The 72089-nt window shown below is 45.1% G+C and overlaps 1 protein-coding gene, 1 non-coding gene and 1 pseudogene across 2 annotated transcripts; all 3 read right to left on the bottom strand.

Annotated features, from left to right (window-relative positions):
• Nucleotides 1-36021: 36021 nt before the first annotated feature.
• On the bottom strand, nucleotides 36022-39283 carry LOC125544962 (co-chaperone protein p23-1-like). The gene is made up of 6 exons (XM_048708771.1): nucleotides 39062-39283; nucleotides 37411-37597; nucleotides 37157-37316; nucleotides 37036-37064; nucleotides 36868-36958; nucleotides 36022-36313 (listed from the first exon to the last, which is right to left on the bottom strand). Exons 1-6 carry the CDS (start codon nucleotides 39064-39066, stop codon nucleotides 36258-36260), a joined length of 528 nt encoding a protein of 175 aa, XP_048564728.1. The 5' UTR covers nucleotides 39067-39283; the 3' UTR covers nucleotides 36022-36257.
• TRNAL-UAG lies at nucleotides 38011-38090 on the bottom strand. The gene has a single exon. It is a non-coding gene; the product is annotated as a tRNA-Leu (tRNA).
• Nucleotides 39284-60753: 21470 nt separating the features above from the next.
• On the bottom strand, nucleotides 60754-62284 carry LOC125532662 (annotated as a pseudogene).
• Nucleotides 62285-72089: the final 9805 nt, after the last annotated feature.

Here is a 72089-nt window from a genome sequence, read left to right as displayed (position 1 = left end):
TGCAGAAATGATTTGGCTTTTAACAGAACAACAACTATTCATTTTTTTTCAGGTTTTATTCCGGGCTACTGCGCTAATCCATATGTGGTCCTTACTCACTCCGACGGAGGCCAGGGAGTGTTTGGTTACTGGATCTGTCCTGCGGGAGATGGTAGCGCGGGATATCTTCAACCGGTTTGGATGGCGGTCATGTAATAGGATAGACGATTAGTTTACCTATCTATCTATCTTATGCCAGCCGGTTGTGGCTTTTGGGCCTTTTTTGTTTTTCTAGCTCTTTGTGAGCCAGCCTACTTTTTGCAGCAGATTGCAAGACCTTGTTGAACTACTTTATTTATTTATAGGGCCAATTGCATTTCTGTCCCTAACTCGAACCACCTAATCAGATATACCCCTAATTCGAAAGCCTGCTCAAATTTGCCCCTCTGTCGTTAGGTGCCCTTATAGAAATGCCCTTTTGCGCTGTTACCGTCCGGTCAAACAGCTTTGACCGTCCTGAAAAAAATAGCAAAAAATCTAAAAAATCTAAAATTTTGTGAGATCGAAGATACTCATGTGCCCAAGGTGTGTGCAAATTTTCGTGCTATTTGGACATTCCAGGAGCTCGTGGCGAGGAAAAAAAGTTAATCTGCACGCTTGTGAACAATAAATTTGAAATAAAATAGCAAAAAAATTAAAAATATATGAATTGTTTTGGCATCAAAGTGGCTCGGGTGCACAAGGTGCTTGCAAGTTTTTGTGATCAAATGACATGCGAGGAGCTCTAGCAAAAAAAACAAAATAGTCATTTTTTTCCCAAGTTTTTTCCTGAGCCAAATTTTGTTTTTTTCTCCACAAGCCCCTCCAATGTCCAAACACAACAAAAATTTGCACGCAGCTTGCAGACCCGAGTCTCTTTGATGCCAAAAAATTTCATTTTTTTTCGAATTTTCTTACTATTTTTTTGAATTTACTGTTCACAGGCTTACATATTTATTGTTTTTCCTCTGACGCGAGCTCTTGGAATGTACGAACAGCACGAAACTTTGCACGCACCTTGCGAACCTGAGTATCTTTGATCCCACAAATTTTCAGATTTTTTAGAATTTTTTTGCTATTTTTTTCAAGATGGTCAAAGCCCTTTGACCTGCTTTGACCGGACAGTAACGACACAGAAGGGTATTTCTGTAAGTGCACCTAACGGCGGAGGGGCAAATTTGAGCAGGCTTTGAAATTATGGGTAAATCTGAGAGTGGGCGCAAATTAGGGGCATAGATGTAAATGTCCCTTATTTATAATTGTGGCCGTATGCATCGCTCTGATGCAGAGGCCGGGGAGTCCCCTTTTTGAAAAAAACCAGTGATTGAATGTTTAATCTTTTTAAGGCGATGAAACATTGAAAGGGGACACTCTAAATGTGAGTGCTTATGCAAGATTCTTGCATTTTATAGTACTTATTCTGAACTTTTCAAACTAACTTGTCATTTTTTCAATGTGCCAGAAAGATGGGAAGCTACATTTGGAGCTACAAAGTTATTTGATACTACTCTATTTATAATATGTAAGCAAGTGATTTTATAATTTTATCGAACCGGTATGCCAGTTTTTAATGCAACACAACATGTTCTTTCATTATACTATTTTTGGGTGCTATAATTTTGTTGTAAGGTGATATAAAATTAGACTTTACACTTCACATATTAATACCGAGTTCTCACAACGAGTAATGGAGTGAACCCAATGACCAAATTTTCTTGCCCTGCTCTTGGGGATGGAGATAAGAACGAGGAGGCCGCGGGGCTGCTGATCGGTGAGGAGGGCGCAAGCCTGGATGCCGTGTGGGCATCCCTAGAACGCTTAGTGATATGATGATGATGATCTGCTTCCTTTCTAGGAAAGGCCTACGACGCTTAATGGTATGATGATGATGATCCACTTTGTTTCGTCTCGTTTCTAGGAAAGGCAATTATTACACGGCTGGAGGACCCATTGCATGCGGGTAATTAAACAACACTAGTAGAACGCCATTGCGTTGCTACGGGCTACAATGCATATAAATAAATCAGAAAATTATTAAGATCGTCTTTAAGGTCAAAACTCATCTCTTCATCATACGTCCAGGCATGTTCGGATATCAAAAGGGCGCGCAAAGGGCTCCCAAAATTGAACCGTCTAGATAGTCCATGCTCCCCTAAATCTAGACTATATGCAGAGAACAAATATAGTTGTCCAGAGACTATCTACATTGTCATCTCCAACATATGGGCCGAACATAAAATCCCCCCCCTCCCCCGATGTAACCTTCCTTTTTCCTCTCGGACCCTCCCCTTCCTGCTCGATTTCCCGTCGTAGCGGAACATTGCTCGCTAGAATCTCCTTTAGAACTGGATAATGTCCACCTCACATTCATCCTGCCTCCCTCTCTCCTTCACACCGTACTCTCCCACGAACATTGGAGGAGTCCTCACCAATCGCCCGCCTCGATCCCCTCCACATGTGTTCATGTCGATACGCCACCGCAATCAGAGGGGACAATGATGTCCCCTGAGCCATTGCCATGTTGTAAAATACAGTTGAATGTTGTGCATTACCAACAATCGTAGCAAGCACCACTAATGTTGTAGCGGTCCACTTCTAATGTCGTTGTCTATATATGAATTTATCGTAAGCAAAAAAAGGTTGCATACCTTTAAAAACATAAATGAGGTAACCATAATGTTCTAGCTGAGGGTTGTATAAGAGATCCTGGAGCAGCCCTAGTGCATGTTCCATTTGAAAAAAAAAAGTTAACTATCTGATCAGACTACTTGCCAGGAAATTAATCATTTGCAAGATGAGAATTAGCGCAGAGAGTAACAGATATATGGTTGCTTTTGTCGAGATTCAGCTTAAAAATTGAGAAGAAATATCATCAAAACACATACTGATCTTCATTGTAATTTCACATGTTATTCCATGGAGCCTATAAACAAAAGAAGAGGTCTGCAAAATAGCAAGAACCACAAAATGCACAACTATATCCATCTCACAGGCGAGCATGTGAAAATCCAATGGGCTGGAACTATCAAGCAACATAGCAGAAAAAACTTTGACAATCCATTTGCTAAACTAATCAGAAGACATGCTAGCATATTATCTGCAGAAGTGGCTGTGGCACGTTGTATTTACAATATGACAGCAGATCACCTGTAGTGCAATTAATGAAAATTTATAGTTATTCCATTGCTTGATTGGCTCACCAGCGAAAGCAACAATCTGCTCCCAGATCGTACCAGCAAGTTATTTAATATATCCTGATAAAAGATGTAATAAAGTTGTGAAATCCTCAACAATCAAGGCTCCTTTCATATGCTACAACAGGACTCACATATATTCAGTACCCACATTAGACAAAGAACTCGAGCTCCTATTGGTCAAGAAGGAAGAATGCTACATTTATATTAATTCAACAAATCCAAAAGTTGAATTTCACATGTTATTCTGCTAAAGATCAACTTGCTCCATATAACTTATGAAGTGTAGACAAAGCTTGCAGTAGTGATTAATTCCATACCCGAGACATGCGAAAAGCATATGTTTGGGTTCTATGCATTGGAAATAGGAAGTGTGGGGACATCTAGAACAATTTGTATGTTGCATATTACAGAAGAGCCTCATGCTAATGCAACTGTAGTTAGAGAACAAAGTCTTGGAGGGATGACGCAATAAAACTTAAAGCATAGAAACAAATTACAACACGGTAAAGAAACCAAGAGATTTTCCATGATTTGAAGAAAAGTGTTGAGGGGCGACTGATGGCGTCGACTTCGGCAGCCAGCAATCCCAAGGTGTAGCATGGTGGGGTAGGCGATGATGTGCAGCCTCGGCCAGCGTAGGGCAGCAGCCGATCGTCGTAGCAGCAGGCGGAGCTCTTGCCTTACCCGTAAAAGAAATCGGCATCATATTGAGATCTAAACTGCACAACACTAATATATGTGAGCCTGTGGAAAATAAGTGCAAGCAAAAGTATCAAGAACTTTGAAGTTTGCTGCAAGAAAATTGATAACATTAAATGGAAGTTCCGCTAGAAGGCTAGAAACGTGTTAAGTTTTGGATTGTTAATATCGAATGTAAAAGGTCCAAGAATATACACAAGTGGGCACTGGCACACCAAGAAACATTGTCATTAGCTAAAAGACCGAAAAGATAAACATCGTAGGAAAAAGGTGATTTTTAATATCCTAATATTAGAAATATGAGGAACATTGATGTGATCCTCCAAAAACTGATTGACACCAAATTTTAAACGGATGCATACTTGACACATTCGTTCCATTATGTTGGCAAAAAAACGGCATAGTGGGAAAAATTGATCAGGCTAAGACAGAAGGATGTAGAGGCTGCTAAGGGAATCAGAAAAAATTTATCCTCACTAAGGATCTTGCATAATTTTGCATACATAACTGGATTATCTCTATATACTATTAAAGGCGATAAAAAAATTGTTTCTATGACAACAAATTCAAATCTAGCTTGAAAGGATAGCGCACAAACCAGTGAAAACCAAAATTAAGAACACAAATACTCAAAGAAAATGAACTAAAGCATGAGTAGGAAGTTCATGCCCTGCTCGGCTTGGTCTATCTATTGACGCAAGAAACTATGAACATAGAAAAATTAAATTAGACCCACAAAATGAATTTGTTTTACTAAGCTTTTGGAAAAAATGTTATACTTCCCTAGATCTTAAGCACCCAGTTTTACGACGACCATCTCCTGTAAAATTCTGTGCTCCAAGTTCACAATGACATGGTCCAATTAACGGTCCTTCTTGTCCTTATTCTGTTTCTTATCTGACAAACCACCTCATCTCCCAACTGACTAATATCTGCAAACAATAGGAAGAACAAATTATTACCGCATGACATAGGCAGAAGAAAACACATAACTTAGTCCTAGTTGATGAAGATGCTAGATATTTGCACAAGTGCCCATGTACCTTGGTGTAGAGTGGACATTGTCATACTTGAAGTGTTGCGCTGGATGGCATGCTTACAGCGGCCCATGCAGCTCTCGCCACTACTTGCGCCACTCTCGCCGACGCTGCTCTGCCACTACCGCAAGCACCGGCCACATGCTCCGCCGCGAGCAGCCAACCAAGATTCTGAATTTTGAAATTATCTTGCCACCTCACACTCACGGCTGGGGAAAAAGACAGTACCCATGCAAACTTTTAGTTCAAACTCATGATAGCAAAGAAACACCATGAAAGATAAAAGACGGCCCGGATGTATTATTTACCAGTTCAATGCACAACCATCTGTCTGTGAACAAAAACAAATTTGGCTTCAGGCCATTGTCGACCATGGTCATGTGGATGCTCTAAATCCCTTACATCATCAAAACGGAGATATTAACACCATTCTTGGTGTGTCAATGACTCCAAAACCGTCAAAAAGAGGAAGACATTCAAACAAATGTCTTTTGTCCCCCCTCCCTTTTGTTCTGCTTTCCCTTCGATCTATACAGCTTCTTCCTCCCAACCTAAACCCCCCTTTTCATCTACTAAGCAGGAAGCCATTTGAAGTGCGAGGAGAGAGAGAGAGAGAGGGAGAGAGTGGGAGAGGGAGGGAGAGGGAGGGATCTAGGATCATACCGAATTGCACTTCCTACCCGAGGCACACATATTCTAGGATACGCGCTGGGCCTCAATGGAGATCGTGGGACCAACAACCATCGTCCGTGATGTGTGCTTCTGGGCAGGCCTAGACCAAGGGACAACGGTCATCTCTCTTCCTCCGTGGCGAGCTCGGCCGCTCCCTAACTCTATCTGTCTCTCATCTGGCACAATGGATCAGAACCTCGGCGACAAGGCGGTGCCGAGCCTGGTCGGAGTGGATAGGTCGCGGGCGATGGGGCAGGTGCTGGTGCGAGGAGATCCAGGCGGCGCTGCCGGCGGGCGGCCGCGCCCGGGGGGGGACGCCCCCGCCACACGGAAGCCCCATCGGGCAAAGAGAGGTGAGGAGGCTAGGGATTGTGTGACGAGGGATGGGGCGTGCGTTGGGTCGTTTTTATTTTTCTGAGGCAGTGTTGGGTGGTTTTCTTCTCTGGTTTTTTCTCGTATGCATGGGCCATCGGCTTTCGGAAAAATCAGTGGGAGGGAAAGGCTATCGAGCTCCATATAACTTATGAAGTGTAGACAAAGCTTGCAGTAGTGATTAATTCCATACCCGAGACATGCGAAAAGCATATGTTTGGGTTCTATGCATTGGAAATAGAGGAAGTGTGGGATCTAGAACAATTTGTATGTTGCATATTACAGAAGAGCCTCATGCTAATGCAACTGTAGTTAGAGAACAAAGTCTTGGAGGGATGACGCAATAAAACTTAAAGCATAGAAACAAATTACAACACTGTAAAGAAACCAAGAGATTTTCCATGATTTGAAAAAAAAGTGTTGAGGGGCGACTGATGGCGTCGACTTCGGCAGCCAGCAATCCCAAGGTGTAGCATGGTGGGGTAGGCGATGATGTGCAGCCTCGGCCAGCGTAGGGCAGTGGCCGATCGTCGTAGCAGCAGGGGGGGGGCCTTGCTCACCCGTAAAAGAAATCGGCATCATATTGAGATCTAAACTGCACAACACTAATATATGTGAGCCTGTGGAAAATAAGTGCAAGCAAAAGTATCAAGAACTTTGAAGTTTGCTGCAAGAAAATTGATAACATTAAATGGAAGTTCCGCTAGAAGGCTAGAAACGTGTTAAGTTTTGGATTGTTAATATCGAATGTAAAAGGTCCAAGAATATACACAACTGGGCACTGGCACATCAAGAAACATTGTCATTAGCTAAAAGACCGAAAAGATAAACATCGTAGGGAAAAGGTGATTTTTAATATCCTAATATTAGAAATATGAGGAACATTGATGCGATCCTCCAAAAACTGATTGACACCAAATTTTAAACGGATGCATACTTGACACATTCGTTCCATTATGTTGGCAAAAAAACGGCATAGTGGGAAAAATTGATCAGGCTAAGGCAGAAGGATGCAGAGGCTGCTAAGGGAATCAGAAAAAAATTATCCTTACTAAGGATCTCGCATAATTTTGCATACATAACTGGATTATCTCTATATACTATTAAAGGCGATAAAAAATTTGTTTCTATGACAACAAATTCAAATCTAACTTGAAAGGATGGCGCACAAACCAGTGAAAACCAAATTAAGAACACAAATACTCAAAGAAAATGAACTAAAGCATGAGTAGGAAGTTCATGTCCTGCTCGGCTTGGTCTATCTATTGACGCAAGAAACTATGAACATAGAAAAATTAAATTAGACCCACAAAGTGAATTTGTTTTACTAAGCTTTCGGAAAAAATGTTATACTTCCCTAGATCTTAAGCACCCAGTTTTACGACGACCATCTCCTGTAAAATTCTATGCTCCAAGTTCACAATGACATGGTCCAATTAACGGTCCTTCTTGTCCTTATTCTGTTTCTTATCTGACAAACCACCTCATCTCCCAACTGACTAATATCTGCAAACAATAGGAAGAACAAATTATTACCGCATGACATAGGCAGAAGAAAACACATAACTTAGTCCTAGTTGATGAAGATGCTAGATATTTGCACAAGTGCCCATGTACCTTGGTGTAGAGTGGACATTGTCATACTTGAAGTGTTGCGCTGGATGGCATGCTTACAGCGGCCCATGCAGCTCTCGCCACTACTTGCGCCACTCTCGCCGACGCTGCTCTGCCACTACCGCAAGCACCGGCCACATGCTCCGCCGCGAGCAGCCAACCAAGATTCTGAATTTTGAAATTATCTAGCCACCTCACACTCACGGCTGAGGAAAAAGACAGTACCCATGCAAACTTTTAGTTCAAACTCATGATAGCAAAGAAACACCATGAAAGATAAAAGACGGCCCGGACGTATTATTTACCAGTTCAGTGCATAGCCATCTGTCTGTGAACAAAAACAAATTTGGCTTCAGGCCATTGTCGACCATGGTCATGTGGATGCTCTACATCCCTTACATCACCAAAACGGAGATATTAACACCATTCTTGGTGTGTCAATGACTCCGAAACTGTCAAAAAGAGGAAGACATTCAAACAAATGTCTTTTGTCCCCCCTCCCTTTTGTTCTGCTTTCCCTTCGATCTATACAGCTTCTTCCTCCCAACCTAAACCCCCCTTTCCATCTACTAAGCAGGAAGCCATTTGAAGTGCGAGGAGAGAGAGAGGGAGAGAGTGGGAGAGGGAGGGAGAGGGAGGGATCTAGGATCATACCGAATTGCACTTCCTACCCGAGGCACACATATTCTAGGATACGCGCTGGGCCTCAATGGAGATCATGGGACCAACAATCGTCGTCCGTGATGTGTGCTTCTGGGCAGGCCTAGACCAAGGGACAACGGTCATCTCTCTTCCTCCGCGGCGAGCTCGGCCGCTCCCTAACTCTATCTGTCTCTCGTCTGGCACAATGGATCAGAACCTTGGCGACAAGGCGGCGCCGAGCCTGGCGGCCGCGGCGCGCTTACCGCGCGTCGGAGTGGATAGGTCGCGGGCGATGGGGCAGGTGCTGGTGCGAGGAGATCCAGGCGGCGCTGCCAGCGGTGGACGCCACCGCCACACGGAAGCCCCATCGGGCAAAGAGAGGTGAGGAGGCTAGGGATTGTGTGACGAGGGATGGGGCGTGCGCTGGGTCATTTTTATTTTTCTGAGGCAGCGTTGGGTGGTTTTCTTCTCTGGTTTTTTCTCGTATGCATGGGCCATCGGCTTTCGGAAAAATCAGTGGGAGGGAAAGGCTATCGAGGGGGGCTGGTGGAGTACGAACGAACGAACGATGTACGAACTGCTCCATTAGGAGTAGAGATATAGGTTTAGGATTTGATTATCTCAAATGGAGAAAGGCTGCAGTGGATGACGGCTAGTCATATTAGGGGAAGCGAAATAGATGGCTAGTGATTAGATTGAGAGATACATACGTAGCTAGCTAGCATCGAGGGGAAGCAGTGTGGGTATGTGTATCTAACATCTAGCTAGTCACACATTAATGCATGTGCTGATGTGCACGTACAATTCCTTTCGTTGGTTGGGTTAGAGCATCTCCACTCGTTCGGATCCCAGCGCACCCGGCGATTGTGGTTTGGCCCATCGGCCGGCGCTCTTTTGGCCCTAGGGGCGATCCAGTTCCCAGCCACGCCCCCAGGTTTCGGCTCTAAGACGCGTATAAATTTAAACTTGACATTTCTCGCTACCCAAAAAAAGGCCACAAGTTTGGCGATCAACGGCTGCCACAAAGTTCGATGATCATCATGCCACGGTTCGGCGATCAATCATACTCAAAAGTTCGGCGTTCAAAAGAAAGGACGTGTAGGCAATGCATCAAACGGTGTCGGGGTTGCCGAAATGCGACGACGAGGCTTGCGAGAAGTGCAGGGCGCCACGGCGCAGAGGCGGCATACGCCGGCGGCAAGTAGGTGTACGGGGGTACTGGACGCCGGCGAACGCTGGCAAGGGCGTGCGCTGGTCGGGGTTCAAACCGGAGGGTGAGGCGCGCTGGCCATGCGGAAAGATGATGTTGGGGTTGAATCCACCGTGCGCGTCGCCATCGGCGTAGCCAGGCGAGGGTGCGCATTCCTAGGGCTGTGGCGACAGCGAGAAGCTGGCTGGCGACCCGACGCTCTGCTGGCTCCAGGCAACTTGCGGGTTGTGGCCGTTGGGTGGATTTATCATCCCCGCGCAAGACGCCTCTGCCTGCTCCGTCGCCGCAGCCCTATCCCGGGCCCTCTTGGCGTTGAGCCTGCTTCACCGGTCGGTGGTGACAGCCTTCCGGCGCTGAACCCCTACCTTCCAGTCGGCGTTCGACAGGCCCGATGGTTTTGCCGGCGGCGCCCTCGACTTCCTCTCCTTCGGCTGGGTGGCAACGGCAATGGTAGCGGCCCGAGGGACCGAATACTTCTTCGGCGGCATGGCGGCCGGATGGTGGGGAGAGGGAGGAGAATGGCGGGAGAAGAGGGGCAGAAGGGGGGAATGGAGGGGAAATGAAGGGGAAAAGCAGGGGATCGGCGGAAAAAGGGCCGTCTCTCGCCGACAGAGCGGACCCACGCACCTTTTTGTTTCGACCGGTGCCCCCAGGCGGCCCTCGGGGGCTTGGGTTCGACTCGGGTTCGCCGAATGTTATTTCGATCCAAACTGGCGAGAAATAAGGTCCTGAAGACGCGACTGGGCCAGTTTTTCGATACCGGCGCTAAAAAAGAGTCCTGAAGGGCATGTGGGGGGGGGGGGGGGGGAGAGGAGATGTTCTTAAATCCTGTCAGGAAGAGCACACCGGCGATGGAACCATGATATCCCGATCGATGCTCTTTCAGGGATAACCTGGTGGGCTGGGACAGGTAGGGACCTAGAGAGCTCAGGCGACTCCCGTTAAGGACGGACACCCAAAACTGCGAGTGTTTGGGTATCGGCACGTTTCAAGATGTTGTCTTTTATTCTCTTTTCCTTTTTGAGAAAAAAAAAAGATTGGCAACTTGATAGCTGCCCCTAGAGCTCGCGTACGATAGAGTTGACGGTGATTGCACCGCGCTCTCGGAGCATAGCTGGCGGCCAGCCAGCTAGGTGATTTGATTTAGAGTAAATACAATAAGCATATGTAAGCGGGTTATAAGAGTTAAAATATTACTATTTTCTGCTGACATGAAGGGAAGAGAAGAGAAGGAGAAGAGGATTCGGCTACAGAATAAGAGCCCGCAACACGTGCCAGCTATTGTACGTGTCAGCTAACTATTGTACGTGCCAGCTATAACCTTAGCTATAGATAACATGTCAATACCATATAGCCATCAGTTGGTTGTACTATTAACCATGCTCTTATAAAGTCCTGGGTGGGGAGTTTGACGTTGTCCGACAAGCCAGAGAAAAAAACAAGCTGATCAAGTAGCCAGAAGAAGAGAGCCTTACAATACAGAACCAACCTCGGGTCATCCTACCCAAGGCGTCTCCAGGGTGATCCGTTGACCTAGCGCCACCACCCCTTAGCCCTCCCCCACTGCGCCACCGGGCAATACCCAAGCGATCGTTTAAGGGGATCACCATCTATAAAATGCTTCCCGAGTCATTAGTCCTATTGAGATAGTGGTCGTCTTTTTGCCTATAGAGTTGCACTGCGTCTTGTTGGATTCGAACTCATGTCGCGTTGGGAGCCCGTTGTCACTATATATAAACCAATGAATAAACCTAACTGTTGCAAGTTATTGTGCTACCAAATCTCGATTCCCTAAGAGTTCTAGGGTTTAGTCTATTATTGCATGTGTTGAGGACGACCAAATCGTATATAGTTTCGAACAACAGTTTGATCTCGTTGTGCAAAAATAATGTCTGTCACGTTAAAAGGAAACACATTGATACACAATATCATCAATTACATATGTTAATGTGCACAATAAGATAAAATGAAGGTTAACTACATATGCGCATATGGTCAGCTTGCTATATAATACTCTTCCCAAACCTTTGAGGTCTGAAGTTTTTTGAGATGCCAGGGGGATGGAGTTCAGGCCGTCGAGTAAAGCACATTATGCCTAGGGGGTGAACATTTCTTTAAGCACAACATGTGAGTTGACACACAGCTCCCAGATCATCCGACCTCACCCTCCCACCAGACCCATTGCGGTCGCTGCCGGGCCGCACCGGGCGGCCACCATCCAACCTCCCCTCGACTCCCTGCACATCTCCCTCCTTCCGTCGCCGCCGGCAACGTCGCTGGGTGAAGGCCCTGTGGCGCGGTGGCGGCGGACCTCCTCTGGCGTCCCGAGATCTGAGGCGGCGGCGGTCTGATTTGGATCTCCTTGCGACGGGGATGGCGGGCAGCGGCGGCCGGGGCACGACCGGGGGGGGGGGGGGGGTGGGCGGAGGCGGGCGGAATTGGTGGGGAGATGACCGCAGTGGTGGCCGGGGTGCGTCCCGGGCTCGATCTAGGACCTTCGGGTCTAGGCGGGTGGTTGCCGTTACATCCTCAAACTGCCGCATCTCATCGGATTTGGCGATGGCTCGCTGAAGCACTCTGGGTCTGCTTGCATCACCACTACTAGGGAAAAGCCTAACAACAGCGTGGGTTTTAGGCCTATCAGTAGCGCGGGTGGGAGCACTACCGGTACGGCGCTATAGCCAAAGGTTAGCAGTAGCGTGGGTCAACCCACGCTACTGCTATATCGACTTAGTAGTAGCGCTTTCCCCAAGCATCGCTACTGGTAATTAATAGTAGCGCTTCTACCAACCCACGCTACTACTATTATTTCGTATTTTATTTCTTTTTTATTTCATGTTGTATTCATACACCTTTATACAAGTTTTCATACAGCAGCAATTTAGAGATTGTTTTTACGTCATAATGAGTTATATTACATCACGGGATGAAAGAACCGTAGACTAGTTTCAAGTGGATGGACATCCACTTAAAACTAATCCACGATTCTTTCACCCAATGATATAAAAAATATCATCATCATCATATCATATCATTAACAACTTATCATCATAATACATCATTGTCATATAACACCTCCTCATGATCATCGTTTTCATCAATGAGACATCACATAGCAAGTTGGTCACTAGTCATAATCACAACTGCTCCTCATCATCAACTCTAACACATTGTACCACATAATAAACATTATACCTCCTAGGACCTACTACATTTTCTTAAGACATACTATATTCTCTTAGCTAAAATAGCATAAAACAAGATAGCCCCTGACTCTTCATTATGGAGAATGGAGATTATCCTGTCTCCAATTCTTGTCTTTCGCACAATGTTGCTTCCAAGAACCTCCTTACGACTGTCCATACATTTTTTTTCCATTCTTTGATTATCATGTGTTCATCGGTTTTAGAAATCCGGTATGGACAGGTGAGATTCGTAGGACAACCTGACTATATGTTCAAAACATGAAGGCGACCATTCTGATACATCAGGTGAAGCACACAATCATCCGGGATTTTTTGTTGAAAAACATAGTAATAACTTCGTAGTTAGCAATGTAGTTAAGTTTTAAAAGAATTTATGCCAAAAATGCACGGATATTGTAATAGTAAAAAATCTTACCATAGCATCTCCATGCATGTTACCGTAGTTCAACACGTGCACTAGTGGCACGTATTGACCATAATGTGAAGGAGTTTTATTATAGATATTGTAATTCTCAAGATCAGTACAAAATGCGATCAGATGATTTTTCTCCTAATTAGTTAACTCAGAGCCATCGGTGTAGTAGGTTCTGTCTACCATGTTCCGCACATTGTTTGAATAATGAAAATAAGTTGTCAATGGAAATAAGTTGTCAACTATTTTGAAATGAACAATATAAATTAGTTAATAACTATGTTTGAGAAACTCACATAGCGGTAAAATTGGAAGCGTATCAACAAGGACCCAAATGTCGAAATTGTCTTGGTCGATGTCATGATCACCAAGATCCATGGTGACAAACATACTGATACGTCTCCAACGTATCTATAATTTTTGATTGCTCCATGCTATATTATCTACTGTTTTGAATGTTTATGAGCTTTATTATACACTTTTATATCATTTTTGGGACTAACCTATTAACCCAGAGCCCAATGTCAGTTTCTGTTTTTACCTTGTTTTAGGGTTTCGAAGAAAAGGAAAATCAAACGGAGTCCAATTGACCTGAAACTTCACAGAACTCATTTTTGGAAGGAAAGAAGCCCAGAAGACTTGGAGTGCACGTCGGGGGACCTACGAGGAGGCCACGAGGCAGGGGGCGCGCCCTCCACCCTCGTGGGCCCCTCGTGGCCCCCCTGACGTACTTCTTCCGCTTATATATCTCCATATACCCTAAAAACATCCATGGACATGATAGATCGGGAGTTCCGCCGCCAGAAGCCTCCGTAGCCATCGAAAACCAATCTAGACCCGTTCACGCACCCTGCCGGAGGGGGCAATCCTTCTCCGGTGGCCATCTTCATCATCCCGGTGCTCTCCATGACAAGCAGGGAGTAGTTCTCCCTCGGGGCTGAGGGTATGTACCAGTAGCTATGTGTTTGATCTCTCTCTCTCTCGTGTTCTTGAGATGATACGATCTTGATGTATCGTGAGCTTTGCTATTATAGTTGGATCTTATGTTTCTCCTCCCCATCTACTCTCTTGTAATGAATTGAGTTTCCCCTTTGAAGTAATCTTATCGGATTGAGTCTTTAAAGATTTGAGAACACTTGATGTATGTCTTGCCGTGGATATCTGCGGTGACAATGGGATATCACGTGATTCACCTGATGTATGTTTTGGTGATCAACTTGCGGGTTTCGCCCATGAACCTATGCATAGGGGTTGGCACACGTTTTCGTCGTGATTCTCTGGTAGAAACTTTGGGGCACTCTTTGAGTTCCTTTGTGTTGGTTGAATAGATGAATCTGAGATTGTGTGACGCATATCGTATAATCATACCCACGAATACTTGAGATGACATTGGAGTATCTAGGTGACATTAGGGTTTTGGTTGATTTGTGTCTTAAGGTGTTATTCTAGTACGAACTCTAGGGCTGTTTGTGACACCTATAGGAATAGCCCAACGGATTGATTGGAAAGAATAACTTTGAGGTGGTTTCGTACCCTACCATAATCTCTTCGTTCGTTCTCCGCTATTAATGACTTTGGAGTGACTCTTTGTTGCATGTTGAGGGATAGTTATGTGATCCAATTATGTTAGTATTGTTGAGGGAACTTACACTAGCGAAAGTATGAACCCTAGGCCTTGTTTCAACGCATTGCAATATTGTTTACGCTCACTTTTGCCATTAGTTACCTTGCTGTTTTCATAATTTCAGATTACAAATACTTTTATCTACTATCCATATATCACTTGTATCACCATCTCTTCGCCGAACTAGTGCACCTATACAATTTACCATTGTATTGGGTGTGTTGAAGACACAAGAGACTCTTTGTTATTTGGTTGCAGGGTTTCTTGAGAGAGACCATCTTCATCCTACGCCTCCTACGGATTGATAAACCTTAGGTCATCCACTTGAGGGAAATTTGCTACTGTCCTATAAACCTCTACACTTGGAGGCCCAACAACGTCTATAAGAAGAAGGTTGTGTAGTAGACATCAAGCTCTTTTCTGGCGCCGTTGACGGGGAGGTTAGCGCTTGAAGGTATATCTTTAGATCTTGCAATCGAGTCTTTTAGTTTCTTGTTTTATCACTAGTTTAGTTTATAAAAGAAAACTATAAAAAATGGAATTGAGTTTGTCTCATATGCTTCACCTTTTTAATATCTTTCATGAGTATGATGGAAAGGATAATTGTGCTCAAGTGCTAGAAGAAGAAATCTATAAAATGTTTGGCACTAAATATTTGAATGATGAGCATGATTGCAATGTTGTTAGTACAAATTCTTTGAATATCCATGATACTAATGATGATTGCACTAGTTATGATGAAAATGTCTTATATAAACCTGTCAATTTTTGTGGAGTACATTGGGTTTGTAAGTACACACCAAATAGGGAAGATAGATATTGCAAGAGGCATAAGTACTTAGAAACTGAATTGTTGCAAGAAAGTCTTGATGATTGTGCTGAAAAATTCAATATTTTTCGTGCCCCTTGTGAACTTTGCAATGAACATGGTCATTTAAATCTCCAATGCAAATTGTTTCATGACCAAATTGTATCAAAAAATTGTGATAATTTGATTACCCTTGAGCATCATAATGAGCTTAGTCTTCTTTTGGGGTATGAGGAAATGAAACGTATAACTGAGGGTATTCCAAAGTTTAATCTTGATAGATTTCTTGATTTTGATCTAGAGAAAATTTATATGTATTGTGCGGTGAATTGTATTGAAAATCCTTATATTGCCAACTACATAAAGATAGCAAAACAAATAGAAGATGAAGAGAATACTAATGACAGGGAAGAGGCTTCCCAATACCCTCCTATTATTTCTTATGATGAATCAGGTAACGAGGAGGAGCCTCCTATTCAACCAATCTCATTAATATGGAGCTCCAAAAAGAGGATTGAACCCACACATGATGTGGTGAAGAAGAAGAAAAGAAAAAGGAAGAGAGGTAAAAAGATATCTCTCTCAAATAATGCTGCTCCTATTACTATTGTGCCTCATGAAAATATAATTGTGGAAGATAATGATACTTCTTATGATCTTGAAAATCTTTTTGGCACTTGTTTGGAAGAATATGATAATTTCTATACTATTGGTGCTATCCATACTATTAATGATGAGAGTGATTATGCTTATGATATGAAAAGGCCCAAGCTTGGGGATGCTATGTTTGATGAAGATGATGTTTTTGAGAATATATTTGCTGCAATTAATGTTTGTCCCAAGCTTGGGGATGCTACGTTTGATGAAGATGATATTTTTAGTCTCCCAAATTTTGATATGCAAATTTATAATGATGATAGCATGCCTCCTACCTATGATGATTATTGTGATGATACTTATGCTATAAAATGTAGTGATTATATTTATAAATCTTGTAATGATTATGATTACCCCTTCTCTGAACATTACTCTTTTAATGTGGAAACAGTTTATAGTATTCGAGTCTCTTATGATACTCCCACTATTCCGATTGAGAAGAATTTTTCTTATATGGAGAGTAATAAAATTTCTATGCTTGTAGATCATGAAAAGAATGCTTTAGGTGCTGGTTATATTGTTGAATTCATTCATGATGCTACTGAAAATTATTATGAGGGAGGAACATATGCTTGTAGGAATTGCAATAATATCAAGTTTCCTCTCTATATGCTTAAAATTTTGAAGTTATGCTTGTTTTACCTTCCTATGCAAGTTGATTCTTGTTCCCATAAGTTGTTTGCTCACAAAATCCCTATGCATAGGAAGTGGGTTACGCTTAAATGTGCTAGTAATATTATTCATGATGCTATCTTTATGTTTCAATTCTTATCTTTTATGTGAGCATCGTTGAAATCATCATGCCTAGCTAGGGGCATTACACGATAGCGCTTGTTGGAAGGCAACCCAATTTTATTTTAGTTCCTTGCTTTTTGTTCCTGTTTAGTAATAAATAATTCATCTAGCCTCTTTTTAGATGTGGTTTCATGCTTTTAATTAGTGTTTGTGCCAAGTAGAACCTTTGGGAAGACTTGGAGAAAGTCTTGTTGATCATGCTGTAAAAAACAGAAACTTTAGCGCTCACGAGAATTGCTGTCATTATTATTTGGAAAGTGATATTTAGTTAATTATTTTTGCAGATGATTAATAGATAAATTCCTCAGGTCCAACAATTTATTTGATAATTTTATGAGTTCCAGAAGTATACGTTTGATTCAGATTACTACAGACTGTTCTGTTTTTGACAGATTCTGCTTTTCATGTGTTGTTTACTTATTTTGATGAATCTATGGCTAGTAAAATAGCTTATAAACCATAGAGAAGTTGGAATACAGTAAGTTTAACAGCAATATAAATAAATAATGAGTTCATTACAGTACCTTGAAGTGGTGATTTACTTTTTTATACTAACGGAGCTTATGAGTTTTCTGTTAAGTTTTGTGTTGTGAAGTTTTCAAGTTTTGGGTAAGGATTCGATGGACTATGGAATAAGGAGTGGCAAGAGCCTAAGCTTGGGGATGCACAAGGCACCCCAAGGTAATATTCAAGGATAGGCAAGAGCCTAAGCTTGGGGATGCCCCGGAAGGCATCCCCTCTTTCATCTTCGTTCATCGGTAACTTTACTTGAAGCTATATTTTTATTCACCACATGATATGTGTTTTTCTTCGAGCGTCAATTTATTTTGTTAGGATTTGCTTGCTGTTATTTAGAACAATGTTTTTCATCTTTTATTTCAATAAAAGTGGCATTGATAGCCTTTACTATGCCTATTTTACAAGTCTTCATGTTGCTGTTTGAAAACAGAAAGTTTACCGCTGTTGTAATAATTCCCTAGAAAATTCAGAATGTGATAAAATGTTGAAATTTTTTGCATATTAAGATCTGATAAATTTACTACAGTGGGAATTTTCTTTCATAATTTTTGGATCTAGGGAAGTATAGATGTTGCTGCATTCTTTACAGACTATCCTGTTTAGGCAGATTGCTGTTATGTTTGCATTGTTTGCATATGTTTGCTTCTTTAATGATTATATTTGAGGATAGGACTATTAAATATGAATAGGCCTTTAGTATGCAATGTTGAATAATAATTTTAGTGATTTGCTACAGTAGAGTATGATAAGGTTTTTGCAATAGTTTATACTAACTTATCTCACGAGTCCTTGTTGAGTTTTGTGTGGATGAAGCTTTTGAGATTTAGGGAGACCGTGATATGAGAGGAATTAAGGAGACACTAAATCTCAAGATTGGGGATGCCCAAGGCATCCCAAGATAATATTTCAGGAAGTCTCAAGCATCTAAGCTTGGGGATGCCCCGGTTGGCATCCCACCTTTCTTCTTCAACAACTATCGGTTAGTTTCGGTCGATCCTAAGTTTTTGCTTATTGAGATGATGTTTGCCATTCTTAGAATGTCATTTTATTTTGCTTTGCTTGCTGTTTGAATAGAATATCGAGATCTGAAATTATTAAATGTTAGAGAGTCTTCAGATAGTTGCATAATTATTCGACTACTCATTGATCTTCACATATATCTTTCGAAGTAGTTTGTCATTTGCTCTAGTGCTTCACTTATACCTTTTAGAGCATGGTGGTAGTTTTATTTTGAAGAAATAGATGAACTCTCATGCTTCACTTATATTATTTTGAGATTCTTAAATAGCATGGTAATTTGCTTAAAATCCTAATATGCTAGGTATACAAAAAGAATAATAAAATTATCTTATGAGTGTGTTGAATACTATGAGAAGTTTGATACTTGATAATTGTTTTGAGATATGGAGATGGTGATATTAGAGTCATGCTAGTTGAGTAGTTGTGAATTTGAGAAATACTTGTGTTGAAGTTTGTGATTCCTGTAGCATGCACATATGGTGAACCATTATGTGATGAAGTCGGAGCATGATTTATTTATTGATTGTCTTCCTTATGAGTGGCGGTCGGGGACGAGCGATGGTATTTTCCTACCAATCTATCCCCCTAGGAGCATGCGTGTAGTACTTTGTTTCAATAACTAATAGATTTTTGCAATAAGTATGTAAGTTCTTTATGACTAATGTTGAGTCCATGGATTGTACGCACTCTCATCCTTCCACCACTGCTAGCCTCTCTAATACCGCACACCTTTCGCCGGTATCATACACCCACCATATATCTTCCTCAAAACAGCCACCATACCTACCTATTATGGCATTTCCATAGACATTCCGAGATATATTGCCATGCAACTTTCCACCGTTCCGTTTACTATGACACGCTCCATCATTGTCATATTGCTTAGCATGATCATGTAGTTGACATCGTATTTGTGGCAAAGCCACCGTTCATAATTCTTTCATACATGTCACTCATGAGTCATTGCACATCCCGGTACACCGCCGGAGGCATTCATATAGAGTCATATTTTGTTCTAAGTATCGAGTTGTAATTGTTGAGTTGTAAGAAAAATAAAAGTGTGATGATCATCATTATTAGAGCATTGTCCCAGTGAGGAAAGGATGATGGAGACTATGATTCCCCCACAAGTCGGGATGAGACTCCGGACGAAAAATAATAAAAAATAATAAAAGAGGCCAAAGAAGCCCAAATAAAAAAAGAGAAAAAAAAGAGGCCATAAAAAAAGAGAAAGTCCCAAATAAAAAAATAAAATGAGAGAAAAAGAGAGAAGGGGCAATGCTACTATACTTTTACCACACTTGTGCTTCAAAGTAGCACCATGATCTTCATAGTAGAGAGTCTCTCATGTTATCACTTTCATATACTAGTGGGAATCTTTCATTATAGAACTTGGATTGTATATTTCAATGATGGGCTTCCTCAAATTGCCCTAGGTCTTCATGAGCAAGCAAGTTGGATGCACACCCACTTAGTTTCTTTTTGAGCTTTCATATACTTATAGCTCTAGTGCATCCGTTGCATGGCAATCCCTACTCACTCACATTGATATCTATTGATGGGCATCTCCATAGCCCGTTGATACGCCTAGTTGATGTGAGACTATCTTCTCCTTTTTGTCTTCTCCACAACCACCACTCTATTCCACCTATAGTGCTATGTCCATGGCTCACGCTCATGTATTGCGTGAAGATTGAAAAGTTTGAGAACATCAAAAGTATGAAACAATTGCTTGGCTTGTCATCGGGGTTGTGCATGATTTAAATATGTTGTGTGGTGAAGATGGAGCATAGCCAGACTATATGATTTTGTAGGGATAGCTTTCTTTGGGCTAATTTTTTTAAAATGATACATTTTTTTTAGTAATTTGCACAAATATTACACCCAAAAAATTATTTTCAAAAATAATACACCGTCGGCCAGCAGCTGGCCGACTGGTCCTAGTCAGCTAGCAGCAGGCCGACTAGGCCTTATCGGCCAACTGCGAGCCGACAGGTGGCTTCTCGGCCACGCGGAGGCCGACTATTGGCCAGGCCACGTCGGGCGCTGGCTGTCGGCGCGGGCTGGGTCACGGGCGACCCAGTCAGCCAGCTGTTGGCCGACAGGGAGCCGGCCCCGCAGCACACGCCTCTTTCTCCTCCTTCTTTCCCTTTCTCCCACCGCAAGTTTCTCTCTGTTCTTCCTTCCTCCTCTCTCTTACACGAACTAGCTCCAATTAATACACCAAAATGCCCCATTTTTTCGCGGATTTGGCACCGTGAATGGGTTCTACATAGTTAGGGGAGCCAAAAGAGACCTCGATCTACTGATGGGGTAGCTTGTGGTGGTCGTGGTGAGCATTTTGTTGGAGCATTTTTTCAGCGCATTGGTGGAGGTTGTGGCGGTGGTGGAGGTGGAGGTGGTGGTGGTGAAGCTGGGGCACTGTGGTGGAGGTGAAGCTCCGGTAGTTTGGTGGAGTTTCCGGTGATTGAAGGCCGCCGTTCGTCGTTCGCACGCACGCTACAAGGGTATATTTCAACAAACATTTTTATTTTCGAAGTTGCGTGCAATTATTGTTATTTGCTCCGGTAGTAATGTAAATATATTTAGGTAGTCGTGGTGAGCATTTTATTTCCCGGTACCGGTGTGCAATTATTGTTATTTGCTCTGGTAGTAACGTAAATATATTTAGGTGGTCGTGGTGAGCATTTTATTTCCCGGTTCCGGTGTGCGATTATTGTTATTTGCTCCGGTAGTAAACGTAAATATATTTAGGTAGTCGTGGTGAGCATTTTATTTCCCGGTACCGGTGTGCAATTATTGTTATTTGCTCCGGTAGTAACGTAAATATATTTAGGTGGTCGTGGTGAGCATTTTATTTCCCGGTTCCGGTGTGCGATTATTGTTATTTGCTCCGGTAGTAAACGTAAATATATTTAGGTAGTCGTGGTGAGCATTTTATTTCCCGGTTCCGGTGTGCGATTATTGTTATTTGCTCCGGTAGTAAACGTAAATATATTTAGGTAGTCGTGGTGAGCATTTTATTTCCCGGTACCGGTGTGCAATTATTGTTATTTGCTCCGGTAGTAACGTAAATATATTTAGGTGGTCGTGGTGAGCATTTTATTTCCCGGTTCCGGTGTGCGATTATTGTTATTTGCTCCGGTAGTAAACGTAAATATATTTAGGTGTGTCAGTAATTGGAGTTGCTCCGGTAGTAAACGTAAATATTTAGGTGTTCTTGGTGAGCATTTTAAGTTGTTGCTTAATACTTGTATTAGTTGCTCCTTTAATATTCTGTAATATATAGCTAGCTAATATATAGACATGTCTAATATTTCTTAGTGGGGGTATATTAAATTGTTGCTTAATACCTGTATTTCGTTGTTGAAAAAAAATAGGTGAGCCGAGATGTCTAATGTAGTGAACTTCAGATTTTGCTATGGTCCTGGTACTGTCCAAACAACTGAGATGGGAGCAGATCTGAGTGAATTTACTCATATAGATGTGCCAATGAGCGCACCTCAAACATGGTCTGTCAGTCAGTTGAAAGAATGGATTGCGGCAAGTTTAGGTCTTGATACTGAAACACACACCGTCGGTGTTCATGCATTGTGGACACGGTCAAGTTCAATAATTTACTTTTATTTGAGGCCGATAGAGCGAGACTCCGAATGGGTGCGGTGGTTACAAGGTTGTGAACGAAGGGGATGCAATCCTATTGCTTTAGTTCTTCCCGTCGTGAAGGAGGTCACTACACATGAAGGAGAGGGTGGCTACGATCCTGGTCATAGCAGTGTAGGGAGGCAGTTATCTATGTCAAATGCTGGAGATGATTGTTACGAACAAGGACAGAGCAGTCAGGTAGAAGGAGGAAATACTTATGGTTATGAACCAGGGCAGAGTAGTCAGGTAGAAGGAGGAAATGCTGATGGTGATTACAATGGCGAGGTGGACGCTGACGAGGTAGATGGGCAAATGCAGGACCAGATGGAAGAAGAAGACACCGATGTTGAAAGGGGTCATGCCGATGATTCTGACGAGTCAGATGAAGAAGAAAATGCAGAGGAGGTCCCGAATCCTGCATCGTGGAATCATGACTTCTCATCTGCAATGACCGTGAATGATGGACATGATTCAGCCTGGCAATATCACCAGAACAATATTGCGACGGGTGCTATGTATCCGAACAAGCAAGCCCTGAAAGATGCAATAATTAACTGGGCAATGTCCACGCAAAGGGTTTTCACAGCTCAGGTGTCTAGTCAGAAATTCCTGACAATGGTATGCAAGAACGCAGATTGGCCCGCCAGGGTGCACGGCTTTCTCCCTAAGTATGGCACAAGTTGGGTGATAAGTGACTTAGTTAATCACACTTGTCTTATTCCCTGCATCCCTCAGGATCATGCCAACCTTTCATCCACGCTTATTGCTCGGTTGTTTTACGATGAGATAGTGCAGGGCAAAGCTATGGAAGTGAAGGCAGTCCAGACAAAAGTCTTCGCCAGGTTCAAGTACAGAATTTCTTATGGCAAGGCTTGGAGGGCTAAGCATGCGGCGCTTTAGAGGAGATTTGGTTCTTATTTTGATGCATATGACTCTGTTGTCCAGCTCCTCCACACCCTGCAGCAGCGGAATCTAGGCACCTATATCGATATCCAAGACATGTTCATGCCAGAGTTCCCAACTGTGAGGGTGCTGCATCGTCTCTTCTTCTCTTTTGGTGTATGCATCGAAGCTTTCAGGCATTGCCGACCGGTGATATGTGTTGACGGTACTTTTCTCACAGGCAAGTACAAGGGTCAGATCCTGACAGCCATAGGTCAAGACGGCCAAAATCAAGTTGTCCCACTCACATTTGCTTTTGTGGAGAGTGAGAACATTAAAAGTTGGACATGGTTCTTCAGGCAGTTGAAAATATCAGTTGTGAAGGAGAAGCCCAATGTGTGCATCCTTCATGACAGGCATGCATGTATACTCAGTGCGATAAGGACACTGACAAACCCAGGCCCTGAGGAACAAGTTCCATGGCAGGACTTGCAGAGCCGTTGGTGCATGCGCCATCTGGGGGCTAATTTCTTCTCGCAGTTTAGAAATAAGAACCTGATGAATCTGTTCAAAAAACTCTGCAAGCAGAACCAACTATGGAAGTACAATTTGATATGCGACAGACTTAATGTGTGCACGCAGAGACACATGAGGGACAGGAAAGCTGCAAGAGATGCAACGGTGAGGGCACATGTTGAAGCAGTAGCTGCACAGTTGGCAACAGGAACAGCGGCCGTGGAGGAGGAGCCTGTTGGGCTATGTCACCTGCCAGGCTTTGACCCACCTGGTACTAGGAGAAGGCTTGGGAGGTCGATTAAAACCTTCGAGCAGTGGATAGAGCATGAGCCTCTAGAGAGGTGGTCTTTGCTACATGACACACATGGAGCACGATACGGTGTCATGACAACAAACCTCGCAGAAACATACAACTTTGTCCTCAGAGGAAACCGAGCATTGCCACTTACAGCCATCGTTGAGGGTATTTTCTATGGCACCGTCAAGTATTTCAGAGATAGACGTCAAAAAGCAGAGCAACATATCTTCAACAACCCGAATACACGGTACTGTGAAAGAGTCACGAAGTACATGGACAACAAGATGCAAAAGCTAGATCACACACTGTAGTCGCCATCGGTAATCAAGAAAGAAGGTTTGAGGTCCGCTTAGCCAACAACAAATTCGGATGTGCAAATGAGTTGAGGACGCATGAGGTGAAAATTGGTAATGAAGCCTGGCCAACGTGTGAGTACACATGCAACAAACCGAAATTTCTTCACCTACTTTGCTCACATGTACTTGCTGCTTGCGGGCAACTTGGAATGGACGCAATATCGTTTTTGTCTCCATTTTTTCTGAAAGAGTCTGTCCTCAATACCTGGACAGGTGAGCTGATGGGTTTTCGATCAATGAGTAATTTCAACAGCGTCAACCCCGCTGAAAGGCGTTACATTCCAAACCCAGAGCATATGCGTACAAGTAGAGGCAGACGGCACTGTCGGCGCATCCGGAATGATATGGATGAATCTGAAGCAGGAGGTCCGACTAGGCAATGCATTCTGTGCAATGAATTTGGCCATAGGGACACTAATTGTCCCACTTTCGTCACTGGGCGTGGACGAGGCAACCGGGGAAGAAGAGGAGGAAGAGGCAGTAGAGGAGTAAGGGCGAGAGGAAGAAGCTAAGCTAGCAGTAGTATGTTCTGAATTTGTATTAAGTGTGGCACTATGTTCTGAATTTGTATTAAGTGTGGCACTATGTTCTAAATTTGTATTAAGTGTGGCACCATGTTTTGAATTTTTATTAAGTGTGGCACTATATTCTGAATTTTTATTAAGTGTGGCACTATGTTCTGAATTTGTATTAAGTGTGGCACTATGTTCTGAATTTTTTTATGTGCAGGAATGTCGGGAATGTGGTTGCTGAATGGGGACATTGATAGGGGTCATCGTGGTGCGATATGGTATGAGCGCAAGCTTGAGCCTCTGGTCACTCGCACTCCTAAAGAAAACTGGATGATACACCCAGGATGGCTTCAGCGGTACGTGTTTTATTAATTTGCACACTGACATGCATATTAATGGGAGACACTAACTGAAATGTTCTCTGATGAAGGTTGAAATGGGCCGGCCTTTTACCTTTCGCGCGTCTGGTTGAGTCTATCCCGGGTGAGAAATGCATCGCCATCGACGGGTCCTTGCTGAGCTGCTTAGTGGACCGTTGGAGGCCAGAGACCCACACGTTTCACTTCCGATGGGGAGAGATGGCTCCTACTCTGGAGGATGTGTCACTTTTGCTCGGACTACCGTTGGCAGGTCATGCCATAGGACCGTTGGAAGCACCGGCTGGTTGGGAGCTAGCCCTTACACAACGTTTTCATGGTGTTTTTCCGGATGCTCCGGATCCGGTATGGGAGCATCACGGACCTAAGTATGAGTGGTTGCCCAATTTCCGGGTAATTTCCCCAACATCTTATCTCAAGTTATCGTGCATATGGTTTTACAGAAAATAACTACGGCTAACTAAAACTTTCTATTTGCTTAATGCAGATCCAAAACTTCCGGGCGCCGTTGACTGCGAAACAGATCACTCGGAGCCTGGAGGCCTACTTAATGTGGCTTTTCGGCAAGGTGATGTTCATAGAGAACCATGTCACCACTATTAACACGCTCTACATCCCTATGGCACTCGAGATAGCGAGCGCTCAGACGGCGGATCAGATCAGACAGAGGATTTGGGGTTTGGCGGTCTTAGCGGCTACATACCGAGGTATGTGCAACGGTTGCCAGCTTACATCGAGAAAGCCAGCCCTTCTTGGATGCCCTCTATTCCTACAGCTATGGTCGTGGGAGAGGTTCTCTATAGGGCGACCAGATGTACGTGTTCGTGAGCCTATAGACGCCATGTTTGATGCTGGCGGCATCGACATGCCTACTTTCGGTCTGTGTTGGACACGTCGCGAGGTATGCACCGTGTTATAGTTTAACGTAACTTTTTTCTGCACAAGAGATAGTTCGATGCTAGCGGCTACTAACTTTTGTTTTCTACAGAGACGCTTTGCTAGTGATCAGACTAGGAAGGCATACACAGCATTGAACGAGCAGTTCGATGCGTACACCGGGGTCATCTGGCAGCCCTACACGGAAGCAGCCATAGAAGCGAGATACCCTGGTGGTCTGTCTGTGCTATGCACAAGGGACCGAGATTACTGGATGACAAAATAAAAAACCATCTTTGATGTCTTCGTCAAGGAGATGGCACAACAGAGGGTTATGAGGCAATTTGGTCTTCTGTAGTTAGAGCTGCCTCCCCCTATAGAGAACCCAGTGCCAGCACACATCCACGGGTATTAACTAAGTTTTCAATGTTGCGTTATCTTTCATAGTACTCCATTCGAAGCTTTAGGTAATTGTTGAACACACACCACAATTTTAGGACGACAAGGAAGGGCATGACCAGGACAACTGCTGACTGGCTAGTTAGACTAGAGCCGTATGTTATAGAATGGGAGACAGCAAACACACATCTATGGCATGAGAATCACAATTTTGATCTCGATAAATTCAATCTCTATTTGCGGCGCTACTGAAGGAAATATGCCCTAGAGGCAATAATAAAGTTATTATTTATTTCCTTATATCATGATAAAAGTTTATTATTCATGCTAGAATTGTATTAACCGGAAATATAATACATGTGTGAATACATAGACAAACAGAGTGTCACTAGTATGCCTCTACTTGACTAGCTCGTCAATCAAAGATGGTTATGTTTCCTAACCATGGACAAAGAGTTGTTATTTGATTAACGGGATCACATCATTAGTTGAATGATCTGATTGACATGACCCATTCCATTAGCTTAGCACCCGATCGTTTAGTATGTTGCTATTGCTTTCTTCATGACTTATACATGTTCCTATGACTATGAGATTATGCAACTCCCGTTTGCCGGAGGAACACTTTGTGTGCTACCAAACGTCACAACGTAACTGGGTGATTATAAAGGAGCTCTACAGGTGTCTCCAAAGGTACATGTTGGGTTGGCGTATTTCGAGATTAGGATTTGTCACTCCGATTGTCGGAGAGGTATCTCTGGGCCCTCTCGGTAACGCACATCACTTAAGCCTTGCAAGCATTGCAATTAATGAGTTAGTTGCGGGATGATGTATTACAGAACGAGTAAAGAGACTTGCCGGTAACGAGATTGAACTAGGTATGGGATGCCGACGATCGAATCTCGGGCAAGTAACATACCGATGACAAAGGGAACAACGTATGTTGTTATGCGGTCTGACCGATAAAAGATCTTCGTAGAATATGTAGGAGCCAATATGAGCATCTAGGTTCCGCTATTGGTTATTGACCGGAGACGTGTCTCGGTCATGTCTACATTGTTCTCGAACCCGTAGGGTCCGCACGCTTAAGGTTACGATGACAGTTATATTATGAGTTTATGCATTTTGATGTACCGAAGGTTGTTCAGAGTCCCGGATGTGATCACGGACATGACGAGGAGTCTCGAAATGGTCGAGACATAAAGATTGATATATTGGAAGCCTATGTTTGGATATCGGAAGTGTTCCGGGTGAAATCGGGATTTTACCGGAGTACCGGGAGGTTACCGGAACCCCCCGGGAGGTATATGGGCCTTAGTGGGCCTTAGTGGAAGAGAGGAGAGGTGGCCAGAGATGGGCCGCGCGCCCCTCCCCCCCTTGGTCCGAATTGGACAAGGAGAGGGGGTCGGCCCCCCTTCCTCCTCTCTCTCCTCTTCCCCCCCCCCTCCACGAATCCTATTCCAACTAGGAAAGGGGGGAGTCCTACTCCCAGAGGGAGTAGGACTCCTCCTGGCCGGCCGGCCCCCCTCCCTTGAACCTTTATATATGGAGGCAGGGGCACCCCCTAGAGACACAAGTTGATCCACTTGATCATATTCTTAGCCATGTGCGATGCCCCCTTCCACCATAGTCCTCGATAATATTGTAGCGGTGCTTAGGCGAAGCCCTGCGACAGTAGTACATCAAGATCGTCACCACGCCGTCGTGCTGACGGAACTCTTCCCTGACACTTTGCTGGATCGGAGTCCGGGGATCGTCATCGAGCCGAACGTGTGCTAGAACTCGGAGGTGCCGTAGTTTCGGTGCTTGATCGGTCGGGCCGTGAAGACGTACGACTATATCAACCAAGTTAATGCTTCCATTGTCGATCTACAAGGGTATGTAGATCACACTCTCCCCCTCTCGTTGCTATGCATCACCATGATCTTGCGTGTGCGTAGGAAATTTTTTGAAATTACTACGAAACACAACAGCTACATGACCGGAACACGATTACGCATCGTTGAGCACTCCCACCTAGAGGAGATACCGGATCCTACTCCGTCGGATATGTACCCGAGCTATGACACTTCGGGCTCTAGGCAGTACGCGGTAAGATATATTTTCTTTAAGTAATGTTGTCACATACTTTGACGTGCAAGAGACATACATTATTAATCGTCATGGAAATTTGCAGGCTACCTTGACACACGAACTCTACCAGGACGTGACCACCTTTGGATGACCACTGTCGTCTGGACCTCTTCTTCAACACCGTCCAGTGCTACAGCCCTTCTTGGAACGAATTTAGAACAAGATACGGACTGTGTACGAGGCTATCACGTGCACCCGGAGAACTGACGTTGTTCAGCACCAGCAGCAGCAGCCGCGTCACTCCATGCACCGACATCAACCACGTCCACGTCTAGCACATCAGCCGACAACCAGGCCACCCCGTCCTGACCAACCTGGCAGTTCAACGTGGCAGCAACCACAGCAATATGGTCCCACGTCGAGCTTCGTGTTTTCTCCACAGCCACAGCAACACGGTCCCTCGTCGAGCTTCGTGTTTTCTCCACAGCCACAGCAGCACGGTCCCTCGTCGAGCTTCGTGTTTGAGCCAGAGCAGACGTCACAACCAGCAGGTAAGTGTCTTCATTTTTATTGTTTTCAATATTAATTGAGGCGACCTCGTTCTTCATGACTGAATGTTCCATCGTGCAGGAGACTACAGATATCATGCGTCTATGTCAGCATCACATGATACGTGGGGGAGTGATCAACATCCCGAGGAGAACATACATGCTCAGATGTCGCAGCACACCCAGTGGATGAACATGTATTCGACTCCTCCACCAGGACCCACACAGGATACACAGCATGACCAGGGAGAGTCTGAAATTCCTCCTCATAACATTAGGCCACCTAACAGGTTCGGATGGTCGCCGCTTCCAGATCCGCCTACCCGCCAGGCCAGACGTCGTCACTGACGCTTCCATCTATCAGTAGAGACATGACCGTCTACTTATGTATGAGACTTATGTCTATTCTATGTATGAGACAAATGACTATGTACTTATGTATGAGACATATGCCTACTCTATTTTAGTACTCTGTTATCCGAACTACAACATCATATTTAGATAGAACATAATGCTCGTACAACAAGACAGTATAAACAACTAGATAGAACTACATCTAAATTAACGGTACATACGACTAAACTTACAACATACATCATAAAAACTACATGAAGTCATCATCGTCATCCTCCGTCGATGCAGAACTCTTGCCCTTCGAGGATGCAGAACTCTTACCCTTGGACGATGCAGAACTCTTGCCCTTCGAGGATGCAGTACTCTTGCCCTTGGACGATGCAAAACTCTTGCTCTTTGACGATGCAGAACCCGGAAGCGGCGGCATGAAGATATCATCTTCGTCCTCGCTCTCATCAGTCCATAAAAATGGATGCTTTTCTGCAGTCCTTCTAAAAGTTTCACTCTCTGGCTCCACTACCTTCTTCCACCTTGCATGCAACCTAAGAAGTTCTATACGTACCTCCTCATAGGTCCTTTCAGGCCACCCAGACATACGTAATTCGTGAACCAACTCATTCATTATGGTGGTGTCACTACCGTGAGTTCGTCCCATGAAACTATCCTATTGTCCATCCTGAAATCGGTAGCTAGCCTCAGAAGAGTCCTGCTCATCTCAGGGTGAAAACTACGATCAAAAGGACAATGGGACATCTCAACTACACTACACTGGAATGCTTATCCTCCTCTGTCTGAAGGGGGTTTTATAGGTAGGGATGAGAAAATGGCGGGAAAGAACGACTGCGGTATGGCGGGAAATGATTGGCGGGAAACGGGTGGCGGGAAAGAGCTAGCGCGAACATATGGCGGGAAACGGGTGGCGGGAAAGAGTTGGCGCGAACATATGATGGGAAAGAGTTGGCGCGAACATATGGCGGGAAAATATTACGGGCAAAGGGTTGCACGAAATATGTCATAGTTTATAAAAAAATCCAGGGAGCGTTTGGGAAAAAAATGGTGGCATGCATCAGTCGGCCCACAGCAGGCCAATTAGTCCCTGTCGGCCAGCAGCTGGCCAATTAGTCGCTGTCGGCCCACAGCAGGCCAATTAGGCTCTGTCGGCCCACTACTGGCCGACTGGACCTGAACTGGTGACCGACAGGCCAATCGGCCAGCAGCTAGCCGATAGGGTCTCAGTCGGCCTGCTGTGGGCCGACTAGGTCCACTCGGCCTGCTGCGGGCCGACGATGTATTATTTTCGAAAATTATTTTTTGAGTGTAATATTTGTGCAAATTAATAAAAAAAATATTATTAAAAAAATAGCTTTCTTTGGTCATGTTATTTTGAGAAGACATGATTGCTTTGTTAGTATGCTTGAAGTATTATTATTTTTATGTCAATATAAACTTTTGTCTTGAATCTTATGGATCTGAATATTCATGCCACAATTAAGAAGAATTACATTGAAATTATGCCAAGTAGCACTCAGCATCAAAAATTCTGTTTTTATCATTTACCTACTCGAGGACGAGCAAGAAATAAGCTTGGGGATGCTGATACATCTCCAACGTATCTATAATTTTTGATTGCTCCATGCTATATTATCTACTGTTTTGAATGTTTATGGGATTTATTATACACTTTTATATCATTTTTGGGACTAACCTATTAACCCAGAGCCCAGTGCCAGTTTCTGTTTTTACCCTGTTTTAGGGTTTCGAAGAAAAGGAAAATCAAATGGAGTCTAATTGACCTGAAACTTCACGGAACTCATTTTTGAAAGGAAAGAAGCCCAGAAGACTTGGAGTGCATGCCGGGGGACCTATGAGGCGGCCATGAGGCAGGGGGCGCGCCCACCCCCCTAGGGCGCGCCCTCCACCCTCGTGGGCCCCTCGTGGACCCCCTGACATATTTCTTCCGCTTATATATCTCCATATACCCTAAAAACATCCGTGGACATGATAGATCAGGAGTTCCGCCGCCAGAAGCCTCCGTAGCCACCGAAAACCAATCTAGACCCGTTCCGGCACCCTACCGAAGGGGGCAATCCTTCTCCGGTGGCCATCTTCATCATCCCGGTGCTCTCCATGACGAGGAGGGAGTAGTTCTCCCTCAGGGCTGAGGGTATGTACCAGTAGCTATGTGTTTGATCTCTCTCTCTCTCGTGTTCTTGAGATGATACGATCTTGATGTATCGCGAGCTTTGCTATTATAGTTGGATCTTATATTTCTCCTCCCCCTCTACTCTCTTGTAATGAATTGAGTTTCCCCTTTGAAGTAATCTTATCGGATTGAGTCTTTAAATATTTGAGAACACTTGATGTATGTCTTGCCGTGGATATCTGCGGTGACAATGGGATATCACGTGATTCACTTGATGTATGTTTTGGTGATCAACTTGCGGGTTTCGCCCATGAACCTATGCATAGGGGTTGGCACACGTTTTCGTCGTGATTCTCCGGTAGAAACTTTGGGGCACTCTTTGAGGTCCTTTGTGTTGGTTGAATAGATGAATCTGAGATTGTCTGACGCATATCGTATAATCATACCCATGGATACTTGAGGTGACATTGGAGTATCTAGGTGACATTAGGGTTTTGGTTGATTTTTGTCTTAAGGTGTTATTCTAATACAAACTCTAGGGCTGTTTGTGACACCTATAGGAATAGCCCAACGGATTGATTGGAAAGAATAACTTTGAGGTGGTTTCGTACCCTAACATAATCTATTCGTTTGCTCTCCGCTATTAGTGACTTTGGAGTGACTCTTTGTTGCATGTTGAGGGGTAGTTATGTGATCCAATTATGTTAGTATTGTTGAGGGAACTTACACTAGCGAAAGTATGAACCCTAGGCCTTGTTTCAACGCATTGCAATACCGTTTACACTCACGTTTGTCATTAGTTACCTTGCTGTTTTTATAATTTTAGATTACAAATACTGTTATCTACTATCCATATACCACTTGTATCACCATCTCTTCGCCGAACTAGTGCACCTATACAATTTACCATTGCATTAGGTGTGTTGGGGACACAAGAGACTCTTTGTTATTTGGTTGCAGGGTTGCTTGAGAGAGACCATCTTCATCCTACGCCTCCTACGGATTGATAAACCTTAGGTCATCCACTTGAGGGAAATTTGCTACTGTCCTACAAACCTCTGCACTTGGAGGCCCAACAACGTCTACAAGAAGAAGGTTGTGTAGTAGACATCACATACCCTCTTAAAAATCATACATCTTGCAAAGTGCTTCTCAACCCGGGCAACCAAAATGGGATACGCTCTCAGAATTGTATAGATTTACCTCAAAATCCATACCATGATGGGTCCTTTGGTTAATTTTCTTTGTTTCATTCCTCTCATGATCTTCAAAACCCATCCTCTCCAAGATATAGCGTCTTGCATGGCATGGGATAATCTGGTCGAATTGTAAAAGACGAAAATTACACGTTAAAGTAGTAGAAGTCGAGCTTAATTATAAAAAAACACTTTGCGTCGTAGCTTACAGTATCACAATCGAAGGCCTCCTCGAGCTTAATGCTGAAGCGCCGACCTTCGTCCAGGTGAGGCCTGTCGTAGGAACCCCGGTCATCGTGGCACCAGTCGCACTCCCCCGGGAGACTTTTGTCGCCCGAGTACGACATTTTCTATGTTCATAATTCAAATATTAAACTTGTACAATTAAATATATGTACTAAAAAAACCTAAATTAGATCATTATTATTTATCACGGGTTGACCATCGATCTGTCGAGTCTTTTCTTGTCCCCGAGTGCATTACACCCCACGACAACAGTCGGGATTCTTCGGCCTCGACAGACTTAAAGTCAACCCGAAATATCGTTTAATTATCTTTTTAGAAAATCCAGGCCACTCGATATTTCCTACATATTCTAGCACAAGTCATGTCAAAATTCACGGAAAATTCCGGCATGACCTTTGCTAAAACAGGACATATCGATCGCCTGAAATTTGCCGGAACGGAAATTAATCAACACTCCGGCAAAACATAGGCCACTCGAAGGTGTAACCTGAACATGACCGGCCACTTGGGCAACCACATATCCTATTTGAGCAACACAAGATATACATGTTTTTATCTACATCATATCTTATAGGACTCATATTGACATGGAGATTTGGCTGGTCTCACCTCGAGGTCGGAGGGGGTCGGTGACGGGGACGACGGCGGGGATGATGGAGGGGCTCCTTGATTTCTGCAAAAACAAAAATCCTATAAGTTATCACTAATACATCCCGAATAGTATCATACATATAACATCACTAATACAACTAAAACCCTAGCGAACGACGGGTATCGACGACGAGGATGCGGGATAGGCATCGTCGACATCGATGCGGGAATAATTGCTTAAACTAAAAATATAACAACAAATGTGACATGTTCAACTAGTTCTATTAATTCAACTAGTTCTTACTAAATATAAACTTACTATAAATAGAAATAAAGTAGTTCTTTCTAAAAATAAACTAGTTCAACTAGTTATATTAATTTTCTTACTAAAAATACATTAGTTCTATTAATTCAACTAGTTCTTACTAAAACTAAACTAGTTCAACTAGTTTATTACTTTACTTACTAATTATTTTAAACACTTACTAAAAACAGTAAAAAAAACTACATTATACAATAGTAAAAAACTACAGTGAAAAACAGAAAAAAGAGATGGAGGGAGGAGGAAGGAGAGAGGAGGAGGGGGAGGAGGCTGGTGGGATCAGATGCCGGTGGGATCGGAGGAGGGAGGGGCGGGGGAGGAGGGGGAGGGGCGGCCGGAGGAGGAGGGGGGGGGCTGGCGGTGGAAGGGGAGGGGCGGGCCGGAGGAGGAGAAGGAGGGAGGGGCGGCCAGAGGAGGATAAGGGAGAGGGGCGGTGGGAGGAGGGCGGCCGGAGGAGGGAGGGGAGGAGGGAGTACCTCGGCGAGGAGCAGCGCGACGGTGGCAGGCGACGTACGGGTTCGGCGTGGGCGAGAGCGAGTGAGAGGGAGTGAGTGTGAGAGGGTGAACCGCTCCAGGATAAGGTAAGTAAGTAGTAACGCGTTTCAGAATAACGCGCTACTGCTACATGCCGTAGCAGTAACGCTGGTCAGTGGTACGTGCTACTGCTAAGTGAAGCTAGCCATCTACTCCCACTACAAATATAGAAGCAACACGGTTTCGCGGAACGCGCTACTGCTAAAGTAGTAGCAGTAGCGCGGTCTATTTAAAAACGCTACTACTAAGTAGCAGTAGCGCCTTGTTTTGTCCAGCGCTATTGCTAAAATGTTGTGTATAAGGTTTTCCCTAGTAGTGCACGAGGATTATTGCGATGGTGGTCATCTCCTATGTTGGAGGTGGTCCGTCTGAGGCTGGGTGATCGGATCTCGAGATATGTAATCTACTTTCGGCTGGGAGTCAGAGAGACATAGTTGCCGGTAAAAACTGAGCCGACGACGGACGATGGCGGCATTCTGTGGCGTTACCTTGATGAAGGCATCGTTCTGTAACTACTGTCGACTGTCGACCCACTCGTGCTGCCCCGGAGGAAACCCTAGGATCTGGTTTTCCATATCGGACGATGGCAGCATTGCGGTGCCGTTTATCTCTATGGGACATCGTTTGTGGAGCAGCGCTGGAAGTCAGAGGTAGGAGGTGCAGCGGCTTCGTCTTGAATGAAGCTTCGGTAGAGATGTTAAATCATGCCTGACCAACAGGTGCTACTCTTTGGCATGCCTGATCAACAGATGCTACGCACGACAGATCTTTCAAAAACTTCAAGTTGTATTGGCTGGTGATACTTGGCGGCATGGTGTTGAGGTGTGCCGGTGGCAACCGCGACGTACTCAGCAGTTGACACGTCTCCAACGTAAAAGAATTTACATATTCTGCTCACTCTGTACTAATCAAAACATATTCGTGGTACTGGTTCCTGCTGCTGCTTAATTGTAAGCCCTTTTTTTATAAGCTTCTATCTTAGCAAATAATGTAATTATTTAGCAGCTTGCTTTCATGGCTTTGGATCTTGCTTGAAAAACCTACAGCTGGAAGTGTTTTCTTGCTGCAGCACAAGCTCGGTGGCAGCCGCCATCCCAATCTCTAGACTACTGTGACTTGTGCAGGGGGTCAAGCTGCTCGCGCACAAGGCCGGACCTGATGCCCTCGACGCCACCACCATACAGGAGCTTGCTCGATATTGTCTTTGGATTACTGTCATGTCCGTCAGAACTTTTATAAATGAAGTCTAACTTTTATAAATGAAGTCTAGCCTACAACAAGGTGAAGAACAAAAGAGCTTATATTAACATAATTTTAGGTCTTATTTATGTCTTGAGAGGACCTAATAAATATCCGGTGGGTAGGACTCAAAAAATATCCGGTGGGCATGAATATCCAGCGGGTTTAAGCATGTTGATAATTTTTCACCCATAGATTTTTTAATGGACGGTCAAAGACTGTCTTCATGGATTTTTTTGCCATCCTCACCTATAGGAGTACCACTTTTCGCATCTGTATCTGTATTTAATTTCATTGTCCTTTGACGTGCGATGATGAACCGGGTACTGCAATCGATGCCGACTACAAAATGTTATATCTCTAGTAAAATCCTGTCAGTTCTACATATCGCCTACATTTAAGCTATTTCATGTTTTCATCAACAGTAAGCAATCTTATATTATCTGAGATACGTGACACCACAATCTCATGTAATTACAGTACCATAGCAGGTCTAAAATTAAACAAAAGGTGCAGAATAACGTTGAACACTACAGATAGCCCCAGGCCAAAAGCTACCAACACCACCTCTACGTACTACCGAAATTCAGGCGCACACCAAAATTCTACCTCGCCACTAGAAACAGATCCCATGATCATCAGCTGCATTTACAGCAACGCCACCCCTCCTTTGCTCCCCGGCTCTGCCTCAGCATCTACATCACCTGCATTTACAGCAACATGGTTAGTAGTTCAGCACACAGTACTACCCATAAAATCCATTTTCAACATCCAAGAGTCGAGACCAGACTCCAGAAGTTCTTTGTGTTTTTTCGAAATGGTCAAGTTATTTATGCTAGGTTGCAATAAATAGACCAAATCAAAATTTTGTAATAATTCACAAAAGAGAAGGCCAGCCAAAGTCTTTCTGTACTGTTCTTGGAACAGATGGTTTAAGGCAGTTGCCTCGACTTGCATTCAACAACACTGGACAGAGTTCGACAATTCCACAGACATGTTTATGTGATGGGCAGATTATGGAAGCAACACTGAAGATATGTCTATGCTACTCTCAAATTGGACTTGCAGAAAAACTGAGGGTTCACCACTAAAAGGCTAAATAATTAAGAGTAGGATTCAGCAAAATGTCTTACTAGTATCCTCGTTCTGAACATTATCAGCATGGCACTAATCAAATAGCAGGACGGAAATATGAAGCCTTGAACAGCCACATGCTCCCAAACAAATCATGAGGTGCAAGATAAACATCATAAGCTACCTTTGTTAGCACTGTCAACCACATTGTCTTCATCCTCCTCCTCCTCAATCTCATCATCATCGTCGTCATCACCACCTCCCATGTCCAGCTTCTGCAATCACAAAGAAGAATGAGAAGCCTTGCTAACATTTACTTGGTAAGCGAAGAAATATTGTACCAGGCCTATACCGAGAAGTCCATATCACCAAAGTCACCAACTGCGAGACAGATAACCTGAGGTCAGTTCACCCCGAACAGTGAAGTATGGTATAGGACCCAAACAAACACATGTTTGAACCACATTACTTACATCCGGCATCTTCATCATCCTCATCTTGCCATTTATCCCAGTCAACCTTCAGGAACACAGGTGGCCTACCTTCCTTCTTGAGCAGCCTAGGCCACCACTTGCCCTCAGCTTTCTTGACAAGGTAGCATATAGTCCTCGGGGCAACAGCCGCTTGGCTCTCCTGCATGTAATGTAAACACATAAATAACAGCAGTCAGCATGTAAAAAGTGCACCCCCAAGAAGATGACATTTGCCAGTAATTGCAGACACCAACCTCAACACTGACAGCATCAAAGAGCTCAAGGTCAAGCTCATACTGCATGTCATCAGCAGGGGCCTTTGCTGAGAAGTTGAAATGGCCATCAGGCCTCAGGTTGAGCTTCACATCCTTTGCGTCGGGCAGCTCAATCGTCAAGTAAACCTTGTCCAGCCTCTGCGCCCACTTAGTGCTCGGGTGGCGACTGCACTCAAAACAATCCCCGTCACGATTTCAATCAAATCTCATTTCTACAATCATGAAAATCATTATCAACAAATAAGAAATGGCCAGACAATTTGTTGGCCAAAAAATGGCAACTTTTCGTGAGGTTGGCCAAACAAATGGTAATCAGCCACCAATCATGCTCTGGAACACCAAAACAGGGCAGCCCTTTTAGCAAAAACCTAGGATATCACAAATCGCAATAACACGCATGCTTGTGCCTACTAACCAAGAAATACAGCAACTTACAAGGCGCAATGTCCAGACTCCCAGGTCCCAACTCCAAGGTGCAATGGACATAATTAATCTAATTTAGTAATGATTAGTGCACTTCTACAAGATTAGTGGATTTACAGAATGGAGAAAAATAAAAGGTACATTGAAAAAAAAGTTTGACAGCTGTGGGATTTGAACCCACGCCCTTTCGGACCAGAGCCTAAATCTGGCGCCTTAGACCACTCGGCCAAACTGTCTTGATGCTTAATTATCTGTATTGGCCATATAGTCATGGTAATCACAACTCACAGTGTTACATATACAGCTTATCCGAGAGAGAAAATAGTCTTGCTTCCAGTATATACATATTTTGTCCTATCCTTGATCCATATGCTAACAGGCTACTTCTCAAACTAGTGATCATGTATGTGTAGTACTCGCGATACATCCATTTGAGTAAAAAAAAATTTGGGACAGAGGGAGTAATTGATAACCAATTTCTTGGTGCGAGAACAGATAGGATTCAATAAGAGACCTCCAAATAATTGATAACCAATTAGAAACAATACAAATAATTGATAACCTAGAGTCTGAAGCAACCAAACCAGCAAAGAATTGTTGATGTCGCTAGAGATCACACCACAAAAATGATCTCTAAAGATCACACACAAACAAACAACCAAAGAATTGGGGCACACACAAGGCGCAACATCCAAACAAAACCTTGCCACTTGATTTTCCATCCAATAGTCTGTGAGGTTGGCCAAACAAATGGTAATCAACCAATCATGCTCTGGAACGCCAAGACAGGGCGGCCCTCTGAACAAAAAACCTAGGACATCACAAACCGCAATAACACGCACGCTTGTGCCGCCTAACCAAGAAATACAGCAGTAACTTACAAGGCGCAATGTCCAGACTGCAAAGTCCCACCTTCCAGAGCCATGATCCAATCCAATCTAACTGACTAAACAAACTAGTACTACTGTATATGACAGACAGACAGACAAGAAGACCATACGCAGAATCCAATACTGTAATAACCAAACTAAAATAGCAGCGCCCCGTCAATCAATCCCAGCCCAGCCCAGCCCAGCCCAGCCCAGCCCAGCCCGGTCAGCCGGCGGCATGGCGACCTACCACAAAATCAACCACGCGACCGCACATGAATCTCGTCAATCAATTAGAACAAGAGAACGCACAGAGAAGGATCGCGAGCGGCTATCACCTCATGATTGCTGGAGGAAATCCCGCTCCTGCCGTGCGGGGATCTGCGGTTTAGGGTTCAGAAGAGTCGCGGCACCAGGACCAGGAGGGGAGGGAGAGCGCCTGCCTGAGGAGAGAGAGGCGGAGGAAACGACGAGCAAGAATGTTGAGGAAGGGGTTGCGGCGGAGTGGAAGGGGATAGGAGGGAGGTCAATGAGGGCAAAGCCGTAAATAGGGGCTGCCTTAGCTGCTTCGGTAAGGCTCTGGATCGTTCGATGTCCTTCGGGTTTGATTTTTCTTTTTTCTTTTTGAGATTTTCTGGTTTTCCTTTTTTACATCATCTACTCTGATTTATTTTTTGAGATAATAACATCGCAGGTCCTTCAATTTGTCATGCATGTGATGGTTTGGTCCTAAAACTTGTAAAAGCTAACTATGCAGTCATAGAACTTGTCTCTGATGTGTATGTTTAGTCCTGGGCCAATCAGAAGCAGCCAAGTGGCGCCAGCTGGATCAGGCCGGTCGTTGCCGCACATTTTACAGATTCCCCCGTCTTTCTGTCAAATTAACCTGCGGGACACATTGAATCCGGTTGAGCCCTTCTGCGACCACTCGTCGATGGCCGCGGTGGACGCGCTCGTGCTGCTCGCCGTCCTCGTTGCGCTGGGCTTCCTCGTGGGCCCGCACGTCAGGCTGCTGCTGCTCGAGGCACGCGCGCTGCTCCATCCGGCCTCGGCCGCGCCGCTCGCGGGGGCCGGGACCGGGGCCGTGCTCGGGTGGTGGCTGTTGGAGCAGCAAGCGCACAAGTGCGGCAAGCAGCGCTGCAGGGGCCTCAAGAAGGCCGTTGTCGTGAAATTGTCACGGCAGATGTCCTCGTTGAAAGGACTTAGTCGTGAGGCCAGCGCATCTATGTGGTAGCTGCAAAGAACAGGGACACATGAAGAGTGAATGCAAAAACAAGGTTTTCTGTGTGGTGTGCCAGAGGCCATCTCACAGTACTGAAGAGTGTACTATGCTGAAACAGACTAAACCAATTGCCAAGTATGTTGGTTATGGGGCCAGGGGATTGGGATGCCTTCTGGTTCAGAACATTAAAAATATTGTAGCTGCTGAACACATAAATCTCATGGCTTTGGTTACTGTGCATGAAGGACAGTTAAATGACACCACTGTGGCCTATGGCTTCAGCAAGATGTTTGACTAGGGATGGACTTGGAGAGTCAAATTTCAGAGTCCAAAATCTTTTCCTATGAGATTCCCTAGTAAGGCCAAGCTGGTGGAGCTCAAAACTTTGGCAAGTTTACTCTGCTTGGCACAGGAGCTATGGTGGAGGTCGATTTCTGGAGTCCTGATGATAAAGCAAAAGGAAAACTTCACTCAGTTTGGATTAAGATGTGGGGGGTTCCTGATACTCTGAGACATTACCTGGGTGCATGTGAAATTGGTTCAGCTGGGGCCAGTGGTTGAAGTGGATATAGAACACATATATTCCAGGGAAGAAATCAGGGTGAAAGTGGGAATGAGAGACCTACATAAAATCCCTACTGGCACTGAAATAACTACAAAAGACCTGCTGCTTTATGACATTGGCTTTGAGTTTGATTCTGTTGCAGAACAGGGGTGGTACAAGTTTGACGAGGGGAATAAAAGGAAAATATTTGATTATCTTGACCTGGAGAGTTCTGAAACACAGAGAGAGAATGAGATGCAGAAAAAGAGCAAACAATCTGAGTCTGGGAAAACAAATGTCAGTCTGGGGAACTTGGGGTTGAAACAGTATGAACAAGTGGTGCTCAAAAAAGAGGACAAGTGTCAGAAAAATGAGATAGCCAAAGAAAAGACAGAGACAGTCACTGTTAGAGACACTCTGGGTGAAGAAGAAAGTTTGAGGGTGAGATTACAAAAGGCAGAGGAATTAGCAGCCAGGCAGACTGCGCAACTTATGTTGGAGGAAAAGAGGAGAAAAGAAATGGATATCATAAGAAAAACTCTAGAAAGGAGGTTCAGAGACAACATGAACTGTTGCAAATTAATCTGAAAGTAAATAAAGAGGTGAGGGGGTCACAGTCAGGGGAAAAACACTGAAAATGAAGATGAAAAAGAGGACATTGAGGAGGGAGCAGCATAAGAAGATAAGCAGGTGGAGGGGGAGGAAATGACAGACCTCGAGCTGATTGATCGGGCTGTGGGCCTGGGCTATATGGAGCCAGTGGACTATACTACAAACCAGGAAACTTATTCCTTTGGAACAAAAGTCAAAAAGGCTGAGAAAGGAGAATTGGAATCCCTAGAGTAAGAAGAACTAAGGAGATGCACCAGATTGAAAGGCAAAGAAGACCGTACGATCACTGAGCTGGCAGAAGAGAGAGTGGCTTAGAAGAATAACTATGGTGAGTCCACACCCTCTGATATCATCTCTAAAACTAATAGTCTCCTGCAAAAGATTGCTAAGGGGGTGGGAGTTAATTTGGGGAACAAACCTGACATTATTAACCATAATTTGGAGTTAATAAAAATGGCTGAACAGGCTAGAATTGATATGTGGTTAGTGGATTATAGCAATAATCAAAAACAAACCTCTCTGCCTGAGGACCTTGATATTATTGATACTGGAGAACATACTCTAGAAGATCTATTAAATCAAGGGGAAAATGAGAGAGAAGAGGAAGAGGAAGAAGACTAAGAACTCCTTAGAGGGTTTTTCTCATTAAAAAAAGGGGAAATGGGGTAAAACTACCAGAGGTTCTGGAGTTAAAACTGCCTCTGCTATTAAGACCCTAGAATCTTTTATCAAGAAAAAGAAGAAGAAAAGATGAGAGGTATTTTTTGTAATATGAGAGGATTTGGGGGAATATCAAAAAAAGATTCCTTAAGGAAATGATTATGGATATGAAGATTGATTTCTTGGGTTTACAAGAGACCGTGAGACAACAATTTTCTAGGAATGACTTGCAGCAAATTTATGCAGGAAGGGATTTTCACTGGCATTTCACTCCAGCTAGGGGGAAATCTGGTGGTCTCCTATTGGGGGTTAATTATACCACATTAGATGTGATCTCACAAGATGAGGGGGACTATCATATAAAAATGACAGTCCAAGATGCTAAAAGTAGGCTAATTTGGGACCTACTGGTGATCTATGGAGATGCACAACCAGAAAGAAAAGCTATATTTCTTACTGAGTTGTCCAGGGTTTTTCAGAATTGTGTCAATCCCATCTTGATTGGAGGGGACTTTAATATTATTAGGAAAGCTAGTGAGAAAAACAAACCAGGGTCACTTGGACATTGGAGTTTTTTTGTTCAATGCCATCTTAGAACAAGCTGGGGTGAGAGAGCTTGATATGAATGGGAGACAATTCACATGGGGGAATAACCTGCCCATTCCTACTTTGAAAAGCTGGATAGAATTCTCTGTAGCAATGAGTGGGAAGAGGCTTATCCCTTAACCTAAGTTACAACTTTAACTAGAGAAAAATCTGACCAGACTCCTCTTTTCCTGGATTCTGGGGACTTTGAAAAAACTGATCCAATTTTCAGATTTGAAAATGCTTGGTTCCTGGGGGAAGGGATTAATGAAATTGTCCAGAAGGTCTGGAATGATCCAAATATTAAGGGGGACAGTATAGATAGATTGCTAGGGAAATTTAAAAATCTAAGACCTAAACTTAAAGGTTGGAATAGAAATATGAATGCCTGGTATATGGAGCTAGAAAAGGATATTCTAATGAAATTGGATATTATTGATAAACATTGTGAGGTAAATGGCCTTACATCTGCTGATAGAAAAGAACAGATAGAATTGAGGGCCCAACTTGATAGACTCCTTAAACAGGAGGAGACTAAGTGGAGGCAAAGAGCCAAAATTGATGAGATTCTGGAGGGAGATAGCAATACCAAAATTTTCCATGCCAAGGAAAATGGGAGGCTTAGAAGAAATAGAATTAACAGATTAGAACATGATGAGGGGGGTGATAGAGGGGGGAAAATCTTATAGATTATATCACCTCTTTCTACAAAAACCTATTTGGCCCACCTGATAATTCTTCTGTCTCATTAAGTATTGATAACCCAGCTAAGATTAAGGAGGGATATAAAAAAATTCTGATTGAAGAATTTTCTTTAGAGGAAATCAAGAAGGTTTTTTTTAAATGGCACACAATAAATCACCTGGACCAGATGGGTTCACAGCTGAATTTTATCAGCACTATTGGGAAACTGGTGAAACATGATCTCAAAGCTTTACTTGATGACTTTGCTAATAGGAAAATTGATATAAGTAGATTAAATTATGGGATTATAACTCTAGTCCCAAAAGGAAAGGATGCTAATAAAATACAAAAATTCAGACTAATTTGCTTGCTGAATGTCTGCTTTAAAATCATTACAAAGGTGTTAATGAACAAGTTGAATTTGGTAGTTGCTGATGTTATTTCCCCTGTCTAGACTGCTTTTGTTAAAGGCAGATATATCATGGAAGGGGTATTGATCCTTCATGAAGCTTTGAACAACATTAAAAAGAAAAAACAAAGTGATATGCTTTTGAAAATTGATCTTGAAAAGGCACATGAAAAAATAAAATGGTCCTTCCTCTTTCAAATGTTGAGGTTGAAAGCATTCCCAGATATTTGGATAGATTGGGTAATGGAAACTATTAGAGGGGGAAAAGTTTGTGTCAAAGTTAATGGGAATTTAGGAAAATATTTCCCAACTCACAAAGGATTGAGGCAGGGGGATTCCCTGTCCCCTCTTAACTTTGATCTGGCTGCTGATGCCCTAGCAATTATGTTGGATAATGCTAGAAAAAATGGTCTGGTGAAAGGGGTTCTAAATGAATATATTCCAAATGGGGTTAATATGTTACAATATGCAGATGATACTATCTTATTATTACAAGATGATATGGAAAGTGCACACAACTTGAAATATATTTTGTGCCTTTTTGAACAAATGTCTGGGATGAAGATCAACTTTCACAAAAGTGAGATCTTCCTATTTGGGGAAGCCATTGATAAAAAAGATGAATATGCAAAAAAATACATGTCCAGTGGGTGCCTTACCTATGAAATATCTAGGACTGCATATAGATAAAAATAGAATTTGCAATAAACATTGCAAACCTCCCGAGAACAAGATGGAGACAAAATGTGAAACCTAGCAAGGTAGAATGCTTGCTAGTGCAGGAGGGTTACACTGATTCAGTCATCTTTGACAGGCATACCTTATTTTATGGTGTCCTTTTATGGGATCCCCATTGGGGTAGAAAAACGCATGGATTTCTTTAGAGCCAGACTATTATGGCAGGTGAACGACCAAAAAAAAGAAATACCATTTAGTTAAGTGGCCTGAGGTGTGCAGGACAAAGGATATGGGTGGGTTGGGAATTCAAAATCTCACACACATGAACAAATCTTTGATGTGTAAATGGTGGTGGAAATTATACACAACTGAGGGGTTGTGGCAAGATATCATCTGGAAGAAATATATTAAGAATAAAAACCTGGGCAGTGTACTTGCCAAACAAGGAGATTCCCAATTCTGGAGGGAGATATTGAAACATAGAGACCGTTTTGCCTCTTTATGTAAGTTTACAGTTGGAAAAGGGGATAAAGTACGCTTTTGGGAAGAGTGGTGGATTGGATCTGCTCCACTCAGTAAAAACTTCCCTAGACTATATGAGCTTTGTTTTGATAAAAAGAAAACAATTAAGTAGGTGTTAGAAAACAGTTTAGATAATGTTCGTTTCAGAAGAACTTTGATAGGAGATGCTAGAGAGCTCTGGGAACATATTAAAGAAGCCTGCAGTTCGGTGACTTTAAATGATGATAAAGATGAGGTGAAGTGGACATTGACCAAAAAAGGGGTATATACTATAAAATCCTTCTACAGACACTTGGTTGAGAATGGGATCAAATACCCACACCTCTACATGTGGAAAATTAAAATGCCACCCAGAATCAAGGTGTTCATGTGGCTGGCTCTTAGGAATAGCATACTTACCAAAGACAACTTGCTCCATATGGGGTGGAAGGGGGATGATAGATGTCCTTTTTGTGGACATAGAGAAAATATTAATCACCTCTTCCTCTCTTGTTCAGTTGCTAGATTGTTATGGAACAGTCTGAAATGTGCTTTTAATTTGAGAAACATTCTAGAAAATCTTGATACAATAATGAGAACCTGGGTAAAGACTTTCGGTAAAGATGAGAAGGGTTTGGTCATGATAGGCATATCAGCAATTTGCTTGACCATTTAGAAACTGAGAAATAGCATTATTTTTTTATAATAACAGGGTGAATGACCCTTGTATACCTGTTAACCTGCTTCTTAGAAATTTGAATGATTCGAATGTTTTGCAGACAAACCCCGTAAGAAGTAAGATGATGGAGGCTGGAGTGAAACAAGTGAGTGAGGTGGCGGAAGAAGTGTTCAAAGAAGCTCATGGACGGCTCCTGAAGACTGGAAGAATTATGGGGTGATCAATACTAACCTGCTTCGAGACAAAATTCTGATGCTGCGAAGAACAACTGCTTCTGCTGCAAAAAGCTTGCTCTCCTTGTTTTTTTTCAGTCTGCCTTTGATCTTTGATGTTAAAACTTTAATAATGATGTATGCCTCTAGAAGACATGTTTCCCTACCAGGGCTGGGTTCTTGTTTTGAGCCTATGCTTTGGTTCATCCCTGTAGGTTGCTGCCTCGAGGATAAATGGGGGGGGGTGGCTTTCCTCCCCCCCCCTCAGTAGGGGTGGTGAAAGACTGTGTTTGGGGGGTGGAGTTTATGTTGCATTTGTAGTTTTATTTTGCTTTGCCCTGTAAGACATGGTGATTTCTTTTAATGGAAATCGGAGAGTATGCTCTCTTTTGTAAAAAAAATATATGTGGTAGCTTGAGAGGGATTGAGCGGGACGAGAGACGCGAGGCAGGTCAACACATAAGACAAGGATTTAGACAGCTTCGGGCCCCGGGAAACATCATCTGGTAATAGCCCTACATGCTGTTTGTGACTAGGTCTCATTATGCTCATGAGGGAGTCGCCGCACAAGCCGGCCCCCCTTGTGTCTAGCCTTAGCGATTATTTTCTGTCCCTCTTGGAGTGCCCTGCCCCTCCTTATATATGTTGAAGAGGCGAGTTACATGACTAGTCCTAGTAGGATTATGATTACTCTATTACAAATGGAGTCCTAGTCTTGCTTCCTTTGTAGGAGAATAGTCCTTATACCTTTCATCTTAAACCGGCCTATCATCATACGAACCGGCATACTGGGCCTTGGGCCTTGTCGTCCGTCTGACCCGCCCAGTGCTTCTCACCACCGTCGGGGCAGGACGGAGGAGTTCTAGGACTAGCAGGCGGCGCTAGGTCTTGCGGGGAGCCATGGCCTGACCTTCGTTGCTGGTTTCTTCTTGAAATCTTATCTCCTTTACGAGTAGTGTGGGGTTGATTGGACAAGCAAGGAGGGGTGTGTTTGAGGTAATTCGGTTGTTCTCCTTGCAGAAGCGCAGGCATCTTTACTACTTTTCCTCTTCTTTTTCTTCATGATTCCGGCGTTTTTTTAGTTCATTCATTCTTGTGCTCTCGGTTCTGAGCAGAGTAATTCTTTGTCAATGTCTTGTTCGGCGGCTCAAGGGAGTTCATCACAATTCGGTCTATTTAAGATCAAGGGCTGGTTAAGATCTTCCAAGTAATTTATATCTCCTAAATAAGATAGCATCACTAAGCTGTGGTGCATGGCACTACTTTTCCCAAATTAACTCTTGGTATTATTACTCCACTTGTCATCCACTAGTACCATGATGCATAATTCGAACCTATAGGGTTGACGTTGTTTAGCTTACTGGGCAATTGCCCGTGTGTTGTAACGGGGATGAATATCTTCTTCTCCAGCTCAATGTGATTCGAGAAATGTTCTGTAAAAATATTACTGCATGAATTAGGGAAAATGATGGCATTTGAGTACTCTGGATTAGCAATACTTGTTTAATTCTTTTAGTATTTCAGACTATCAAAAGTTAAATAGTATTTGAGTACTCTGGATTAGCAATATTTGTTTATTTTTTAAAATTGTTTAGATTGCTTATCACATATGTCGCGTGGTATCTATCTCTAATTCGTTAATTGTGGGGAGGTGATCTCTCTATCTCCATCTCTGATTTGTTAAGCTTTCTCCAAAATAACGGCAGGTCGTTTCTTTTTCATATTTACGTGGGACACTAACCATATTATACACTATATTTCCTGATTATTACTCCATCCTATAACACCAGGGATGACATTGTGCCCACGAATTCTGGACGACAAACCAATCAAGCTATCCATGAATGGCAATAGACATCCACTCACCGCTATATAGGGCCATCGTGCACACTGTTTCATGTGCACAACCGTTTCGATGAAGAAAAGCAAGGTTTGTGTGTGCTCCAGTTTTTACTAAAGCCCATCTGTCTACATTACTTCATCTAGGGGGGACATTACATACACCACACTACTTCTCTTTCAAGCAACTACTGCACATGCAATAAATTGCAACAAACAAGACAAGTCGAGTCAGTTCTCCCCTGCCTTCAACTAATAAGGCCACCTCCTCACACACACATATAGGCGCCTCCACCGCCTGCTTCCAAGCCCCCCCCCCCCAACATTCTATAGACCGGCGAGGCGTATATCGTTGGTCGCTCACCATCATCCATCCATTTCATGGCACGTAACCATGAGTGTCATGGGAACAAAACTTCCAAGTCAGAGATTCAAATACACGTGGAACAAAATAAAGCATCAGTCACCAAAGCAACTTCACAAACTAAATGATTCTATAGTGAGCGATAAAAAAGACACTAGAAAATCAATCTCTGGTTCATAGTCTCTATTCCTAAAGGGGGAGTTGGCAGCCCGGTACGGTTTATTTTTGTCCAATTTTTTTGTCTCACCTCCCACCACCCCCTCCTACTGGATTTCCCCCTTCCATTGAAAAACCAAATCCCATTTAAAAGGCGAGATCATGCTTCGTGCTCGCTTTGGCAGGAGATTGAATTGAATCAGAAATCGCACCATATACTATGTGAGATCACCTTTCCTGTTAGACATACACAAGGTTGCTCCTGAGGGCTGAGTGTAACGCCCTCGATGCGGCTATATCTCTCACATGTCGAAGCACGACTTAGAGGCATAACCGCATTGAAAGCAATGTCACAAGTGAGGTAATCTTCACACAACCCATGTAATACATAAGGGAAAGAGATACAAAGTTGGCTTACAATCGCCACTTCACACAATTACATGAATAAAGCATTACAACATCCAGATACAATCAAGGTCCGACTACGGAACCAAAATAAAAGAAGACCACCCCTAATGCTACAGATCCCCGATCGCCCCAACTGGGCTCCACTATTGATCAACTGGAAACGGAAACAACACAATGGACAAGATCTTCATCGAGCTCCTCCTTGAGCTCGGTTGCGTCACCTGTACGGTATCATCGAGTACCTGCAAACTGGTTTTGGAAGTAATCTGTGAGTCACGGGGACTCAACAATCTCACACCCTCGCGATCAATACTATTTAAGCTTATAGGTACGGAAAGGTATGAGAGGTGGAGCTGCAGCAAGCACTAGCATATATGGTGGCTAACATACGCAAATGAGAGCGAGAAGAGGAGGCAAAGGCACGCTCGATGAACTATGATCAAGAAGTGATCCTAGAACAACCTACGTCAAGCATAACTCCAACACCGTTTTCAATTCCCGGACTCCGCCGGAAAGAGACCATGATGGTTACACATGCGGTTGATGCATTTTAATTAAGATAAGATTCAGGTTTTATACAACCGGACATTAACAAATTCCCATCTGCCCATAACTGCGGGCACGGCTTTCGAAAGTTCAAATCCCTGCAGGGGTGTCCCAACTTAGCCCATCACAAGCTCTCACGGTCAACGAAGGATATTCCTTCTCCCAAGACAATCCGATCAGACTCGGCATCCCGGTTATAAGACATTTCGACAATGGTAAAACAAGATCAGCAAAGCCACCCAGATGTGCCGACAAATCCCGATAGGAGCTGCACATATCTCGTTCTCAGGGCACACCGAATGAGCCAGACGTCGGGTGGGCCAGCCCAGAGTTGCCCCTGGTAGCTCCGGACATCGCTCAGTTTGGACCAACACTCATAGGAGCACTGGCCCGGGGGTTTAAATAAAGATGACCCTTGGGCAGGCCTACCCAAGGGAAAGAAAAGGCTAGGTGGCGAATGCTAAAACCAATGTTGGGCCTTGCTGGAAGAGTTTTATTCAAGGCGAACTGTCAAGGGGTTCCCATTATAACCCAACCGTGTAAGGAACGCAAAATCCGGGAACATAACACCGATATGACGGAAACTAGGGCGGCAAGAGTGGAACAAAACACCAGGCATAAGGCCGAGCCTTCCATCCTTTACCAAGTATATAGATGCATCAATATAATAAGAGATATTGTGATATCCCAACAACAATCCATGTTCCAACATGGAACAAACTCCAATCTTCACCTGCAACTAACAACTCTATAAGAGGGGCTGAGCAAAGCGGTAACATAGCCAAACAATGGTTTGCTAGGATAAGGTGGGTTAGAGGTTAGCCATGACAATATGGGAGGCATGATAAGCAAGTGGTAGGTATCGCAGCATAGGCATAGCAAAAGAGCGAGCATCTAGCAAGAAAAGATAGAAGTGATTTCGAGGGTACGGTCATCTTGCCTACAAAGTTCTCCAAGAAGACGAAGGCTTGAACCTCGTAAACATACTCAACGGGATCCTCGAACACGAACTCGTCTCCTGGCTCTACCAAGCAAGAACAACAAGCAAAGGGAGACACAATCAACCACGTGCAATGCACAAGCAACATGATGCAAAACATGACATGATATGCGGGATGCGATATGTGATGCATATGCATGATTTGGAAAGGAATGATTGAACCTGGCCTCAACTTGGAAAACCAAGAGTGCCACTGGAAAGAGGAGTTTATTTGGGTCGAAACCGATATAAAGATCGCCGGAATCGGATGCACGGTTTGGAAATGACATGCAAAACGAATATGGCAACCGTCTGCGATTAACAGCACGTGGCCATCTAAATGCATCAAGATAAATAAGCTACTGCACTCAAACATAGCAGCAAAATACATGGCAGGCATCCACTCAAGATGCTTGACAAAAGATGAACATTGAGCTACGGCTAATTCACTCAATAGCAAGCTCAAACAAGCATGGCTAAAGTACAAAAGATATCAGGTTTTCAGACTTAGTGAAATTAACAGCATGTCAGGAATTTAATATCAGGAAGCAATGTTTAGAGCATGATAACTACATGCTACAGGAACATATCCTGGCAAGGCAAGGCATGGCATGAAGCTACTCAAAGCATAAAACAAAAATCCCTTACTGACCATAAGCCAAAAGGGATCAGAAAATACAATGGCAACCATGTGAACATAGCAATTAACGAAAACAGATTCAGACTTAGTGAAAAACTGGAGCATGCAAAACAGATATCAAGTAGGCATGTTTACGAGCTCGATGCACTCACCACGAGGCATTGCATGACAAACTAAGCATACACCCATCAAGTAGACATGTCATAGAAGCTAGATATGGCAAGAATAACAACATAGCATGCACGAATCAACAACAATAAGCTCGGCAAAATTGCTAAACATGTTAACAATCTGCCAGGAACATTTTATAGCAAAAGTAGAGCTCGATTGACTCAAGCTAGGGTGCTCCTTAATTGCAAACAAAGACATGGATGGATAGAGCACCACAATATCTACAAAACATCCTTACTGATCATGCCCAAAAGAGGCACGGATCATTCGGTAGCAACATGAACACATGGCATAAAAATAATAACAGGACAAGGACTTAGAATATTTCTAAGTCCCTGAAATCAGCAACATTAAGTAAGCTACTTTGCATGCTTGTGCTAGTCACCACAGAGATCACAAAAATACATGGCATACACCGCTATAAAGATGGCATGGCATACTTCAAAACACATGTAGAACTCAAGATCATAGCATGCACACATTAATCATGGCAAAAATGACAAAAGTGCATTTGCTGATAACAGATCTGAAACTAACATCACATAGCCCTCTTCCAACAGCATTTCGGGCATCAAGATGAGCTCAAATGAAAATGATGCAATGAGATGAAATGGAGTACTCTTCGAGACGAACATTTCGATATGCTACACGCACGAATCGGAGCCATGGATGCAGAGTTATGGCATGATGAAGGTCGCATAAAAATTATGGAGAGAGGAGAAAGTCAACCGAGGTGATTAGGGTTTTCCAGATCTGAGATCCGATTGGGATCTCGCCAGGCGCGGACTTCGAGGTTCGCCGGCGACGGGAGCTCGCGATGGCCGGAGTTCGTCGCGGGGCGTCATCGGGGAAGAAGAGAGGCCGGATCCGGGAGCTCGCCGGAGAGGGCGGCGTGGTGCAGTGGCGGCGCTGATGGCGGCGGTGGCCGGCAAATGGCCTCGGGCGGCGCGGGGCGACGCCGGTGGCCGGCGTTGCAGGGGCGGCGGCGCCGGAGATGAGTGGAGGCGGCGGCGCGCTCCGGCCGAAGCTTGCGGGCGGCGGGGTCAAGCACGGTTGGTGGCGGCGGACCGGATGGGCTCCAAGGGCCGGCGCTGGGCCGCGCGGGCCCGCGGCGGCGGAGGCGATCCGGCGGGATAGGTGGCGGGCTCCGGTTCGCTGAGGGGCGGTGCGGCGGTGACGTGTCGGCGCCTCATTCGCCGGAGTGAGGTGGCGGCGGGATGGACGCGTCCGCCGGCGGGCGGACATGTCCGGCGGCGCGGAGGGAAGGAAGAAGATTGGGTTCATCTGCGCGAAAATTCCGGGAGGGACACATATTTATAGGTAGAGGGAGCTAGGAGAGTCCAAATGAGGTGCGGTTTGCAGCCACGCGATCATGATCGAACGACCTAAATGATGGAAGGGGTTTAGGTGGGTTTTTGGGCCACTTTGGAGGGGCGTTGGGCTGCAACACACACGAGGCCTTTTCGGTTCCTCGGTTAACCATTGGAGTATCAAACGAAGTCCAAATGGCACGAAACTTGACATGTGGTCTACCGTTAGTAAACCAAGGCCGCATGACAAGTCTCGGTCCAATATGAAAACGTTTAACACCCGCACACAAAAAGAGGTAGAAAGGGACACCGGATGACATAGGAGCGCCGGATTGCAAAATGGACAACGGGGAAAATGCTCCGATGCATGAGATGAACATGTATGCAAATGAAATGCACATGATGACATGATATGAAATGCATGACACGCCAGCAATGACAAGGAAACAACAGCGAAAAACTCGAAGACACCTGGCACATCGGTCTCGAGGCATTACAACACTCCACCACTACGAGAGGATCTCGTCCCGAGATCTAGAATGGCACCGGAGGGAAAACGGAAGAGAAAGATAAGAGGATAAACTAAGTTGCTTCTCTGACCAATGAGTGAGACCAAAGAACCTTGAGAGGTTGAACAAATAGAAAGAAAGAATGCAACGAAGAAGAACAAAGTTGAAAACACTCCGGTAGGGAAGAGGAACAAGGAAGAACAAATTCGGACAGCACTCCGTTTGAAAAGTGATATGAAACTTGATAAGATGGAAATAAATAGAGCAGATGACACAACACCCCGGTTGGGAATGGAAGGTAAAGACTATGAACTTGACAAACAAGATGATGGGTTGATGAGAGCAACAACACAATGCCTCCAGAACAGATGAAAGAATGGAATAAAAAGGAACGGAGGAGAAAACAGCATCTTCTGCATCAAATGAGCTTGAAAAGGCCTCTTTAGGAGAAGGGTCGAATGAAGTTGTTTGAAAACCAACAACGAAAAGAATAAGCTTGATGTGGGCTTATGTAAGACATCTCAAAATTATGAGGTGAAATCCTGTCACTGACGAAACAATATTTTGGCTTGATATCAAGAAGGAGACGAGAAACTTATTCACCGGAAGGATAAAAGAAGAACTTGGGTCTTTTATGAGCACCATAAATAGAAATAATCCTTAGGGAAGGCTTTAGGTGAAATATAACCCAAGATAACTCCACCGAAGAGGTTGATGGATTTAAAATATCTCAATCTTGACAAACATGGGAATCATGAAACAGAAACTCAAATTGTCAAGAGTGACATAACACCATCTCAAAATATGAGGTAAAAAAGAATTGCGCTCCGGATTGCAAGATGAAGGATGCTTGAGCTTCTCTGAAAAAATTGTTGATGAACACTTCGAGAAGGAATTAAATTCTTGATGAACCAACATGTAGAGCCTACATGAAGAAACTCCGGTAACAAAAGGATAACGAAAAGAAAGAGAAGTTGAGAACACAATGTGAATCCTTGCAAAGATTTAGATGAACCTTCATGGTGATATAGTTGAGAGATCTTGGAACTCCGGGAAAAGAAAGGATTAAAGAAATGAAACCGAGAATTTGATGAGACTCCGGAATAAGGAATTAATCATTTGGGTGAAACAAGAATAGGAATTATGTTATGCTTATCCTTCACCAATTAAATTGATGACAATCAACGGATTTGACATATTACTTATTCTCGTAGAAAAGATTAAGAGATATATAACATAAACTTGAGAATGTCTTCCATGAACCACCGTTAGGATTTGGAAGAACGAATAAATTGATATGATAACCAAGGAAGTGAACTCTTGAACGAACCACCGTAAGAATTGAAAATGAACAAGTAAAAGATGAAGAAACACCGGAAGGATTAGCAAATGAATGAAGATACAAGAGAGAGTTTAGATACAAGAGAACGAAGAGATCATGAACTAATTATAGGATATTTGATCGATGCACCGGTAAGATTTGGAGAACGAGAGCTGAAAGCTGGAGTGTATAAATCTGAGATGATGGGCTCCAGATGATCAAACTGAAAAGACTCCTGAATTGCTTCGAAAGGATGAAAAGAATTGTCATAATCGAAAACAATTATGAGAGGATGGCATCAAGCTAGCATCACTAATCTTGAAGATAATGGAGCAAGATATGGAGGTAAAGTCTTCTTCGGTCTTCAAAATCTGAGAATGACGATGAGAAACACCACCATGAATTGTTGAGGCACTCCGGAATGAATATTAGAAAGGTTGAACCAACGATGAAAGCATATGAAGGATCTTGGAGAAAGACATACGACTGATGATAATTCATTCTTACGTCAAACTTTGAAAGAATTTAGGCTAGCTCCAGTATAATTAGAAGAGTCAGGTATGATCCTGGGAAAGACCTGTGGGTTAGGGCCCACTCAAAAGAAACACCGTTGAACAATTTAAAAGAGAGATTGAGCCAGTTGAAATAAATGGCTTGAATGAGGTAACATCCTCAAAATATCTTGGACGGAATGATAACGGAGACACAAATCTTCTGAGAAATCTTCAGCACTCCGGAAAAATTGAATAACGAGTAGTGACTGAATGTGAGGTGCACCGGCATGAGCAGGTATTTGAAACGAGGAAGAAGGATATGATCAACAAAGCTTGAATTAAATCCACCGGAGAAGATAAAAGAAACGAAGAATGATGAGCTTGAAGCTCCATTAGAATATTCATGAGAATCCCCGGATACGAACATTGAAAGAAAAGAATGGAGAGACTTCCCATCAATAAAAAGGATACTTGATTAAGACATCTGAGTCCTTGAGGAAAAAGGGTGGGAGGGCGAGAAAAACAAAGGTAACTTGGGACGAATGAAGCAAACACCATTGAGAAGAATTGATAAATGATCTTGCTGATGCTGAAATGATCGGATCCACTTGAAGAGAAACACGCCGGTTGAAAAGGATTGGCATGACAATCTCGATGATCGAAGAGGATTAGTATTCACATAGGAGTATGAGAACGCCTCTTAGGAAAGGTATGGAATCAACACTTGTCTTCGAAGCAACTCGAATACCACAATTCAAAACAAAACAAAGGATTAGCTTGCAGAATCAGCCAGAACAAACATATGACAGAGATTTCGTCCGAAGTTTTCGTGGTGGGGCCCACATGGGCTCGATCGTACAGCACCATCATGTACAAGGCAGTGCACATGACATACGAAGCGTCCCCGAGTCAGCATAGCCAAGGACTCTTTAAGACACAACAAGACCACTGTAAAACCAACCGTGGATAGGCGGACCACTAGACGTCGAACCCCAATTTCATATCATACATCTGTCGGAAAGATATCCTAAGAACTACTTGAATTCCCACTTATAAACTCCCGAAACTTTCCGGTTATGCAATCAGGTGTTGGGGATACAGGGGAAGCATAATATCTCACCCAAAACTAGCAAATCCTACATCCAGTTGTATCCATCCTTCAACACATAACCAAGAAACCTTTGGAAATCATTTACCTCAACCTTTGAAAAGCATCCATTATACGAGTTATGGCAATACTTCCAAACTCCCGCCCCAGTACTGGGTGGCGTCGAGGTTATCTCACCAACAACTGCATAAAAGAGATTTTCGATGTCGGCGAAACTCAGGTATTCCAGAACTGCAACAATAAAATTGTGACGACAACACCTCGGAGCTCAACTCTCCGGGACACTGCCACAACCCCTAAATGTCAGGAGGCACCAAGAACAATGTTCTCGTCACAAAACCATCGGAACGATTCCAAGATACCCGCGTGATCCTAAAAAAAATTCCGTGAAATTTGTGGAGAGAAGAGTCAAAACTCTACGTCAGGATGCCTCACCAGAGCGACGAAGGGACTGAGGAGTAAAAAGAATCCTACTCTCCGATATATATAATCCTAAAAGACTCAAAACATTTTTCTAGACTCAACAACGCCAGCGATTCGATCAAGCAGGGGGCTCCTAAGTCGGGGAAGGCTCTGATTACCCACTTGTAATGCCCTCGATGCAGCTATGTCTCCCACGTGTCGAAGCATGACTTAGAGGCATAACCGCATTGAAAGCAATGTCGCAAGTGAGGTAATCTTCACACAACCCATGTAATACATAAGGGAAAGGGATACAAAGTTGGCTTACAATCGCCACTTCACACAATTACATGAATAAAGCATTACAACATCCAGATACAATCAAGGTCTGACTACGGAACCAAAATAAAAAAAGACCACCCCTAATGCTACAGATCCCCGATCGCCCCAACTGGGCTCCACTATTGATCAACTGGAAACGGAAACAACACAATGGACAAGATCTTCATCGAGCTCTTCCTTGAGCTCGGTTGCGTCACCTGTACGGTATCATCGAGCACCTGCAAACTGGTTTTGGAAGTAATCTGTGAGTCACGGGGACTCAGCAATCTCACACCCTCGCGATCAAGACTATTTAAGCTTATAGGTAGGGAAAGGTATGAGAGGTGGAGCTGCAGCAAGCACTAACATATATGGTGGCTAACATACGCAAATGAGAGCGAGAAGAGGAGGCAAAGGCACGCTCGATGAACTATGATCAAGAAGTGATCCTAGAACAACCTACGTCAAGCATAACTCCAACACCGTGTTCAATTCCTGGACTCCGCCGGAAAGAGACCATCACGGTTACACACGCGGTTGATGCATTTTAATTAAGATGAGATTCAGGTTTTCTACAACCGGACATTAACAAATACCCATCTGCCCATAACCACGGGCACGGCTTTCGAAAGTTCAAATCCCTGCAGGGGTGTCCCAACTTAGCCCATCACAAGCTCTCACGGTCAACGAAGGATATTCCTTCTCCCAAGACAATCCGATCAGACTCGGCATCCCGGTTACAAGACATTTCGACAATGGTAAAACAAGACCAGCAAAGCCACCCAGATGTGCCGACAAATCCCGATAGGAGCTGCACATATCTCGTTCTCAGGGCACACCGGATGAGCCAGACGTCGGGTGGGCCAGCCCAGAGTTGCCCCTGGTAGCTCCGGACATCGCTCAGTTTGGACCAACACTTAGAGGAGCACTGGCCCAGGGGTTTAAATAAAGATGACCCTTGGGCAGGCCTACCCAAGGGAAAGAAAAGGCTAGGTGGCGAATGGTAAAACCAATGTTGGGCCTTGCTCGAAGAGTTTTATTCAAGGCGAACTGTCAAGGGGTTCCCATTATAACCCAACCGTGTAAGGAACGCAAAATCCGGGAACATAACACCGATATGACGAAAACTAGGGCGGCAAGAGTGGAACAAAACACCAGGCATAAGGCTGAGCCTTCCACCCTTTACCAAGTATATAGATGCATTAATATAATAAGAGATATTGTGATGTCCCAACAACAATCCATGTTCCAACATGGAACAAACTCCAATCTTCACCTGCAACTAACAACGCTATAAGAGGGGCTGAGCAAAGCGGTAACATAGCCAAACAATGGTTTGCTAGGACAAGGTGGGTTAAAGGTTAGACATGGCAATATGGGAGGCATGATAATAAAATGTTAGGTATCACAGCATAGGCATAGCAAAAGAGCGAGCATCTAGTAAGCAAAGATAGAAGTGATTTCGAGGGTATGGTCATCTTGCCTACAAAGTTCTCCAAGAAAACGAAGGCTTGAACCTCGTACACGTACTCAACGGGCTCCTCGAACACGAACTAATCTCCCGACTCTACCCAAGCAAGAACAACAAGCAAAGGGTGACACAATCAACAACGTGAAATGCACAAGCAACATGATGCAAAACATGGCATGATATGCGGGATGCGATATGTGATGCATATGCATGATTTGGAAAGGAATGATTGAACCTGGCCTCAACTTGGAAAACCAAGAGTGCCACTGGAAAGAGGAGTTGATTTCGGTCAAAATCTATATAAAGATCGCCGGAATCGGATGCACGGTTTGGAAATGACACGCAAAACGAATATGGCAACGGTCTGCGATTAACAGCACGTGGCCATCTAAATGCATCAAGATAAATAAGCTACTGCACTCAAATATAGCAGCAAAATACATGGCAGAGATCCACTCAAGATGCTTGACAAAAGATGAACATTGAGCTACGGCTAATTCACTCAATAGCAAGCTCAAACAAGCATGGCAAAAGTGCAAAAGATATGAGGTTTCAGACTTAGTGAAATTTACAGCATGTCAGGAATTTAACATCAGGAAGCAATGTTTAGAGCACGATAACTACATGCTACAGGAACATATCCTGGCAAGGCAAGGCATGGCATGAAGCTACTCAAAGCATACAACAAAAGTCCCTTACTGACCATAAGCCAAAAGGGATCAGAAAATACAATGGCAACCATGTGAACATAGCAATTAACGAAAACAGATTCAGACTTGGTGAAAAACTGGAGCATTCAAAACAGATATCAAGTAGGCATGTTTACGAGCTCGATGCACTCACCACAAGGCATTGCATGACAAACGAAGCATACACCCATCAAGTAGACATGGCAAGAACAACAACATAGCATGCACGGATCAACAACAATAAGCTCGGCAAAATTGCTAAACATGTTAATAATCTGCCAGGAACATTTTATAGCAAAAGTAGAGCTCGATTGACTCAAGCTAGGGTGCTCCTTAATTGCAAACAAAGACATGGATGGATAGATCACCACAATATCTACAAAACATCCTTACTGATCATGCCCAAAAGAGGCACGCATCACTCGGTAGCAACATGAACACATAGCATAAAAATAATAACAGGACAAGGACTTAGAATATTTCTAAGTCCCTGAAATCAGCAACATTAAGTAAGCTACTTTCATGCTTGTGCTAGTCACCACAGAGATCACAAAAATACATGGCATACACCCCTGTAAAGATGGCATGACATACTTCAAAACACATGTAGAACTCAAGATCATAGCATGCACACATTAATCATGGCAAAAATGACAAAAGTGCATTTGCTGATAACAGATCTGAAACTAACATCACATAGCCCTCTTCCAACAGCATTTCGGGCATCAAGATGAGCTTAAATGAAAATGATGCAATGAGATGAAATGGAGTACTCTTTGAGATGAACATTTCGATATGCTACACGCACGAATCGGAGCCATGGATGCAGAGTTATGGCATGATGAAGATCGCATAAAAATTATGGAGAGAGAGGAGAAAGTCAACTGAGGTGATTAGGGTTTTCCAGATCTGAGATCCGATCGAGATCTCGCCGGGCGCGGACTTCGAGGTTCGCCGGCGACGGGAGGTCGCGGTGGTCGGAGTTCGTCGCGGGGCGTCGTCGGGGAAGAAGAGAGGCCGGATCCGGGAGCTCGCCGGAGAGGGCGGCGTGGTGCGGTGGCGGCGGTGGCCGGCGAATGGCCTCGGGCGGCGCGGGGCGACGCCGGTGGCCGGCGTTGCAGGGGCGGCGGCGCGCTCCGGCCGAAGCTTGCGGGCGGCGGGGTCGAGCGCGGTTGGTGGCGGCAGACCGGATGGGCTCCGAGGGCCGGCGCTGGGCCGCCCGGGCCCGCGGCGGCGGAGGCGATCTGGTGGGATAGGTGGCGGGCTCCGGTTCGCTGAGGGGCGGTGCGGCGGTGACGTGTCGGCGCCTCATTCGCCGGAGTGAGGTGGCGGCGGGATGGACGCGTCCGCCGGCGGGCGGACATGTCCGGCGGCGCGGAGGGAAGGAAGAAGATAGGGTTCATCTGCGTGAAAATTCCGGGAGGGACACATATTTATAGGTAGAGGGAGCTAGGAGAGTCCAAATGAGGTGCGGTTTGCAGCCACGCGATCGTGATCGAACGACCTAGATGATGGAAGGGGTTTAGGTGGGTTTTTGGGCCACTTTGGAGGGGCGTTGGGCTACAACACACACGAGGCCTTTTCGGTTCCTCGGTTAACCGTTGGAGTATTAAACGAAGTCCAAATGGCACGAAACTTGACAGGCGGTCTACCGGTAGTAAACCAAGGCCACATGACAAGTCTCGGTCCAATCCGAAAACGTTTAACACCCGCACACGAAAAGAGGTAGAAAGGGACACCGGATGACATAGGAGCGCCGGATTGCAAAACAGACAACGGGGAAAACGCTTGGATGCATGAGACGAACATGTATGCAAATGAAATGCACATGATGACATGATATGAAATGCATGACATGCCAGAAATGACAAGGCAACAACAGCGAAAAACTAGAAGACACCTGGCACATCGGTCTCAGGGCGTTACACTGAGGCCATGGTAGTAGTGAGGACGCGGAAGAGGAGGAGGAAATGGGCGGCGCAGGGAGAGGAGTGGGGGAAGCATGAGAGGAGAGGGGAGGCGGGTGCGCTGCTTTTCTTCACCGGGTCTAGGGTTCACTTTGCCCAGACCGTGATTGGCGAGCACACGACGTACACTCCGCGTACCAAAAACTAAAGAAAACCTACGCAAATTGCATGATCCCACATCAAACAAGCCCGTGTGTCATCCTCTCCCGAAGTGGCTGTTGACGTGAAAAGAAACTGACGGTTGACCAGCCGCCAGCAACCAAAAGGACACTGTGGTAAATCCATTGAGCGGTTAAAAACAACGTGAGCGTGCCATGCCCCTAGAATAGAATGACGGGTAGCCCATCTGGATTTATAAGAAGAATATATGCGCAGGTGTTCTTATGTTCGCTCCTATAGGATTCTACATATTTTTCATTTAAATTTGGGTGGTCATCGCTTGTGGAGATTCCTGATGTACTTGTCCTTTTCATCAAAATGACAATACAGTGGCGTCGTGGTATGAGTTTCTCTGCTTTCTTTGTCGTCCCCGGGAAGTGCATTGCGTCGTTACATGTGCTTGAGGACAAACATGCCGAAGGCGATGTCGAGGAAGGTGGCGACGGTGATCCCCAAGATGCCTGCCAGGATCCCAGGAACCACCAGGAGGCCCAGCCCTTGGCGATGGCCACCCCGCGGGCGGTGGTCGGGCCGCCGACGTTGGCGTTGGACGCGATGAGCAGCAGCTTCTTCTTGATCCCCAGCAGCCTCCCGACGGCTCTGGCGTGGTGGTCTTTGACCTTACCTCTGACAGAAGTAGTGTTTTTTTCTTTGTTTTTTAGTTTTTCTTATGCTTAGTGTCTGAGTTCTGCGTTGTAAAAGCCCTTGCACGCACTTGTGTCAAACATGTCCCAAACAGGGAAGTGAAACATGCGCTATCCCACCTGGCACCACCGAGCTTCCGCTCGGGCAGCGCGCCATGGGCGCGCCCCAACCACTAGTGCCCCTAGAATGACGGGTAGCCCATCTGGATTTATAAGAAGAAATTTATGCGCAGGTGTTCTTATGTTCGCTCCTATAGGATTCTATACATCTCATTTAAATTTGGGTGGTCTCGCTTGTGAAGATTCCTGATGTACTTGTCCGTTTCATCGAAATGACAATGCCCGTGGTATGAGTTGCTCTGCTTTCTCTGTAGTGGTTGGGGAGGGCGGAAAGCAAGGGATGAGAGGGAGCTGCCTTCCGCATCAGCTGCTAGATGATGGGCGCAACCGCATTCAGGCATTACATGTGCTTGAGGACAAACATGTCGAAGGCGATGCCGAGGAAGGTGGCGACGACGATCCCCAAGATGCCGGCCAGGATGCCCGAAACCACCAGGGAGGCCCAGCCCGACCCTTGGTGGTGGACATCCCGCAGGCGGTGGTTGGTCCGCCGACGTTGGCGTTGGATGCGATGAGCAGCAGCTTCTTCTCCATCCCCAGTAGCCTCCCGGCGCACATGATCACCAGCAGGTGCACGGCGATCTGCATGAACGCGAACACGAAGATGCCCAGGGTCGTGTGGACGACGTTGCGGATGCTCCCATTGGCCCCCACCACGGCGAAGAACACCTACATGGGGACCACGGCCATGGCCTCGCCGGCGGGGGCGAGCCTGCCGATGTGTGACGGGAACAGCGTCGCCAGCGCCACCACGATCGCCGTGATGCAGGGGAGGCTGCCGCCCTGTATGCTCAGCAGAGCTGTCGCGTGTTTGCCCGCCTTGCATATCGCGAATGACACGGCCATCGCCGTCGCACTCTCCAGGACCGGCAGCCCGTCGCCACCGATGGCACCGGCAGCCCGAGCGGGCTCGCCGTTGGCGTTATCTCCTTTGGAGTGCAGAACCTCTTCGGCCGGGATCTTGGCGGCTAGCGCGAAGAACATGGTGAAGTAGAACGCGCAGATCACGTTGTCGGCGGCCAGCCCTGCCGCCAGCGCCGATGGGGTCACCTGCAGGGCCTCTGCGACGGTGACGTAGTTGACGGGTCCTCCGATGTGATGTGTCGGCTCATTAGGGCCGCCGCGATCTTCCGGTTGTCTTGTCCGAGGGATCGCATCTACGAATGCCACCATTGTGGCCACCACGGTGGTCACCGAGCGGCTCTGATGGTCAACGTCGTCCCCCGTCAAAAATGTAGAAAAGTATATTTTCATCTCTCAACTCTTAACGAAGTCTAAATTTAGTCCCTCAACTTCAAAACCGGACAAATTGCACCCTCAATTCTTGAAACCGGCAAGTTCAGTCCCTTGTCTAGACATACCTGCTATCACTGCTGACTCAGCATGGTTTTGGCCAGTCTTGGAATTATTTCTCTCTCCTGTCTTCTTCCTTCTCACATTGGCTCATTGAGCCATTTCATCAAACAGCTTGCATGCACTGTGTGTGCCGTCCATGGCTGAACCCACGCAAGTCCCTCTAGCTAGCCATAATGCCCCTCCTCTACTTCGCGGGCCACCGCGAGCTTGCTGCACCTCACTGGACAGTGCAGTCCCATTCTACCTCACCAGACAACGCATCCCACGACCAGTGGAGGAGCCAGGAATTAAAGATTAGGGGGGCCAAATGACACAAACTTTGCATTGCAGGGGCCAAACTACACTAATGCATGTATTATTCTCTAAATTCTGCACTGTTCATTGTTATATTAGTACCAAATCAGTGATGTTAGGGGGGCAGGGCCCCTGCTGGTCCCCCTGTCTCCGCCACTGCCCATGACCGCCCTTGCTTCATCACAAGGATGCAGGAAAGCAGTCGGTGTCGCCATGGTGGCCGCGGAGGTTGAAAGCAAGCTGATGACCCACAAGTATAGGGGATCTATCGTAGTCCTTTTGATAAGTAAGAGTGTTGAACCCAATGAGGAGTAGAAGGAAATGATAAGCGGTTTTCAGCAAGGTATTCTCTGCAAGTATTGAAATAAGTGGTAACAGATAGTTTTGTGATAAGATAAATTGTAACGAGCAACAAGTAACAAAAGTAAATAAAGTGCAGCAAGGTGGCCCAATCCTTTTTGTAGCAAAGGACAAGCCGGAACAAACTCTTATATAAGTAAAAGCGCTCTCGAGGACACATGGGAATATCGTCAAGCTAGTTTTCATTGCATTCATATGATTCGCGTTCAATACTTTGATAATTTGATATGTAGGTGGACCGGTGCTTGGGTGCTGTTCTTACTTGAACAAGCATCCCACTTATGATTAACCTCTATTGCAAGAATCCGCAACTACAACAAAAGTATTAAGGTAAACCTAACCATAGCATGAAACATATGGATCCAAATCAGCCCCTTACGAAGCAACGCAGAAACTAGGGTTTAAGCTTCTGTCACTCTAGCAACCGATCCTCTACTTATTACTTCCCAATGCCTTCCTCTAGGCCCAAATAATGGTGAAGTGTTATGTACACTACAAAAAAAAGACACATCCGTGACATTTTTGGCCGAACGAAATTTTTTTCTGTCATACATATGACACTTCTATTACGATAATTGTGACAAAACCCGGTATCATCATAGATGTGGTGGGATCCTACTTCTATGACAAAAAATCATGACAGAAAATGGGCTTTTCTTCCTGGGCGGGCCGGAGACGCAGCTGCATGACATTCTTTGGGCCATCCATGACGGAAAAAACCGTGGTAGAAGCAAGGGGGAGGAAAATTTTGGGGAGTTCCCGGTTACGGTGGGAGGTCGGGAGCCGAGCGATGCACGTTTCTCTCATACACATACGCACGTGTGTGCGAGGCGTTGGCTCTAACTGAACCCGAGCGAGGCATTGGGCTCTAACTGAACCCGAGCGATTGCGCTGCAGGCTACGCATTACTGAACCCGAGCGATCGATCGATGGTTGTTAACTGAACCCGATCGAGCGATTCCTTGGCTACTGCTGCTAACTGAAGCCGATCGATGGGATGAACAGTGAGCGTTGCGGGGGGGGGGGGGGGGGGGGGGGGGGGGGGGGGGGGGGGGGGGGGGGGGGGGGGGGGGGTTGGATGAACAGTGAGCGGTGGCGTTGCCTCTGGATGAATAGGAAACCGTGGTGTGGTGGAGGGCTGGATGAACAGTAGACGGTGGAGGGGTGCCCGTGGAGGGGTGGATGAACAGGACCCCGTGGTGTGGAGGGCAGGATGAACAGTAGACGATGGAGGGGTGCCCGTGGAGGGGTGGTTGAACAGGACCCCGTGGTGTGGAGGGCTGAATGAACAGTAGATGGTGGAGGGGTGGTTGAACAGTAGCCGGTGGAGTAGCGCGCGGTGGAGGCTGGATGAACAGGAGCCCATGGAGGCTAGAGGAGGTCGACGGTGGATGAACAGTAGCCCGTGGAGGCTGGAGGGGGTCGACGGTGGAGATGAACGGCATCCCATGGAGTCCCGTTTTGCGGTACGCCACACCCCTCCCGATGAACAGGACCCCCGTTTCGACCGTAGCGCTCCAACACAAGTCCGTTTCCTCCGTTTTGTGGTACGCCACACCCCTCCCGATCAACAGGACCCCCGTTTCGACCGTAGGAGGTCCATTTCCTCCATTTTGCGGTACGCCACACCCCTCCCGATCAACAGGACCCCCGTTTCGACCGTAGGAGGTCCGTTTCCTCCGTTGTGCGGTATGCCAGGCCTCGTTTCCATCGCCTCTTCCGTCCAAGCCCTCCCGATGAACACGACCACGCATTCCGTTGCCTCCCCATGAACACGACGACGACGCTGTTTCTCCGTTCCGACCCAGCCATGTACACGAGCCCTCGCCGTACAAATGCGCGAGTAGGCGTTCGAGACCCCGCCCGTATGTACACATACGTGGCCGTATTTTCTTTCTTGCACCCTGGCCGCCTCTACTACGACACGTGCGCGCCTCTACATCCACTAGTATATATGTACGTACACGTTCGCGACCAGAATGACAACGCTACGTACGCTTCGACCAGGTGGGTCCCGACTGTCAGGCACTTCCTTGCCTGTGAAGATGTAGCTGGTGGGTCCCAGCAGTCAGGGGGGCGAAATACGGTGGCCCGTCCGGTGGGTCCCCGCTGTCAGGTGGAGGAATAATTATTTTGCACGTAATAAGGAGGCACTTCCTTGCTGCGGCCGTGGACCCAACTGTCAGCCTCTCCACGTACAGTCCACGTCCGATGGAAATCATTCCTTGACCACGTTGACCACGCCGCGCCGAGAGCACCAGGGCGGTGGATGACGGCGAGGCCTAGGAAGGGGACGACGGGGAGCCGGGGAACCCGCGGTAGTGGAAGCCCCCATGCGCGCGGAGAGGAGTACGAGGGTTCACTGGTTCGGCTGCGGTGTGAGGCTGCCGTCGCCGTAGGGCCTGGCCAGCGATGGGAATAGTAGGGGGCGGTGAGGCCTCCACGGCAGCACAGCCGGCCACGGGAAGTAGGACCATGCGGCATGACCGGCGCTACTTTGGGCGGCTGGAGCAAGAAGACCAGAGGTTGAAGAAGCACTACGGCCGTTGGATGGACATCGTATGGTCACTAGAGCTAGAATCATTCATATTGACTAAGTTGACAAAGCCCTTCGTCCCCGTCAACTTAGTAGGCCCACAAGTCAGCCTCCCACCAAGGTGGGTCCCAGCTAGCCGGGTGAGTATTCATTTTTTTTGTGCGTAATAAGGAGGCACTTCCGGTGGGTCCGAGCTGACAGCGGGGGAATGTTTTTTCGCGAAATACGGTGGCCCGTCCGGTGGGTCCCAGCAGTCAGGGGGAAACAATTTTTTTCGCAAAATACTGGTGGCCCGTCCGGTGGGTCCCTGCTATCAGGTGGAGGAATAATTATTTTCTGCATAATAAGGAGGCACTTCCTTGCGGCTGCCATGGACCCAGCTGTCAGCCTCTCCACGTACAGTATTCTTTCGATAGAATTCGGTCGTTGACCACATTGACCACGGCGCGCCGACAGCACCATAGTGGTGGACGACGGCGAGGCCTAGGAAGGGGACGACACGGAGCCGGGGAAGACGCGGCAGTGGATGCCCACGCGGAGAGGAGTACGAGGGTTCACTGGTTCGGCTGCGCTGTCGTCGCCGCAGAATAACAAGGGGTGTGGGTGAGTTGAGTGGAGGGATGGCCTGGCCAGCGGTGGGAGTAGTATGGGGGCGGTGAGGCCTCCGCGGCAGCACAGCCAGCCACGGGAGGCAGGAGCAGGCGGCACGACCGGCGCTGGTTTGGGCGGCTGGAGCAAGAAGACCAGAGGTTGAAAAAGCACTACGGCCGTTGGATGGACATCGTACGGTCAGTCGAGCTAGAATCGTGCATATTGACTAAGTTGGCAAAGCCCTTCGTCCCCGTCAACTTAGTAGGCCCACTATACTGGGTCCCAGCTAGCAGGGGGAGTATTCATTTTTTTGTGCGTAATAAGGAGGCACTTCCTTGCGTGCGAAGATATAGCTGGTGGGTCCGAGCTGTCAGCGGCAGTAACGTTTTTTTCACGAAATACAGAGGCCGTTTTGGTGGGTCCCGGATGTCAGGTGGAGGAAATCATTATTTTGTGCGTAATAACGAGGCATTTCCTTGTGTGCGGCCATGGACCCAGCTGTCAGCCTCTCCACGTACAGTCCACTTCAGATGCATGTCGGTCGTTGACCACGCTGACCACGTCACGCCGAGAGCACCAGGGCGGTGGACGACGACGAGGCCTAGGAAGGGAATGACACGGAGGCACGGAAGACTCGGCCGTTGTTTTTGTTTCCCACGTTGAGGGGAGTACGACTGTACGAGGGTTTACTGGTTCGTCTGCCGTCGCCGGAGAATAATAGCAGGTGTGGGTGAGTAGAGGGATGGCTAAGCCAGCGATGGGAGTACGGTGGGGCAGTGAGGCCTGCGCGGCAGCACAGCCGGCCGCGGGGAGGAGGGAGCAGGCAGTCCCGCCGGCGCTTGTTTGAGCGGCTGGAGCAGGAAGTGCAGAGATTGAAGAAGCACGCCGGTCGTTGGATGGACATCCAACAGTATACAGGCCATCTGTGGTAAGCCTCAAATCTGTGGAAAACAGCATATAGCCCATCTGCCATTATTTCAAATAATTTACAGCCCATTTGATAATTCTTACGGGTTTTTTTGGAGCCCATATTCTTTATGTTAGCATTACAGCCCATATTGTGGCTACGGTTAAAAAATTATACGAAATTTTGCATATGTCGGTGCGGTCTGAACTGTTTTAATCCCGAAATTTCGAATCACATTCAGACTGATTTTAAAAATAAATGTATATCAATATAAAATCCAATAAATTGTCGACGCATAAAAAACAATGCAATTTAAAATCTCGAAATGAAAAAAAGATATTTGAAAATAATTGCCGGTTTGATGTTTTTTAAAAATGTACAGCCAATTTCTCATTACTAATAGGCCACTCTCCTCGTCTTGAAAGATTTGCAGCCCAACAGGCCTGATAAAGTGACTTACTTGACAAATCACAAAAAAATTGGGCTAGCCATTTTCAGAAAGAAAAAAAACTATTGGGCTGGTCTGTGGTAAACATAAAATAAAAGGCTGTCTAGACAGGCCAGAGTGTCCCGCACAGCCCAGTTGACACCCTGCTTCCGTCTCAAAAACAAATTAGATAAATGCCACTCCAATTATGGCGATTCATAAAAATGCCACTGCAATTTCCAAACTTTGAAAAATGCCACTGCCATTTTTGCAAACCTTGAAAAACGCCGCTGCAGTTTGCAAACTTTGAAAAACGCCACTCCAGACTTCGAAAAATGCCACTAGAAATGGCATGAAATGTCATTTTTCAAAGTTTGGAAATTGCAGTGGCATTTCTCGGATACACCAGATTTGGAGTGGCATTTATCAAATTAACACAAAACAAAAATAACTGGGCGAGCTGCTGGGTCCCTGGTGTCAGCTGCTCGTTGTGCAATTCTCTCGTTTATTGACTATGTTGACAATGACATGGGGCCCAGATGTCAGAAATCCACTAGGAGGAGCCATTTTTTATTGGCTTGAAATAAGGAGGCACTTGCTTGCGTACTGCCATGACCTTGGCGGGTCCCTTCTGTCATCCTCTCCACGTACAATCATCTCCTGATTGTGTACGCGTCAACTTGCTAGGCCCACAAGTCAGCCTCTAAACCGTGGAGGACAAATACAACCCATTTAAAAAAATAACAGCCCATTCCATAAGTTCAAATGGAAAGTTCAACATTCAAAGCAAGGTAACAGGTCTGATCCACATATAGAGTACTGAACTTCCACGTTGACAACCATCATAGCCAAGTGAACTATCTACTCCCGCTAACACTCTAGTAGCGTACAAGTACTAACTTACTATTAGCTAACTAGACGATGCCGGCCGCCATCTGATGTCCATGCTAAATGCTGGCACCGGCGTCCTCCGCCTCGCCTTGGACTTGCCAGAGGTGCGATAGGGCACGTTGCTCGCACGCGTTGGCCCTTTTCATGTCGGCGTGGTCCACCGAAGCTTTGGCTTCCAAGCGGGAAACCCACTTGATGAGCTGGTAGTAAAAATCGGCGTCGCGAACGCGTGCGTGCCCGACAGCCTCCAAGGCTATTTGCCGGGCGCCGGCCTCCACGTAGTCGGCCCAGTTGCGGGCGCTCTGCTCGCGACTCAGAGCGTCGGTGCGCTGCTGCTCCATGTCCCGCTGGCGGCGCAAATCAGAGAGACACTGCTCCTCCATCATGCGGTCGCGCTCCAACAACTCCAACAACTCCTTGATCTCCGCATTGCCATCTAAAGACAGATAGAATGCCTCCTCCCTCCGTCTGCCTTCCGGTGAAAACCCGAACACTAGTTCCGGCGGTGACCGCCTCCGGCGTCGCCTACCACGGACGGGCGGGGGCATGGCGGACGTGGCGAGCGACGTCGGGCCGGTGAGGGCTTATGAGGATATGGCGAGTTGGGTCATGGTGGCACCTGAGAAGGCCGGGAAACAGTACTTATAGGCGGAAGGTAGAGCGACGGTCATCGGAATCCAATGCATAATGGCTTAGCGCGCCAGCTTGCCGTGGAAAACTAGAGAAACTGAAATTATGACTGTGTCGTCCCGTCCCATCTGGGTCGCACGCCGGCATGGCGGTCAAACGAGTGCACTCGAATCATCTCCCTCCTTGTCAATAATGATTCCATGGATTTAAAGTGTATCTTTTTTCGCATCAGTTAGCTGCCTTAATTACGGCCGGCTGCATCCAGGCACTCAGAATCACTCGCAGGCAGTACGTGAAGCAGCATGCAGCCACTTAAATCGCTGGAATTAATTAGGTTAAAACTTCTGCATGCCGAGGGCACGCATGCAGCCACTTAAATCGCTGGAATTTATTAGGCTTAAACTTCTGCATGCCGTTAATTATTGCCATGCCTTGGTCTTGCTACTTTGCTCACGGGACTAATAAACCTGGACGGAGGGAGTACCTTGGTTGGTGAGAGGTTTGAATTAAGCCCTGCAAACCGGAAAGGAGGTACTAGTATGTGCGTGATCCGCTATTTATTCGTGTACGATCGAGTAGGTCGTTTCTTGAATTGAGCCCTGCAAACCGGAAAGGAGGTAGTACGTGCGTGATCCGCTATTTATCCATGTAGGATCGATAGTGTAGCTTGTCAGTTTCTTCAGAGGTAGGCATTTTTATCCGTGTAGGATCGATAGTGTAGCTTGTCAGTTTCTTCATAGGTAGGCATTTTTATTCACAAAACTGCCACTTCGCATCTTGCGTCGCAAATAAAACTGCCAGGAGCGCATTTGTAGGCTAGTTAGTGATCGATAAGTAACTTGTAAACACTGAGCGAACAGAAATAAGTAACTGTTAATGCATGTCAATGATTCACAGATCATATACAAATATGTAGCTCCAAAAGCAAAGATCGGCCACTTCGGATCTTGCGTCGCAACTAAAACTAACTAGTACGATTCCCATACATAAGATCAACATGTTAATGCATCACAATGACTCACAGATCATATACAAATATGTAGCTCCAAAATCAAAGATCTAGAAAAAACATCTGTTCTTCCTACTAACATGGATGCTTCTCTTGGCCAACATTCAGTACAGACTGAAATACAAATTTGTTTGTGAAGTCTACAATTCCTCTTGCAAACGTAAGTGGTTTCACCAACAACTGGAACCATGAGAATGAACCAGACATGATGGAGGAACATCCACTGCAATATGATTTGGTCTTCTCTCGATCACACGGCGAGACTATTTTCGGAATACAAACTTTAACTTAGGCAAAATGGTGCCCATTGTATAATCAGACCAAAGCAATGAAGCACCTAGTGTTGGCCAATAAATAGTACAGTACTACTTTTCTGCAGTCCATGAAGTGACTATCCAATCTTTCTGTGTCTATTTTCAAATGGCACTGCATGCAGTGACTATACTATTCTCTTGTGCAGTTCAACCAAAATTGCGAGCACTTTATTGTTTTGCCAAATAGCAACAGGCAGACATATCTGTCTGCACAAATATCAAGCAGCTAGTAAACATATACCACACCTTGTATTTTCGGTTTAAACATGTCTCTTCCGCTTAGCATCTGTCATGTTCTGCACTAGACAATCTGATACAGTTATGTTTTGCCCTGGACAATTTCATACTGAATTGATTTGCTGGTTCAGAGCAGAAATATAGCGCCTATTCTTCATCAGACCAAGGATATCCATGTTCGCAGTGATGGAAGAGGTGAAATCGATACAACCGAAATTGAGCATCCAATCATTGAATCCTGTCCTGCACCTCCAATGTAGGTCCACCCTGCCAATAAATTCACATGCAAACCACTAGTATTACTATCTAATGACAGTACAAAAAGAGTAGCAAGAGAGTAGCAAATCATGTACCTTCGTAATGAACAGCTCATAGTGCCACCAATTGGATATAAAGGTTGGGAAAAAACATGCTCCTAATGTTGAACCAGTTGGACTTTTTGTGCAGTTCCACTAAAATCGAGCATCCCTGTTTGCATAGATATTGAAAGTGTGATTACTCTAAAAGTGGCACTAGTTGAAGCATAGACTCACAAATATAAGCATTCCAATTTCTTAATGGGAAAAGGTAGCAAGACTGTTTCTAACCACCTGTTTGAAGGAATAAATAAAGCAACAGCGGCTGATGTGAGGAAGGCATACATAGTTTTTTCTAGAAAAGTGAGCCATTCCTGACCTTTCCTCTTCTTTTAAGCAAATTTTGTGCAGTTCTACTAAAATAAAATTCCATCACCGCCTTGACAATTCAGTGACACTGTACAAAAGGAAATGACTTAACATTACATCATGATGTCAGGTATGTAGTCGACAGGCATTAGAGACAAACATACAGACCTCCTCAAGAGAACAGCCGGAGGAGGAGGTGCCCACCCTTGACCTTTCCTCTTGTCTTCATAATTGTCTATGCAGTTTAACCAAAATAAAATGACATCAGCGCCTTGGCATTTTGGTGACACTGTACAAAAAAATTAACTTATCTCATGAAAGTGAGGTATGTAATCTATAAGCATTAACAGTGCAAAAATCTGACGGGAGTAACAAGTTTCATCGTTGGTATACTAGCTTTGCAACAGCATTAGAATGCCTTATAGCCGAAAAATATTTAATACATCCACAATCAACAGCTAACCCTGAAATAATCCAGTGACATTAAATGGCATTGCTTAAATTTATGGGTGGCATTAGACTGAGAGCGGCATTAGTTAAATGTGGCATCACTTTAGCAGTAGCATTGCTTGACTTGACTGCTGGCATTATACTAACAGCAAAAAAAGTGGCAATAAGAGCATGGGAGGCACCAGTACGATGTACCTCCACGGACACAGAGTGGTGAGGGAGGTATGGTTGCCCAGAGCAACAAATATCCAGGCAACATATGTGGATTACGGTCCCATTTTTGTTCTCTTTAGCC

Source organism: Triticum urartu, chromosome 1 (assembly GCF_003073215.2).
Source record: "Triticum urartu cultivar G1812 chromosome 1, Tu2.1, whole genome shotgun sequence".
In the NCBI taxonomy this organism is placed as follows: Eukaryota; Viridiplantae; Streptophyta; class Magnoliopsida; order Poales; family Poaceae; genus Triticum; species Triticum urartu.
Note: the sequence above shows the minus strand (reverse complement) of the source record. Positions and strands in the feature narration are given on the sequence as shown.

Excerpts from the sequence above, each read along its gene's own strand:
- LOC125544962 (XM_048708771.1), bottom strand. Across the intron at positions 37,065-37,156 it reads GGATGATGAAGATGCCGGAT|TTGGTGACTTTGGTGATATG; the intron begins GTAAGTAATGTG and ends TCTGTCTCGCAG. Across the intron at positions 36,314-36,867 it reads GGTTGACAGTGCTAACAAAG|GTGATGTAGATGCTGAGGCA; the intron begins GTAGCTTATGAT and ends CTGTAAATGCAG.